This window comes from Melanerpes formicivorus, unplaced genomic scaffold, assembly GCF_026170545.1.
Source record: "Melanerpes formicivorus ecotype bairdi unplaced genomic scaffold, bMelFor1.0.p_v2 SCAF_92, whole genome shotgun sequence".
Taxonomy (NCBI): Eukaryota; Metazoa; Chordata; class Aves; order Piciformes; family Picidae; genus Melanerpes; species Melanerpes formicivorus.
The window spans coordinates 606519-677944 of NW_027142444.1; the positions used below are offsets into that span (position 1 = coordinate 606519).

The 71426-nt window shown below is 45.3% G+C and overlaps 1 protein-coding gene and 1 long non-coding RNA gene across 6 annotated transcripts in view; one reads left to right on the plus strand and one right to left on the minus strand.

Annotated features, from left to right (window-relative positions):
• DCLK2 (doublecortin like kinase 2) overlaps nt 1-23567 on the minus strand; it is a 58535-nt gene extending 34968 nt beyond the window's left edge. For 3 of the 5 annotated variants that reach the window (XR_010990793.1, XM_068165766.1, XM_068165767.1), the window contains exons 1-2: nt 22601-23566; nt 15616-15950 (exon numbers count right to left, since the gene is read on the minus strand). Coding sequence is in view for 3 of the 5 variants with exons in the window: in XM_068165766.1 (XP_068021867.1) it covers nt 15616-15950; nt 22601-23012 (747 nt within the window). In the remaining 2 variants the exon portion in view is untranslated. Of the gene's footprint in view, nt 1-15615; nt 15951-22600 lie in introns of all 5 variants that reach the window. The other 2 variants (XR_010990794.1, XM_068165765.1) reach the window with 2 other exon arrangements.
• A 2054-nt stretch (nt 23568-25621) lies between these two features.
• On the plus strand, nt 25622-60360 carry LOC137455138 (uncharacterized). The gene is made up of 4 exons (XR_010990763.1): nt 25622-25699; nt 26694-26768; nt 59623-59770; nt 60292-60360. It is a non-coding gene; the product is annotated as an uncharacterized lncRNA (long non-coding RNA).
• The last annotated feature ends 11066 nt before the right edge of the window (nt 60361-71426 follow it).

Sequence of the window (71426 nt, forward strand, 5' to 3'; positions counted from 1 at the left end):
GAGTACCTGAGAGATGACTCGAGAATTCAAGTCTTTAATGCTGCAGGTTTGAGAAGAGAGCTCTGTAACTATATCCTAGCACCCTCCAGCTGGGAGCTGACTGAAGGGATTCCAGCTCTATAAATACACTGCACTCTGCACGTGGGGAAGAGCTGCAGAGACAAACAGCTTAGGCTCCAGTCAGAAAGGCTGCTTGAGCTCGAGTGAGCAGCAACAGCACCGTGCTGGTTAAGTCTGAAGAGCCACCACACCCTGTGTCTGGGGAGAGCCGCTCTGGATGACAAATCCTTTGCATCAGCTGAAAATGCACCGAGAACATCAGAACCGGGGAAGGCATGCAACAAGATCTGCATTTGTTTAAACAAAGGAAGCAATCTTTCCATCTACTGACTGGAGGAAAACAGGATATGCTGTAAATGTTTTGAAAAAGGAAGAACAGAACACAGGAGGCAAAAGGAAAACTGGGGAAGGTGTCACGCACAGCAACAGCTGGAGTTTGGTTCTGTGCTCTCAGCTCAGCAGTAGTGGCAGGCATGTGAAGCTGGAATTCTTAAGGAAATACACTGGGATTTTTTTCCATGAATAGCTACCAAAAAATGCAAATCATTTGGTTTATGTCAGCACAACAAATCTAGACAGAACCTCCCTGCTACTGCCTTCAGTGTGAGGTCTCTACATTTCTAGGGGAAATGCCTTCTTTAACCAGGACCAATTACAGCTCTGCTGGCCTGATGATTCTGCCCTTGGCTGCTTGCATCAACCTTTATTTATGAGTAAGCAAAAGCCAAACATTTGTCTGGTCTGCCAGCCAGGTGATATTTGTAATCATGGTTTCTGCTTCCCCTTTGTCAAACAAAGTTAGTGTTGCCACTCCACTGCCAAACTCCTGCAGTGTTTTGGAAACTGTCAGCCTGACAGCTCAGGGACTGATGCATGTCCTACATTCCAAACCAGAAGGAAAGCAGTCCTGCAGGAACAGGTCAGCTCTCTGTTCTCTATTTCAGTTCCATCACAATCGGGGCAGACAACTTTCCCAAGGAAGAGTTTCCTCTGGGCAGCCTGAGGCGCTCCAACAGGAAGGTGAAAAGGGCATCCCCACCCCTCTCCTGCTGTGATTTTAACACAGATTTACTTACCTCAGAGCTTCCCCTTGGTCTCTGCACTTAAACATAAAACTCAACCAAAGGGAAAACGGTCTCTGTCTTTAACCAATGTTTTTATCTCCTCACTAAGTCATCCATACCCTTCATGGCTGAAACCCAGAACAAAACAGGCTCAGGACTAGCTCAAGGCAGCTGTCTGCCTGGCTATACTGAGTCACGTTTCCTGACATGCCTTCAGTAAGCAGTGAGAGAACAGGCAGATCACGAAGCAGAAAACCAGAGAACAGGCAAACCAAGGAGCCCCTGACATGCCCTTTAAAAAATACTGTAAGTGCCAGGATTCTTTTTGGAATTAGCCAGCAGCTACTCCTTGGGCAGACAAGACGAAGCATTGCAGGCAGCTACACTACGTGATAGGGAGCAGGCAAGGGAGCAGGCAAGGCTGCAGGGGACCTTCAGCAGCCTGGTCTAGTAGATGTCCCTGCACATGGCAGGGTGTTTGGAACTAGATCATCTTTAAGATCCCTTTCAACCCAAAAACCATTCTGTGATTCTATGACAAAAGAAGCTCTTTGAGATCCAGGGGCGTACAGATGCCCAGATTGTACTTAAGAACAGCAACAAGCTCCATGTACACCTGGTAGGTAGTAAGCCTGCAAAAGCAGGTCGAGATTCCTGCTGGCATAGGGAAGAAGCATTTCACACCTGCAAAGATTTCTTTTTCTCACTAGCTGATGATCTCTGTGGCAGCTCCACTACAGAACCCCTCTCAGAATCCCCAAATTAAAACAATTACACATCATCAAAAGAAGGGCAAGCAAACATGGAGGACATGGCTTAGCACCAGCCTTGGCAGAGCTAGAGAATGCTTGGACTGGATGGTCTGAAAGGTCTTTTCTCACCAAAATGATCCTGTGATTCTACACTGATATGCACAACCACGGCCTTCGAAAAGTCTGAGGGCCTCCCCAGCTCTGTTGGGACACTGCAATAAAGCCATCTAATAAATGTGATTTGTAGGTCAGAACTTCCACAAGATGTTGATTTACCACTGGGGTTTGGCATCTGGCAGGCTTTTGTCTGTTCCTTGACATTTATTAAAGCCAGGAAACAGGGATAGAAAACTGCGTTTTTTAGTTCTAAAGAGGTGTAAATGTTAAGTTTGCCTGTGGTGGATAAAGGTGGATTGTTAACTTATTTATCAAAACTGGAAGGGGAAACCAAAAAGAGAGTATTGAAACAAAGACCATAATGAGACTCATTCTTGTAGGGCAGCTTATTAATTGACTGCTTAATCAATGGCTGTGTCACATTATTACAGCCATCACCAGAAAATGAATCTTCTTTCACTGGCACTGCCTGATGAGCAGCAGCAGCAGCAGTGAAAAAGTGAAAGAGACAAACCCTTCTTCCCACAGGGAATCTGAAGAGTAAGAAAGAAAACAGCAATGTAAAATCTTTGCCTGCTGCCTTGTAAACAGCAAAGGCCTGGCCGTGAGCCCAGGCAACGCCTAGCACAGGATGACAAGGCAGGAGGACTGCACCAACAGACTGCTCAGGTCGCTACGACTCACCCAGCCAGGCAGCCAGCAGCAACAGATGACAGAAAGGAGCACTCCTCACCTCTTCGTTGTGTTTCACTTTGAAACACATTTTTTTGCATAGATTTTGGGTTTTAACATCTTGAAGTTTAATTCAGAGGGTGAGCACATGTGGGAAAGGGAGATGGCATTTGGGAGCGATCCCAGCTGATCATCCTCGCGGCGATGGAAATGCCAGTCAGAAAAAGGAGCTGCAGAAATATGCACAAGTTAAAATGAATTCCCACACCTATCTATTTCTCACAGCCTCTGCAGTTCTCAAGGGCTTTCTGGCAAAGTCCATTCACCAGGTTTTTCCCAAAGGGCAAAATGATCTCTTTTTGCAAAACGCTGTTTCAAGTAGTGCACTGATTATGTGCAGCCATTGAGCTGCAGGATAACTACAGACGAAATGGGCTGCAGGTCTGATTCCAAGTGTTTCAGAAGGCCCACACTTGTCTATCCCTGGAACACAAAGCAGTCCAGAACAGCCCTTGCTGTAGCACTATCCACTACTTCATCAAGAATCAATCACCTCAGTATGTTAAACAGTGAAATTCAATGTCACGCATCTCAAGTTCATGAGTTACACAAAGAAACAGCCTCGCTAAACGTGGAGTAAGTGGAAACTGGAAGCAGCTAATTAACAAATGCAGCTTATATGGCCATAATCCAGTTTGTTTAAAGAGATAAAAACCCCACAACAGTCTTTTCAGTTACAAAACAAGGGTTGTATCTTTGCCCATAGATGCATTAATCACAGCAGCTCTAAGGTCAGCAACACATTCCTTCCTCCAGCAGCATAACTGGGAAGCCTCACGCAGGACCAAAAATAGCACCTGACTTCACACAGCCAACCTTCCACCTCACCACTGAGTTGCTGGTCTAAAAATAACAGCTACTTGTATTATGAAAGAGCATCAGAAGAAAAGGTCTGCACAAAAGGACAGAGAGCTGGCTCACCCAATTCAGTGCCACTTTATGGGTTCAATGACACCCTGCTCCACAGCACAAATGCACTTAAAATATGTTGGGCCACTTAATATTCTGTAACATTATCTCTGTTGTACTACTTTAGAAATCAGTGTCCTGAGCTCATCATCCTACTTGAAAAACAAGGACTTCATATACTATAGGGATCTTAAAACTCATAAAATCCTATGGTCAAATATTCAATGTCCTTTCATGTCTCTGATTCCTTAGATCAGCAGAGTTGCTGTGACACGCAGAGATATCCAAGTGCAGCCCAAGGTTTCCACTGCTCATGGGCAAACACTGTGCACTGGAGAGGTTCCAGAAGCAGCAGCTCCTTGAAATGAGAACTATTTTTCCACAGATATAAGAAATTCAAACCCTGTGGGCAGTGCAGACAGAATAGAAGACAGAATCTGGAAAGGTCCTTTGACGAAGGGTACAAATATTTTCTCACAACTCTTTAAGCTTTAAGTGGAAGCTTTACAGTTTTACTCATGAGCAGATTGCCCAGAGAGGTGGTGGATGCTTCATTCCTGCAAATAATTCATGATCAGAGAACCATCAAATTGTTTTGGTTGGAAAAGACCTCCAAGATCATCCAGTCCAGCCATTCTCTAACTCTGCTAAGGCTGGTGCTAAACCATGTCCCTCAGCACCACATCTCTGCCTCTTGAAAACACCTTCCTGGTGAGCCTGTTCCAGGTCTGAGCACAGCAGCTGCAAACCAAACTTCCTTTTGCAGGCACAGGCATTTCCTCAAGCCTATCAATGACTGTAAACCAGCAAACAGTCCCTGAGGAAGCATTTAAAGAACTGAGCAAACTGGTAAGGAAAGGAGCATTTTGCAGCCTCAGTGATATTTAGAAATGGAATTAAAGCTGATTCATTTCAAGTCAGGTTCCATGAAAAACATTAGTACCTGCAAACTACAAAGGCCAAGCTGGAAGGGGCAATTTGATCTAAAGATGTCCTTGCTCATTGCAGGGCAGGGGTTGGTCTAGATGACCCTTGGAGGCGCCTTCCAACCCACACCATTTCATGGCTTGGCCTGTCCATGTGGTAGCTGCCAAAGTCAGGTTTCTGTTCCAATTCTATTACAAAAATAAAAATCCATCAAATCAAGTCACTCCAAGATTCCAACTATCAGTCAAAGCACATGACTGGGTGCAATTTCATCTTGTTATCTAGAGGCACAAAAATCTATTTCTGGAAGTACAGAAACAAAATTGAGCTTGCCCAAGCTCTCTATTCACCACTTCAACTAAATCCATCTCACAGCTGAAATTACAGAAATTCTGCATATGAAGTGCCAGCCTGTGCCCAGGTGGCCAAGAAGGCCCAACAGCATCCCAGCCTGTATCAGGAATAGTTATCAGGTTATTGGTGTCCTTATTTCTACTTTCAAGGTCTAAGGCTTTTGCAGATACTCCCCAGTGCCTAAAGAGCTTCCTAAGCAGCTTCTGGGAACATATGTTGTTTTTACTAGCTCTGGGTAGAGTTTCACTGTGCATGCCAAGCAGACCTCCATGGGGCCCTGTCAGTGATCAACTGATTTAGTGTTCAAAATTAGAACACTCACTGCCCAGCTACTTTGGGCTGATTCACTGAGAGAGTCTTCATTCTTATCTGCATTCAACATATCCCATCGCAGTGACTTGATCTGACCTCCCCTGACAGTCTCTCTGCTGGTACATCAGGAAGGTTCCAGTGCATTAAAATGGGTTGGCAGGCACCTGTCTCACTTGAATCACAGAATCATTAAGGTTGGAAAAGACCTAAGATCATCAAGTCCAACCTTCTACCCAACACCTCCATGACCACTCGCAAAGCCTTCCCTGGACAAGAAGCGCTCTTAGAAGCTGCTTAAAAGTAAAAAGCCTAGGGATGTGATCTGTGCTAATACAAACCATCTATTGACATTAATAAGACTCTTTTAATTCACTCACAAGTGGAAAGTCTGAGGTGTAACAGGAACATGGCTCATTTATCCCTAAAATACAGGTAGAATCACAGAATGCTCTGGTTTGGAAGGGGCCTTAAAGCTCATCCAGTTCCAACTCCCCTGTCACGGGCAGGGACACCTCCACCAGCCAAACTGCTCAAAGCCTCATCCAACCTGGCCTTGAACACCTCCAGGGAGGAGGCATCCACAGCCTCCCTGGGCAACCTGTTCCAGTGTCTCCCCACCCTCACTGGAAAGAATTTCTTCCTAATCTCCAGTCTTAATTTACCCTCCTCAAGCTTCAATCTATTCCCTCTCATCCTGTCACTCGCAGCTGTTGTCAAAAGTCCCTCCTCATCTCTCCTGTAGCCCCTTCAGGTACTGGAAGGCTGCCCTAAGGTCTCCTCCTCTTCTCCAGGCTGAACAGCCTCAGCTCTCTCAGCCTGTCCCCACAGGGGAGCTGCTCCAGCCCTCTGAGCATCCTCATGGCCTCCTCTGGATCTGCTCCAACAGTTCCCATGTCCTTCTTGTGCTGGGGGTCCCAGGACTGGGTGCAGTAGTCCAGGAGGGGTCTTACGAGCTAAAAGGTTTTCTAATGCTAAAAGGGCTTCTAGAAAGCTCCTACTGGATCAGTGGAATATATAGATATGTTTTATTCTTTCTCAGAGCCTTCCCAGAAACATTTGTAGTGGAGATACAGATTGCCCAGAAGGGAATTTAAAATAAGCTATTAACCTCACCATTCCTAATTAGCTTTTAGAAACCATCTGGTTGGTGGTTTGGTTGGTTTTTTTCCTTTCTGTGAACACCATGTTGAAACTGCTGCATGGAATATGGTATGGAGAAGTGAACTGCAACTCCAGGAATCCATGCCTCACACTGCATCTGCTCAGTGTTCCAGAGATGCTTCCCTAACAGGGCTTTTCTTTTGAGAAAAGGGGGCTGCAGCAATAGTAATTTTTTGGGTATAAAACTCTTTGCTTATTAGTCTAAAAATCAGCCCTTTGGAATTGTTACACAAATATTTACATTCAACACATGGCAGTTACAAAATGGTGCCTTTAGTGGAACTACAACTATCAATGAAGGCAGAGGAACTCAGGCATCCTGAACTGTTTACACAGAAGATGTAAACACAGCGTTCTGCAGAACCGCAGTGAAGTCCAAAACTGACTCTTGTGATTCCTTTGTTGCCTTTAAGAGCAAACAAAACATGACAGCTCAGAGCCTGCAACTGGACTCCTGCTGATTTTTCTCAACTTGCTATGGATATTCCTGAAAGTCACAGAATCACAGACTGCAGTGGAAGGTACCTTTAAAGATCCTGATGTCCAAACCCCCCACAGGGATATCTCCAACTAGGCCAGGTGGCTCAGAGCCCCATCAAGCCTGATGCGGAATGGCCCCGGGGATGGGCCCTCCACCACCTCTCTGGGCAACCTGTTCCACTGTTCAACCACCTTCATCGTAAAGAGCTTCTTCCTAATGTCCAACCTAAAGCTTCACTGCTCTAGTTTCAAACCACTGCCCCTCGTCCTAGTGCTACACATCCTTCCACACATCCTTCTCCCTAGCCTTCTTGGAGGTCCCCTTCCAATGCTGAAATGCTGCTATAAGGTCTCCCTAGAGCCTTCTCTTCTCCAGGCTGAACAGGGCAAGACTCAAATGTTTTGGGGGTCTGTGTGCAAACTTACTTTTGGATTGACAGTCCTTAATTTAAAATGAAACTGTGTAGACAGAGGTTGCACTTCTGCTGTGAATGCTTAAAGTGGCTTTTGTTTTGTTTCAAGCCAACTGTGTAAGGAGAAAGCTTGCTTAGAGACTGTGTCGTGAACAGAAATGGAGAAAGTGCAACCTTGAAACCCTTTCCTATGTCGTTGAATAGCTTTATATTGTAAAATGGAACAGGCTTAATCTGCATGTTTAAACGTGATGATGCGAGAGCTCCTTGCTGGACTAACACAGGGTAATTTAATTACAGGGGGGAAAAAAGTGCCCAGGATCCCAGAGTAATGAGGAACCTGTGACACAAATCCTAATCTGGCCTATGACAGCTGCAGAATGAATTCAAAAGATTTTTTTACCAGACTAATTATCTGTTAATGGGCAGGCTCAGCGGGACACAACAAATTCCCAAGGTTTAGCTTCCAAGCCATGTGATTCCATCTCCAGCATGGCAGATGGCAGACAATGGCTGCATACCACTCTTTTATCCCAGGAGCTGCGGCACACCCGACGCGGCGAGCCAGCACCGCAAGGGCTGCAGGCACACAGCAACAAAGCCGCAGCCTGAGCGCCGGGGGCAGGGCTCGGAGCCTTCCCACACTGCGCAGCGGACCACGGCCGGCACATGGGGCAGCTCTGGCTGTGCGCAGACCCAGCCAGTGGGATGGCGCTTAACGGGACACACAGGCTCGCTGGGAGCTCAAACGGCAGCAATTATCCTGTTTCCAGTTGCCGTGCTCCCATTTGAAGTGCTGACTTTCACCAGGGGCTGGCTTTGTGCTCATTTCTAGAAATCCTGTTATTTTAACATCCCAAAGCTAGAACTACATATCCCTGTGGAGAGAAAGAGATACATTCTCTGTTCTGTCTGTAACTGTGATGTGGAGTTTTGATGTTCAGAAAGGGAGAACAATACGCAAGAGTTCCCACTCCCACCCCTCAACAGAGTCTAAAGACCTTCACTGCAGAGAGCCGTTTTCCAGCGCTAGACTGTGGCTATTTCACATGACACGACCTTGATCTCTTTTCTTCCTGCATAAGCACCAAAGCTGAAGAGCTTCCTCAGCTTGGCTGCTCACTGCCAGTTTAACACCCTGGGATGACTCACTGGATGTTCAGGGCTGTTTCTTTTTCAGTACTTGCTCTTCAGCACATTGAGCATCACATTTTTGTTACTTTTAAACAAGATCCTTACTGGTTTGCCTTTTCTTTCCACCCCCCCCCCGCCTCACAGTGGTAATTGAACTGTGGTAGGATGATCCTCTGACAACTGTGATCAAAACTGTCAAAGCTTTCGAGGGGAAATCTCCAACCACACATTATCTGCCTGTGGCAGAAAGCACTGCAGAAAGTTTTGCATGACCAGATTTGTAGCTGGAAAGAGGGTCTCTGTATTTCCATATCTAGGCTGTTTTCCAGATCCCTGCACCTATGACAAGGCACAGTTTATTTCAGGTTAGTTTCCATAAATAACTACAGGTAAGAATAGTTCTGTGGCCATGAACAGAGACCCAAATTCTCTCTTCTGCTTGAGTATGCTATTTCCTTCTTCCTTCTAGCAATAAATAATCCCAGCTCCCAGTTCTGGGCATATTGATTGTAGTCTGAATAAAAATAACACATAGCAGTGTCTGTGGATGAATTAATTTCCTGCCATACAGACTTCCTCAAGATTAGGGCCACTTGCATTTTCTTGTTTTCCTTAGACTTGCAGCATCTGTATCCCACACTGAGTAGACAGCATCTCTCCCTAGTTCTCTGAAACAATTCTAGCCTCTAATTTACTCCCAATTCCCCTAAAATTGCATTTTATATCACATATTAGAAGAGGTTTGTTACCATTGGGATAATACTTACTCCAAGTATAAATCATAGGATGGTTTGGATTGCAAGGGACCTTAAAGGTCCTCTAGTTCCAACCCTCCTTCCACAGCAGGGACACCTTCCACCAGCCCAGGCTGCTCAAGGCCCTATCCACCCTGGCCTTGAACAGCTCCTTGTGGCATGGATTCCCTGGGGGATGCAGGTGTGTACACAGGCACATTTCAGTGTTATTTTATCTCTAGCTCTGCAGCTCTTCCAAAGCTGTAAATAGCTTTCATTTACTGAAAACACTCAAACCCAAACACATCCCAAAGTTTTCAGAAACCTCAGAGGCTGGCAGCCCTCAGCTAACCACTCCAACAAAAATCAGCCCTTCATTCACCACAGACATGGTGTAGCAGTGGCTCTGGTAGAGTGAGACAAAGGTTGGACTTGATGATCTTAGAGGTCTCTTCCAGCCATGGTGATTCTGTGATGAATGTTCATTTTGCAGTGCCTATTTACCACTGAATTCCATTACACCTGATTATCTTCAAGCCTATTAATTTCCTTTCCTGTACACCAGAGAGTCACAGAAATCACTTCCTTTTCTCTGTTGCTGCTTTTTTTTGTTCATACCCTGTAAGCATGACTATGACAACTGTTCCAAGGCTTGAAGCTAGGAAGGACTCCTTGCCCATAAATGCTAAACTTCTGTGGGATCTGCAATGCAGAGAATCACTCCCTTGGCAGCAGCTGCCGAGACTCCTCTGTAGCAATATATAATCCTTTTTAAGAGTTGTGAGGAATGCAAGGACTTAAGGATTTCTCCCCCCCTCCCCCCTCCAGGTGAAGGTTAATACACTTCATCTTAAAGTGGTTTAAATTGCAGCAGAATTAGAACAGCAAAAATGCTGGAGCTTTCTATGCTCTCTGCAAGTTTGCTGTAGCAGAAATTCAAACCTCTGCCCTTGCCAATACATTTGTGAAAGTATCTGTGCCAGGTTAGAGCCAGAGGCACAAGATAAAGACCTCAGTTTGGGTTCAGAAGCTTTCAACTTGCTTTCCTGATAACGTGGAAATGAGTTTCTATTACAGTTGTTTCTCAGCTTCAATGAGATATCAGACAGTGATGCAAGAATGCAATTAAAGGACACTTAAAAATCCCTACACCTAAGTCCTAGTGCCTGCTTTCTTAAAAAAAAACCACCCAAAAGCCCCAAGTCTACTGCTGATGAAAGAGACTTGAAACTCAAGTGGCCTTTCCACTGCCGACACTGAATTAAAGGTAAATATTTGCTTAAACTACTCAGTTAACTGCAGTAAAATCACTGTTAAAGAAGTCTCATCCAAGTGTGACTGCACACAAAACTGGAGACCTGAGAAACCCAAAACTCAGCTCTTCCAAAGCTTCTCTCAGTATTAAACAGTGAGCTCTCACCGAGCAAGATCTGGGGAAACTGCTGCACTGATGGGGATTGTCAGAGCTGAGTGACAAACATCTGTGTGAGAAGAACTGAAACTACACAGGCAGTGCCTCTTGGACTTCTGCTCATCCTTTGGTTGGGTTTCTGCCCTTTATGATGGATCTGTTAACAGCTTCAGTTGGTCTCCACTACAAAACAAATTTCAGTTTACAGCAGCTATCATCTCTACTCAGAACTTTCAGATCTGTCCTGAGAGGAGAGCCTGGAGAGTCTGTGGAATGCTTCCAAGTGCTGTGCCTGTTTGCCTCAGTTACCCATTTGCATGTAATGAGCATCTTACAAAAAACTTCATTAACATAAACTTAGGGAGCTTTTTGTCTCAGAGAGAGCCAAAATACCTGTGGCCCATCAGAAAAAGACCTTAAAAACATTGTTATTTATGGCATGTTCTCACTGTTTGGGGAATGAAGTACAGGCAAGGTAGCTCACGCACCTTTTCACTCCCCTTAGGGATATTAATCCATCCAAGTGGAAAAGTTACTATATTCTTGGAGTGAAGATTCATTTTCTTCAGAGTTCTGTATGTCTTCTTGTAAGTTTCTCACAGGAAACTCCACACATGCACCCCCTCCCCCATTATATTCTTTTGAACAATTAATGCTGATAATTAAGTTGCTACCCTTCACTCTGCAGCTTCTCGAGACTGAGGCTTGTTTAGATTCCATTCTCCATTCTATTCCAAGATAACTAAGGGTTAACTTCCCCACTGGAGAAGTTTCAGTCTGACTGTCCTGAATGCACAGTAGGATAGTGACAGATTCCAGCAAAGCACAGAAAGCAAAAACGCAGCCAGCTAAGGAAAGCACATTGTTTAAGCAAATAAATCAGATAAACCTCAGTGTCAGAAGCACAAAGACTGGACTAGCAGAAGCCTGCACTGTGAAGCTGAAGCCTGGTTACTTTTACAGGGATATTTGTTTCCTCACAAGAGCCATCACAAAAGTCTTGAAGGGTAATAAATAAGTAAATAAATAAAAATTGGTTGCTCAACATCTTAAAATTGAGAAGTCAGCCTCACATCAATAGAGTGAGAAAAAAATACCTGTACTTGAGGCTGCAGAGCACTGACATGTGAAGTTAGAGCATCTGGATCGAAACTGAAGCTGAAAGGAAACATTTGTAAGTCCTGTAAAATCTGCCAATTCAAGGCCAGGTAATTGTCAGGCTTCATACACAGTAATCAAGGAGGATCTTGTGTGGTGTCCCTGCCCACGGCAGGGGGGGTGGAACTAGATGACCCTTGGGACCCCTTCCATCTCTGACAGTTCTGTGGTATGGTTATTATCCTCTGTGTAACTATTACCACCAAGATGGTACTACAATCAAAATTAATAGAATCAGGAGAGTAAATCAAAGCTATTTTGAGGGCATCCTTTCTGTCCTACTGCTTATAATTGGAAAAGTTCCCTCATAGACCATTAGCTTCCTGATAGGTCTCAGTACACCTGTCTAAATAGTTACCTTGGAACACAAAAGCTGCCCCATCAGTTAAGGGAACACCACCTTCCCCAGTAACAGGATATGAATCTTACAGATGAGTGTTTCAACCCCCTCATTTTTAGTATCAATTCCATATTAAACAGTAAATACAACCAAAACCTATTCCCTTGCAACACTTGCAAAACAGTGACTTCCTCAGTGACAAAACCATGAAGGAGCAGGGAAAAGACAGAAGCCAAACCCTGGGAAACACAAGAGCTACATTTATAGGAGCACAGCCATTTACAAAATGCCTCTTTTTTCTCTTTCTTTCCTTTTGTTTTTTTAAGGGTTGCTTTCAAGCTGCGCCAACTCTTCAACCAACATAAAGGCTCTGCCTCCCTAGCAGATTGAGAAGAATAAGCAATTACTACATTGGAGAAAATCGGCTCAGAGATTTCCACCAATTGGCAATTGGCAGCAATGCAACTTTTTATTTGCCAAACTCCACAAAGCCCTTGGGCCCCAACCTCTATGTACCAACCTCTATGTACATGACAATGAACGAAGAGAGGAAAAGCCACCCTCTTGCCTCATGTTGGGGTCAGCCTTTCACTGGGGGGGGGAAAGCAACAAACCAAGAAAAGCTCCTAGCTAAGCAGAGGGCTTGGAGGTGCTGGTTGATGAGAAGCTCAACATGAGCCTGCAATGGTAGCTTGCAGTCCAGAAACCAACCACGTCCTGGACAGCATCCCCAACAACACGGGCAGCATTTTGCCTCTCTGCTCTGCTCAGACCCCACTGGGAGTCCTGTGTCCAGCTCTCAAGCACAAGAATGACATGAAGCTGTTAGAGTGGGTTCAGAGGAGGCCACCAAGATGAAGAGCTGAAGGCTGGAGCACCTCTCCTATGAAGACAGGCTGAGAGATTTGGGGTGCTCAGCCTGGAGAAGAGAAGGCTCTGAGGGGACTTTAGAGGGGCTACAGGAGAGCTGGAGAGGGACTTTTGACAAAGGCATGCAGTGACAGGATGAGGGTAATGGCTTCAGTCTGAAAGAAGCTGGACTTAGATGAGACATTAGGAGGAAATTCTCCCCCATGAAGGTGGTGAGGCACTGGCACAGGTTGCCCAGGGAAACTGTGGAGGCTCCAAGTCTGAAAGTATTGAAAGCCAGGTTGGATGGGGTCTTGAGGAAGTTGGGCTAGTAGCAGGTGTCCCTGGCCATGGCAAAGGGGCTGGAACTAGATGATTTTAAGGTCCCTTCCAACCCAAACCACTACATGATTTTTTGGAGGCTTTCATTATCCGGGTTTTTTAAATCATACTCTTGTATCTGGGACACTACATACCATGGCCACCTAAATCACAATTATACTGTGGTTGTGCAAGCAAAGACTCCCACCAACAGCCTGTGGGAAAGCCTTTACCATAGAAGAGCAGCAGGAGCTACTGCAGCAATTGGAAATCTCTTCCTTATTCCAGGGCATTGCTAAGGGCCATCCTCACTGCGGACTGAAGACAGCCATCATCTACCACAGATAACAGCAATGTGCAGGCAATATATATGAGATACAATGTTAATTAACTGTATTGATCCCTCATGAACTACTGCATCTTACACATCAATGCAGACCACTGAGTTTTTGCTGTGTTAATGCAACAGAAAGAATCAGGAAAGGCAAACGCACAAGCTGGGATTCTCAGCTGAGATTTACCTCTTCAATCTACTTGCTTGAGAAGATTAAAATCATCTTATCAAGACAGTAACAGAAGACTTCATGGGCAAAAGAGACTAATGACTATGTAATAAATATCCTCAAAGCTATTTTATTATTAATTAAACAGGGCTAAATCACATTCTGGATGTGATTCTCTCTTACCAAATCACATTAACAAATCTCATCAAAAATCAAACCAATTAGAAGAAATAAAGAGCACATTACAGTGCCACCAAACACTGAACATCAAGGATCTCACTGATGCATTTGCCCTACTACAACTAATATGAAGGAACAGGAAAAGTTCTTGGTTTTGATTATAAAAAGGTGCCACATAACCGTAACATAAGCAGAGAGAAGGACCTCATGCTGAGATCACCTAAGTGCACTTGTTCTACTGAACATTTGCTAGCAGCTGCCCACACAAAAAGGTGCTCTTTATGCAGTCTAGAACAAGCTTGACAAGAAAAATTCTCACTTCTGTTCAAACATAACTGAACCTTTTACCAGTCCATCTGAATATACAGGTATGTAGGACTGCAAAGACAGCTGTGGAATCCCAGAATCATTCTGATTATCCAGTCCAACCATTATCTAACTCTACCAAGGCCAAACCATGCCCCTCAGCACCAAATACCTCCAGGGACGGGCATTCAACCACCTCCTTGGACAGCCTGTTCCACTATTTGAGAACCCTTTCAGTCAAGAAGTGTCTTCTAATGCCAAACCTAAACCTCCCCTGGTGCAACTTGAAGCCATTTCCTCTCATCCTATCACTTGTTACTAGGGAGAACAGACTGATCTCCACCTGGCTATAACCTCCTTCCAGGAAGTCGCAGAGGTCAATAAGGTCTCCATCAGCCTCCAGAATGAACATCCCCAGGTCCCTCAGCCACTCCTCCTCCTCACAGGACCTATTTACCAGACTCTTCAACCAGCTTCCTGTGGACCTGCTCCAGCAGCTCAATGACTTTCTTGTAGCAAGAGCCCCCAAAGTGAACCCAATACTCAATGAATGAGCAAGGATCCTAATATTTAGTCAACAATACAAGAGTCCAGACACCTGATACTGAATGTGATCTGCTCTGCAGCCTGTGCTGCTCTCTAGTACTACAGTCACAGGGCAGTTCAAGTGCCACCTCAGCGTCAAATGAAACTATCAAGTATTAGAGTCCTGTTGCCTGAAGGGCTGAGTCATTAACCTGAGTGATCAACAGCTAATGTACTCCTGATGCTTTAACCTGGTGCAGCAGAACATCCTCTGGGTCCCTCTTCTGTATTTCTGACAACAGAAGACCTACTGCCATAATCCTGGCATCATGTTTTTGCAGTGGTAAAAAGGCAAAACCCAGTGGCAAAGATAGGATTGCCCCTGCCAGAATTATTCAAGATTCTTGACCTGAGAGCCTGTCAGTTACTACCTCCAGAAAAACATTTCAGTCCTTTTACTACTTAAGTAGCAAACCTATGACAATGAAATGGAAGAAGACAGCGCTATCTTTTAACATCCCTCACACCAGGGAGCAGTCTGATAGCATGACTCTGCTTCTGAAAGCACAGATGTATTTTAACAAGTTTGCTTGCTAATGTTTCACATAAACTTAATGAACCTTAGCCACAGTTAGCAAACAACAAAGCTATTTTTCTTGAAGTTAGAATGAAAACTGGTTAATCTCTGTCATTATACAAGACTGTAATTGTTTGTAGGTATATTTTAATGAAGATCTGAGGAGTTGCCATTAAACTGTACTTATTCAGAAGCAGGTTAAAGCATACACAGTAACGAGAACTCCAGCTATGGGGGAAAAGCAGCTTAGATGAACTCACAGCTGTGAACTGGGCACAGCAAATTCAGTCTCTTACCTGCTTTCCATCCAGTGTACAGAGTCTCTTGACTACACCCGAGTCTAACTTAATGGCTTCTGTGATGTCAGTCAGGACCTGCTCGAAGGAGTGCGCAGTCTTCTTGTTCAGCAGGATCCTCACAGCTTTGCGTGGCTTCACTCCACTCCTGATAACAGTCACCAGTTTGGGTTTAATGAAATCTTTACTCTCCTTCACCTCGCTCTTTGTGGATGTCAGGGAGGGTAAGGATCGACTGGTCCCAGTCCTGATGTTCACACACCAGTTGGGATTGACGTTCTTGGTGTAGTCAACTTTGCGGTAGGGCTCGTTGGAGGCACAGACATAACTTTCACCTGAAGAGGAGATGAATTGTCAAAATTTAAGGGGGAGTTGCAGCCATTTTTTGTACATTAAGGAAAAAACAAAGGTGTGACTTCCCTGAACTGCAGCTGCAGGCCACTTGGTTTCAAATCAGAGCTTTCCACCCAAACAACACTGCCATAGAGGGGTTCCAAAGGGTTTCAAGAGACCTCAGGTTGAGAAATGAAAACCCCACCCTGAGAGTAAAGGAAGATATTCCCCATTTCCTTGGGATGGTAACTTCTGCCTGCAGGATGGTTTTGCAAGGAGTTATACTAACTGAGCTCACAATACATGACATCGAGTCTCCTACAGCAAACAGAATCACAGAGCCGTTGAGATCATCAAGTTCAACTGATGTTCTCACAAAACCAGCGAGGTCCCCTCTATATACTCCTCAAATACAAACTTTGAGATGTCTACCCACATATCAATGATTCTTAATTATTTATAGAGGATTAGGTTTTAACAGAGTCAAATTCAAGCATTTTGAGATCCTTGCCATGCAGGAGACATTTGCTTACTGGGAGTTACTCACTTCAACAATGTTTAGATCAGCAAGCACCTACTGAGGCCACAAGTGAGGCTTTGAGACCACAGGAACATCAACACTTCTGCATTTCAATTTCTTTTCTAATTCAAAGCCTGCACTGCTGGTATCTCCTGAAGTCACAAAAGGGAGGTCAGATAACCAAGTGTTCTCAGAGGCTAGTGATAGACACCTTTACATCAAATCCCTTTAATGGCACCAGACCTAAGGAATTTGTTCCCTTCCTCCATTTCTTGCCATAAGGCTGAAGATCAGTCAGCCTTTTTTCAGAAGGGGACAGTTTTCAAACTGCTCTTTGTTGTTTGCCACAACTCTTTCAATGCCTGGCAGCACTACTCAGGATGCAGACCATGGCGAAGGACATCTCTAACTCTGGGTTATTTCTCTAACCTGCATCCTCGGTCTCAGAAAATGACATCCCAAGTTCTTCTCCAAGAGGCAGAGTATTGCCAGAAGGATGAAAGGGCAGCATTCCAAACTGACAGAACACACCATTTGTCCAGGCAGAAGAGCTACCCAGATCTTAAAAAGCTTATGCTGTTCTAAGAGCAGAGCCACACGCTCCATGTCACTGGTGGAATAAACCAACTTCACATCCTATACACAGAGCAAGAAACAAAGAACACTTCCATGGGGGTCTCCAAAAAGCTGGAGAGGGACTTTTGATAGACATGTAGTAACAGGATGAGGGGCAATGGCTTCAGACTGGAATAAGCTGGATTTAGATTAGACATTAGGAGGAAATTCATCCCCAAACAGGTAGTGAGACACAGGGAGGCAGGTTGGATGGGCCTGGAGCATGCCGGTCTAGTAGGTGGCGTCCCTGCCCATGGCAGGGGGTTGGAATCTTTGAAGTCCCTTCCAATCCAAAGCATTCAGTCATTCAGAAAGAACTCAGCCACTAGTATTACCTTGAGATTTGTGGCTAAAGAAGTAAACTGCAGTCTAATGGAGTGGAAAGATCCAGTAAGCAATACTTTTTTCTTTTTAATACAGAAAAAAATGCAATACAGACATAGGATACAGCTGGGACTCTGAACCCTGCCAAACCATTCTGCAGCAGAAAGCTTAACTGGGCTGCAGAGCAGTTTTGGCAGAAGCATGAAACCTCCCTATAAACTGGCATCCTAATTTCACCAGAGCATATGTGCCTTCCATCCAGTGCTTCATGGCAGCACCCAAAGCAGTCCAAATGTGTCAATCCTTCCCCAAAGACATCCTGCTAACACCCAAAATTCCTCAAATCAGGCATATGCTCACTTTAAAAGGAGGAACATCTTCTGATATTTTGAGTCATGATATAACCAACAAAGGAAGTAAGTTTCCTTCTGATTCTCTGTATTATATTAACAGAAAGACAAAAGACTTGAAACACTGCCTATGAAGAAGGAAACGTTATCTGCCCCTACATAATTTACCTGTACTGCATTCAACTCCAGAAGCACTGTCCATGTGCTGTGTGTATCCAGTTTAAGGGGGCTGTAGAAGGATTCAAGTTTCAGAGAGCTAACAGCCCAAGCATCATACTTACCATTCCCTCACAACAGTAAATACAGACGATGAACAGAGAGGAGAAAAGAGAAAACAAGAGTCCATTGACCAGTGTGACTGAGAAGTAGCCACAGACCATCAGCTGATGAAATACTGTTTTGTTTAACTCCTCTACAAAGGTTTTGTTCTGCAATCTGTTTCTTCAATACTGTTATTCACAGGAAATGTGCCTTGCTTACCTTTCAAGACACAGGAATAAGGAGAGGGGTAAGAATACAGGGATGAGGACTCAGCCATGCAGCTGTAAATACTGATGGGCAAAGAGAATGTATCTTGTCCTCTTGCATCCCCCACCTACAGCACTTGCAACTCTGTGCAGTTTTGAGGAAAGACCTGCCTGACATCTTGGGGCTCTTCACAGCACAAGTTTGGTGAGTTGAAGTGTTGAGGACTGGCTCAGGGCAAGAGGGCATGGGTCCCAGGAACATCTGTGCAATTCAGGCCTTGAAGGACTTTCTGTCAAAAATACAGCAATGGAGTAGGAGTTGTGGAAAAGTGCTGATTGCTTGGTATGCTAAGACCAAGCTGCCCCTGAGAAGAGGCAAACAAGATATGGAGGAGGCAAGATATGGGAAAAAGAGCAATTAGACTGAGTAGAAAAAAAAACAGAGTAGTGAAAATAATGATGTAACCTTTTAGAGATAAACCAATAGTATGTGTTAAATTAGAACAGAATTAACTATGCATAAGACTATAAATAGTGAAGCATGGAACAATAAAGTTGGATGATTTCTATCACTCATATTGAGTCCTGTCGTCCCTGTCTTCATTCCTGTCACTGAAGCTCACAGCTTAGGACATCAACAGCCTAGAAACATTCAGACTCTTTGTCCTTAAAAACAGAGGCTAGTACAAAAAGACTTACAAATACTTCATTTTCCTTAGCATTAGGTTGCAAACCAATTGTGGATACACCGTGGCATGGGTAATGTAAGGAAGAAATTACTTGTGCACAACACCTAAAAATCCTGAGTCAGGATACTTGAAACAAGAGCCTTCCAGTGAGGTTTTCTGACCTGCTTGTGCAGAGTGCATAAAAAAAGTAGCACTAACTGACAAGCATTAATTACTGCCTCCTGAGTCACATAAGCCATCATGTTTTTAAATGACACACTGAATGATGCAGCTGACACATGGAGAAAGAAAACTGTTAGTCTCTGTATCTCAGTGTGTGGTCCCCTGTGAAGCACATAGGGCAGGGACAGGTGCACCTCACCTACTCACCTCACATTCCTCACCACCTTTTGGTAGAACTTACTCATTTCAAGGGTGTCAAAAGTTGCTTATTCAGTATGGTGGAGGAGTCAGTAGGGCTAGTAACTTTCTAGGTTCAGGAATCACAGGAAAGGACCCTTTGTTGTGTTCCAGAATACAAAGCCAAGCAGATTTCCAGGGCAGTATGTTTACAGCATATATGAAAGGACTGATCTAAAAATAAAACATCCCCTTTTGTGAACGATGATGTTATTTAGATCTCCTTTTTCTTCCTTCCTTTCACAGAACTAACTTCCTCATCAATTTCTAACAATTGCTTCACTTTCACATCACCTCCAATAACCCTGTGTAAGTCACCCTCCCTCCTCATCTGCAGCAATTAAGTTCCCCATGCACTTTTAAAAAGCTGGGAAAATGACCAGGACTTTTCCAGATGACTAATTGTTCCTAGCTCTCTACTGACTTCAATCAGGAAGTGCAGATGACAGCTTCCTACAAACTTCCACAGAATGAAAGAACAGCTGAGGTTGGGAAGGACCCCTGGAGATCATCCAGGCCAATCTCTTGCTCAGGCAGGATAGGATCAAAGCTTTCAGAAGACAGTTAGGGCCACTTGGTGTCACACCCCCCTGAGTCCACATGCCTCCTTCACATGTCAGTAAAGAACTCTTTGATTTTATTTTTCTTGCTGAAAATTGAAAAGCAATACAACAAAACATCACTCAAAGCTACTTCTGCTACTACCCAAGTTCAAGCTTTAGGATATCACCAGTGGGCAAGTGTTTATTCTGAGCAAAAATTCAACCTGCTGTGCTGGAACTGTAAGAGATGAAGACACTAATAACAAATCAGATCCTCTTTCAGCACCTCAAGAACAAAACAGCTGGCAAAGCGCTCAGATAATTCCAAGGAATGATAGATTCAATACATGTTAGCAGCTTACTTCCTGCCCTTGCATGTGCCTTCCTCTGTATGGTGGTTAGGCTTACCCTGGCAAAGTTTCTGGCATGCTAACTGGAAAACATGCTAATCCAGTTGGATTTTCTTAAGATTGCTGAGAGTTGTATTGGTCATGGATAGATGACTAAGTAATTTGGACCCCATTTTCCTCTCCTTTTATTGTACTGAGAATGCACAGAACTGGCATTTCAGTTGTGACATTTGCTTTGCTTCATTCTCCCAGTGAGGAGGGATGACAAAGGTCACTCACTCAATGCCTATTTGAAAAGAGAAGTTTCTGCTTTCGGTTATGAACTTAAATAGAGTTTTGAGAGTGCAGACTGCATTTGTACTGCAGGCAAGCAAGTCACTTGTCCTTGCTTTGTGCTAAGCCACAAAGCCCTGTGATCATCCCTTCCACAGTAGTTCAAAAGGCACGCTAAGTTACCATTCCTTTACCCAATGCTTGCTTCATTTCCTTTCTCTACCATCCCCACTCCAGCATCTCAGCATTTTTTAAGCTGTCTCTCAGTTAACCAGAGAATCATGGAAACATTTTTGGTTGACACTCTACGATCATTTCACATGTCCTCTGTTTTGTCCGCAGAGCAGTCTGTTTTGACTGCAGAGCAGTCCTATGGTAGACCATGTGATGGGGAAAGTCCTCAGGCACTGTGTGTTACTATTATAAAGAGAACTTTCATGCACATCTTTTTTTGTTTTTCAGTGATTCCCCCTTAATGCAGCAAATCCTGTGGTCTCTCTCTTCCTCCCTTAGGTTCTGGAGTGGCTGGCCCTAAATTCCCAGTGCCTTTACTGGCACTTTCAGGCTCCCTCACTCATCAAACTCTCCAGGGGAGATTCAGCACTGCTTTGAAAAGAGAAGCTTCCAAATCAAAGCCTAAAAATGAGGAGGAATTAAAAGATCTGCAAATCCTACTTCTTCATTAATGCAAACAAACTACACTTGGCATATAGTCACTGAGTGGAAGCCTGCTGTAGCAGTTTAGGTACCTGAGGAGAAGCACCAAGTGTAAACTGATCATGAGCCTCGCTGCGTGCACAACATAATCAATACATCTGAAAGGCTGGGTTGTGCAATGCTGTTTAAATTCTGGTTTAAGACATCATGGGAGAACACGGGGGAATTCATCTCCCGGTTCTGATAGTTCTCTACAAACAACTGGCATGTTTTCATTCAGAAAAAGTACTTCTGGCCCTATTTTGAGACATAGTCAAGCACTGCTCTGCTGAGATTTGCAAGGCCTATGTGACCTTAGCAGCTAAGTCCTATTATCAAAAGCTACTTAGGGACAGTTCTGAAATGCACTGGATGCTATAAAATGCCTTTGGAAGTCAGACAAGGTAGGTGATTCCCTCTATGAGTATGGATTCTGGTCGCAGCTGAAAACAGGACTTTACAGCAGTTTGCTTTAGTAACTGGTATGGTATAAAGCTCCCTTTTCACAGCACAGAGTCTCTCTCTGAAAGTTAAAGCCACTGTTGAGTCATCAGTGACAGGGTAACAACTGTTAGAGAACTAAACCACAGCATTTCCCTTTTTTACAAATGGTGATGACTGAAAGGTAGCCAAGAACTTGTAGATGAAAAGAGTTATCTGCTATTTAACCACCACTAGAGGCAACCCCACAGGTGCAGACAGCTCTTGTCCAGCTGATGGGACAGACAGCCCACAGTCGTAAAATGAGAACTATTGCATCTCACAGCAGCAGGCAGCCCTGAGCCACACACCTGCAGGGCTCCACAGCTGATGATTTTCAGCAAGGCAACCCCTCAGCATTGATGATGGAATCACAGAATAGAATCATAGAATTGTTCTGTTTGGAAGAGACCTTCAAGTCCAACCACTCTCAAAAGCTGTAAGGCTGGTGCCAAACCATGTCCTTCAGCACCACATCTCTGCCTCTTTGAAACATCCCCAGGGATGGGGATTCAGCCACCTCCCTGGGCAGCTTGTGCCAGTCTTTGACAACCCTCTCAGGGAAGAAGTTTTTTTCTAATATCCAACCTAAACCTCCCCTGGTGCAACTTGAGGCCATTTCCTCTTGTCCTGTCACTTGTTACTAGGGAGAACAGACCAACCCCCACCTCACTCCAGCCTCCTTTCAGGGAGTTGTAGAGAGCAATGAGGTCTCCGCTCAGGCTCATTTTCTCCAGGCTAAACACCCCCAGCTCCCCCAGCCGCTCCCCACCAGACCTGTCCTCCAGACCCTTCACCACGTTCGTTGCTCTTGTAGCAGCAAGTGAAGAGGCCCCCGCAGGGCCAGCCTGTAGCCCATCGCCTGCCTCATGCCACCTCCTGCCGGACCCCAACATGCCAGGGCACAACCCTCCCTGCTTGCCCCTGACCCGCCAAAGACTCCTTACCTTCCAGCACCTCATCCAGGCTGGTGAGCTTCTTGCTGCCATCGATGGTGTAGATTGTGCGGACACCCTGGGGCAAATTGACATTGTCCGACAGGGACCGGGTGAGCTCAACCAGGAGAGCATCGAAGGAGCGGAAGCGGTCGGTGGAGATGGCATACACCAAACCCTTGAAGTACCTGTCCCCGTTGCGGTAGAAGCGTGCTTTCCGGGCTTTCTTCTCCGAGCTGAGCGCCTGCAGAGTCCGCGTCCGGTAGAGGCTGCAGTGCGCGCTGTGCGCGGGGCTGGGGATCAGTCCGTTACCCCGCGGCCCTGCGCCGCCGCCGCTGCCCCCGCCGCGGCGCGGCCCGGCGCGCTGCTGCCGCTTGTCCCGCTCCTCGAAGTGCTCCAGCTCGATGCTCCGGCTGCTCGCCATCAGCAGCTGCCTGCGCGCCCTCCCCGCTGGGCTGGGACCTGGGCCTGCTGCGAGCTGCCGAGCCTCGCCCTGACGCTTGCAAAGGCTCCGGCCGTCTAATTCAGCATCGCGTCCGGCCCCGCTGGCCGGGAGAGCCGCGGGTGACCTGCCCCGCAATCGCGGCTCCGGCCGCCGCTAGCTCCGCCGTTAGCCGCTGCTCCGCCCGCAGGCGCGCACGAAAGCATCCCTCATGCCTCAGTTCGGCGGCTCTCGGCTACAAGCGGTGCCGGGGAGGGGGCTCCGGCACGGCGGCAGGCGGCAGGCTCGGGGGAGCCCCACGGCCGCGCCCCCACGCCGTGCCCATGCAGGCTCGCACAATGCGGCGGACCTCAGCCCCTTCCCTGCTGGCTCAGCCGGAGACAGGCGCGGAGCACGGAGCGTCTATTCCGCCAGCCCCCGGCCGGCTCCGGCTCTGATCGCGGCGCGGGGGCACCGGGATCGCTGCGGCGTCAAGGGCCGCCGGCCAGCCCGGGCAGCGGCGCAGCCTCGCGGCGGGCAAGGGCGCGGGCAGCGCCCGGCGGCTCAGCCAGCAAACAGCCGCAGCGGCTCCGGCGGGAGGAGCGAGCCGCGGCCGGCGCTCGAGCGGGGGGCGGGCGGCAGCGAGGAGGGGCGGAGGCGGTGCCAGCTCGGCTGGAGGCGGTGTGGGCATCGCCGTCCCTCAGCCGCCGCGGGGAGGGGGGGGGTGAGGAGGGGGAGCTGTGCTGGGGACCCGGCGGCTCCCCGGTAGGGCGCCGGGATACGTCGTGTGCAGGACTTGCTCCGACTTAGCACCACCAGATGTGATGCTAAGGGAAATGGTTTAGCACCAGACTTGGAAGAGTTAGATAATGGTTGGACTTGATGATCTGTAAGGTCTTTTCCAACTGAAATGGTTCTATGATTCTGAACTCTCTCGGCAGAGATGGGATGAGGGGAAAGGAATTTCATACAACCCCTAAAATAACATTAAAGGGAATTCTCACAGCATGGACCAGGAAAATTCCCTCAAAGGGAACGCCCACAACAGCCTTTTGGAAGTCTGCCAGTTTTGCAAAACATATAAACATGAAACTGACTTTAGTGGCCGTGGTGGTCTTAGGTTGACAGTTGGATTTGGTGATCTTGAAGGTCTTTTCCACCTGAAACAGTTCTGTGATGCTATAAGCTGCAAGAAAAGGTGAGGTAACACCTTGCATCAGAGCAGCTAATACAGCTGTTAGAAAAAGGGCAAGCTTTTAAACACACAAACCTCTTTCCCATCCAAACAAACAATATATTTATTACCATTTGGAAACAGTTTTGCTCTCAGCAAAATTAGTTCTGTGATTAACTATGTACAGGTTAGGGGCTGCCTTGCTGAAAAGCAGCTCCCCAGAGAATGACCTTGGAGTCCTAACAGACAGCAGTTCTCCATGGGACAGCGATGTTCCCCTGTGGCCAAGAGAGACAATGGTATTCTGGGGTGCATCAAGAAAAGTGTGGCCAGCAGGGCTAGGGAGGTTCTTCTCCCCCTCTACTCTGCCCTTGAGAGACCACACCTGGAATACTGTGTCCAGTTTTGGGCTCCCCATTTCAAGAGAGGCAGAGACCTGATGGAGAGAGTCCAACAGAGAGCCACAGGGATGATTAGGGAACTTGAGCATCTCCCCTGTGAAGAGAGACTGAGAGCCCTGGGGCTGTTTCATCTGGAGAAGAGAAGGCTGAGAGGGGATCTGATCAATGTCTATCAATAGCTGAGGGGTGGGTGTCAAGTGGAGGGGTCCAAGCTCTTTTGGCTGGTGCACAGTAATAAGCCAAAGAACAACAGGTACAAGCTTGGACACAGGAGGTTTCACCTCAACATGAGGATAAACTTCTATGCAGTCAGAAACTTCTTTGCAGGCTGCCCAGAGAGGTTGTGGAGTCTCCTTCTCTGGACAAATTCCAAACCCATCTGGATGCATTCCTGTGCAGACTACTCTGAGTGATCCTGCTCTGGCAGGGGGGATTGGACGCAATGATCTCTGGAGGTGCCTTCCAACCTCTAATGTATTGTGATACTGTAATCAAATTTGAGATTGGAGTAGCATATTAGCAAGTGATAAGGTAGGTAGTCTGCTGGCCTTGTGATGCAGACTGAAATAGTTGATTATCACCTGTGGGAAATCGATGACAAGGAATTGCTTAGAAGGAAAACATCCTGTGGAACAAAACTCCCAATCTCTATTGAAGCTGTCAATTTTATTACCTTGTAGAAACAGGAATTGTACTACTCAGTTTTGTTTTTCTGAAGGAATCTTGTAAACCTCTTGAGGATTTTGAAAAGCATAATTAATGCAGCAGAGAATAATGAGTCTGTACAGAAATACCTCAAAGATGGGAGGAGTGCAGTGAAAGGCAGAAGTAAAAGCAGAAAGTTATGAATTTAAGGATTAATTCCTCTTCCAAGGTGGAGACTCCCACTTGGAAAGGACAGGAGAGAAATGGGGGGACTAACTTGATGAGGAGTTTTCTCTAAGCTGCAAGAAAGGCAGGTGTAACCTTTCATCATCAGCTTCACCTGAAGACTATTAAGTGCAGGATTTAAGGAGCAAGTAGTGCAGGGAGAAATGGCCGAATGTAGTCTGTGTCCTTAGCAAGAGGAGCTGTGTTTTAATTCTTTGCCAAGAGTGAAGGGGCTTTTGCTGCTGGTATGTATTGCTGTGCCTAGGGTGAGCAGGATCATGACTGTAAATTAATAGCTTGCTTTGGAAGACTGGGTATGGGCCTTTCCCTTGTGACTAACTGGCTGTGGAAGTTCTGGGTCGTGGTGCTATTCCTAGTAACAGAGTTTGTTTTGTGCTGCACCAACACAGTGATGGACACAACCACGAGGGGTTGCAGACACTGTTAATGGGAATTTTATAGTTGTCACCTAGACAGCTACTGAGGGAGACTGAGCTGTAGCTCCTCAGAGTGATGTTACCTTTTTTGTTCTAATAATGCCCTGTGTTCATCACTGGTTTCATCTTGGAGCTCTTGTAGCTTTTGGTAGACAGCCCTTGCAAGTAAGTTGTGTTGTTTTGGAGGTGGGGGACCAAACCCAGTCCTGGCCTTATAGGTTTCTGTGACTGCTCTAGCACTTACGCTGTGGATGTTTTTGTCTGTGTTGTCATCTTGACTGGAGAATGGCACATTGCTGCTTTGCTCCTAATTACAAGGAAAGGTTTTAGTTAACTTTAACAAACCTCTTTTGCCTGTTTATAGGCACAATACAAAATGAAGTCCAGTCAAGGAGGTCAGCTCATGTACAGAAAAGAGAAAGCAGTCATTTGGCTTTCATTTGATACAGTCCTGTGAAGTATTCCTTTAATCTTCACACACTTCTGCATCAGTCAGACTTCAGCTTGCATGTTTCAGTACTCTTTGTGTCTTTGACGAGGAATCTATACCTCTGAACTGCTTGCTGCCAGCAAAACCATTTACATGAGCAACAGAATGATGTCCCTCAACTGCTAAACCAGCACGTTTGAAGCTGATGCTGGAACTTTGCCAAATGGAACTTTTGGTCTTAATAAAATAATAAAGTGCTGCTTTGGGGCCTAATTATTGGCAGTGATGGTGAAGATCACATTTCTTCTCTACAGATGATTTAAATTGAGGTGATTGCTACCTCATGGCTTCTCATTTTCCTGTTTCCTTTAGGATCAGTCTTCCTGACAGGTCTGGGAAGAAGAAACAAATCTGATTTATCAGTAAGTTAAAAAGTAATCCTGAGAGGTAAGTGGAAATCTGGTGAGTTTCTGAGGTCCTGGTAGTGTATGAGGACTAAAAAGTGACCAATTAACTACAAACCCAGTCATGCTTCTTTCAAAGGCATAGTGGTCAAGAGCTGGAAATACTGTGGAATGAAAGTGTCTGCATAGAGATTCTCAAGTTCAGCCAGCTATTAGCCTTGAGAAGACAAAATCTTAAACTAAATAATTTCAAGGCTACTTGTGACTCAATTAAGAGTAACTCTCAGTTATGCTTCTGGCTGAGAGGCACAGGAGATCACGAGGAGCGAGCTGTTGACAAAAGAGCAAGCCTGGCTGTAGGCACAAAGCAACCTTGGGCTGTTCCAGAGCTTTCAATAGATTTTCTGAGCTCTGAGTTTGGAACAAAAGTAATGATTCTGATTTATTATTGTTGTTGTTTATGTCCTTGTAGAAAAGTGAGGTGCTGGAGTTTAATTGTAAAAGCCTTCTCAGAGAACTCAAGGAGTCTGAATCCTAGCAGTAGGATAAACTTCCTCAGACCCTGCAGGTGGCAGATTTTAAATGCAGAGCGACCTTCAGTCCTGTAGAAGGAGGAAACTGTTCCTGGAGAACTCAGTTTTATCCTTTCCTTATGTCTTTCTATACTGACAATGGGCTCTGAATGCCACATGTACAGTGAAAGGGCTTGCTCCTAAGCTTAGAGTCCAAATTTCTTATCTTGAAAGGATGTGCATGTAATGATAATTCACTGACTTAAACTGTCCCATGTGTTTGCAGAAGGGGAACCAAAATACAGCTGACATGCACAAGAGCTGCAATAAAATATCCTGGGGAGAGTTTGCTCCTTAGCAATAGATGTTTGATTTTCCTTTTATGTTCTCCTGCCATATGCAGCAGGTATTAGATGACTTGTATGCAGGGGAACAAAAGCGTCCCTGATACTCAGGTCTTTCAGTTACACTCATAGGTGTCCTATGTCTCTTCCTCCCGCCCCAGCAGTGGTCTAAAAGTCACTTTGGGCTATTTTGCACAAGTCAGTGGTGAATTTTAAATGTGAGGAAAAACCAATGGAAGAAGAACCTTTTTAGGAACTTCTACTCTCTTCTGGCAGAGAACTGTTAGGAAATATGATAGCTCCTACAGGCATTTATGAAAACCTGGGAGTTTTATTTACACTCACATAGTTTCATTGTGTGTGCTACTTTATAGAAGATAAATCTCTAACACCTGGAGAGTAGTAGTTAGCCAGAGCAGATGACAGGGTATTAGGCAATTAATCTGCTTAAGAAGGACATATGCCAAAGTAGTTTAAATTGTGCTAGTTTGTAATTCTATTCTTATATAAGAGGAATTCCAATTTAGCAAGGCATGCAGGGGTAAAACCAGAATGTAAGCATTCCAGTTCATTCAAAGTCTAAAAGCAGCTGCCTGTTTCAGTGGTCCAGTGGGACCTGGCTTTACACCAGCTGGGAAGGTATATACTTGACTGGTATGCAAACCTACATATTTCAAAAGAGAGTCCATCTGGTTTGCTGTTCTGTTGTCTGATCCTTCCCTGGCAAATTAGTCATGAGAGTCTGCTGTTATCATAAATATTCTAGATTCAAAAGCACTGCTAGTTTGAATTATTTATTTGAATCATCCTCTTGTGTTGCCCACTGACATTTTGGGTTTGAGTAGCAAGACGACTGTGCTGGGAACATGGTAGAACTTTTGCCACTCTGCTGCCCATTCACTGTAGAGCAGGGGACTCTCAGAGATCAACCTCTGAAACTGTAGGTCAACATTATCTGGCTTGGAACATCTGTTGCAAGAAACTGCTGTGGGCTAGACCAGGAGAATAGGGGATTCATATTTGGTTTGTGAAGTGTTTGTGAAGTTAGAAGCAGAGGTGGGATTGCAATTTTTAGGGCAAGCAGCTGGACTTGATGATCTCAAAGGCCCCTTCCTACCTCAGGAGTGCTATGATTCTTTATACAGAGAACTTTTGCAGATAAAATCTCATCATCTTGATCTTACTTGATTGAGACTGGAGTTTGTTGTGCTTTGGTTGTTATTTTTTTCTTCCCCCAAAAGGAAAAGTTTTAAATTGGGGGGGGGGGGGGAAGGTGATACCAACTTTGCATTCCATTGAAGATACGTTATGAGAAGCAGAGTGGTGATAGCTTCCCAGTAGCAGAAATATTACCCATGTCTTCCTCCTTTGTCCAAACTAGTGGTAGTTCCTTGCATTTCAGGTAAAACAGTATTTGATCTGGGCAGTGAAAATCTGCACAGCTAAATGAAAAGATAACTGTAGGGCCATGTGAGTGTTCTGCACCTGTCTGGTTTTGTTAACATGAGCAACAGCAAGGTGAATGAAAATGAAGGGTCTGAGGGTTTTGTGTCGTAACTGGGATCACATGCTGGTTTGTGTTCATGGAGTTGTAGAATCACAGGATTGTTGTTGTTGGAAAAGACCTTTAAGATCATCCAGTCCAACCATTCTCTAACTCTGCCAAGGCTGGGGCTAAACCATGCTCCTTAGGACCACATCTCTGCTGCTTTGAAACACCTCCAGGGACTGGGATTCAACCGCCTCCCTGGGAGCTTATTCCAGTCTTTGAGATCTCTTTCAGTGAAGAAGTTTCTTCTAATGTCCAGCCTAAACCTCCCCTGGTGCAGCTTGACCATTTCCTCTCATCCTATTACTTGTTATTAGGGTGAAGAGACCATCCCCACCTGGCTTCAACCTCCTTTGGGGAAGTTGTAGAGAGCAATGAGGTCTCCTCGAGGCTAAAGAACCCCAGGTCCCTTGGGTGCTCCTCAGCAGCCCTGTTCTCCAGCCTGCTGTTCACTGCAATAGCTGTATCAAACTGGTACTCACACGGTACCACATGCAGTCAAACTCTTATTTAGCTCCATATGAATACACAGGATGGTGTTTGATCATGATGATTCATTCCTAGCCTGAGCTAAGGTGCTGAGTGGGTCTTGTTTTGGTAGCCAGACAGCTGGAGGGGGTAACCCAGCCAATTTAGCAGCCCTTCCATTATTCTTTGCACCAGGGATGCGGCCCGTACCAATTCCTATTCTATTTAGAAGATTTGGAGTACACTACAACCACAGAAGAATTAACCCTCAAAAAATCTTGTTCAACCTGGCTGTTAGTTGTTAGTCTGTAAAGCCACGACCACGGGATGTTAAATACTGCTCAGCCGTTTGCTGCACTGTGGGGGCTTTGGCTGGCCGTGAGCGAGCTCTCCTCTCCTGGGGGCTGCATTTGTGTGCCACAGGGCAGGTCGCGCTGATGCGCGATCAGATCCTTGTCTGATGGCAGTGCTGCCACCGTGTGGACAACTCCGCCCAGTGCAGCACTGCTTTGCTTACTCATTTTATTTCGTGTTTCTGTAGGGTAATATTTGCAGGAAAAAAACGATGGCCTCGTTGTGAGCAAGGAACAAATACGGAAAGAGCATCACCAAATCCGAGGAAAAAAAAACAAACCAAAAAACCAAAAGAAACTAAAAAAGGAACAAACACAAAAAGGAGTCCCTATCCCTGGAGGTGCTCAAGAAAGGACTGGGCTGGCACTTGAAGCCATGGTGTAGTTAGTCATGAGGTGCTAGGTATTAGGTGCTAGGTTGCACTTGATGATCTCTGAGGTCTTTTCTAACCTTGTTGATTCTATGATCATTTCCAGAGCTGTGCTGGCTCTCTAGCTAGTGTGTGTTTTTATCCCATCACTTGCCTTAGTTGTTCCTTTCTCCTTGGTTTTCTTAAGGGATGTATGTGCTACCTATGGCATTTAACAGGAACAAAAAAAGGAAACTTAAACCTCACTTTCTGGAGTGCAATTATGTCTGTTAAAAACAAACAAACACAAAAACATCCCTCAAACAATGCCCCAGAAAAACAGAAGAATCAAAAAGCTCTGTCTTACAGATTTCTTTTAGAGCTAGTTAATTGAGAGTTGTAGCTCTGTGTCTCTATCACTGAGGAGTACTGTGTGGCCTATTGCTGTCATGGCTTTTTCTACTGTGTCTGGAAATTTGCAGGCAAAAGGAGATAGTTGTAAATATCCCAGGAAAGGACATTTGGTTGGTTGTTACCTGCTGGAGAACTGTGGGTCTGTTTTGCATCTTTCAGCTGTTGTCAGAGGACAAAGGAAATGTGAGAGATGGGACTATGAAAGACTTTACCTTAGAGTCTCTTCTGAACAGGTTCACTTCAGGTTCCTAGCCTTGTACAGAGAAACAAGGAGTGCTCAAGTGACAGAATTACTGCTGCCTAAGAAGTGACTACAGACCTGGTGTCCCTCTCAAACTCCACAGTCTGTGAAAGCCTTCTGATGGGAAATACAATAAGATCTATAAAATGATGAGTGGCACTGAGAGAACTTTGTGATTCAAGTGATCATTGCTGTTTCTGTTTTGTGAAAGAAAGGCATCAAAAGGAAGTATCAGGAGGTTCAGAACCACCAAACAAAATGTGGTGCCATAGTGTGCATCTGAGCTCTGGAGCTTGCTGCTGAAGGACTTTGTGCATGCCAGAAGGTTTGCACAGGCTCAAAGTCATGAAAGAATCACAGAATGGTAGGGGTTGGGAGGGACCTCCAGAGGTCGAGTCCAACTGCCCTGCTAAGGGAGGTTCACCTAAAGAAAGTCACATAGGAATATGCCCAGGTGGGTTTTGAATGTCTCCAGAGATGGAGACTCCACCTCTCTGGGCAGCCTGCTCCCATCTAAGTTTATTACACATGGTGATAGACTTCTAGCTGATGAAATTTAATTCCCCAAGTCACAGGCTGCTGGAAGCTGGAGGATACTGGGGTACATGGCTGTGTTTGCTCTGTTCTTGTGTCCTCTCCTCTAAGCATTGACCATTCCACCAGTACTGGAGAGAACTCAGCTGACCAATTTCATATTCTGGGGTTTTGAGGATTGCAGAGTAATCTCTGTAAACTGCTAATTTGTGTTTGTACAGTACAGAAGCAGCTAGAACCGAAGCAAGCCCTGCTGTGTAAACTAGCATTTGGTGACATTAAGCTAGAGAAACACACAGATGCTGCAGTGTGGGACATGGACAAACAAGAACATGACACAGTAAGAGGCAGGAGACGTGTCAGAATGGGGAGGCTGTGACTTAAGGCTGAATTCTGCACTGTGCTGCCAGGTCTTATCAAAGTATCTTCTTTCACTGGGGGATTGCACAGGCTGACACTGAGTTCAGAGGTGTTAATGCAAGAAGGGAAAGGAGATTTTCCCCCCCTTTCCTCTATTTCTGGTGACAGCAACTTTAAGCATTACAGTTGCTGAATGGATCTGTGGGGGTCTGCTGGCAATCAGAGCTGGGAGTGGAAAACTAATGAGAACCTTGTTCCTGAGGAAATGTGGAGCACAGCAGAGCAAAACAGAGAAGATTCCATTCCCTGCTAGCACCCAGGTTGCCCAGGGGGTGTGCAGGCTTTGTTCTGTCATGTGAGGCTACAAACATGTTCTTCTGGAGTGGGAAAATTATTTCTTCTATGGAGAGCAGGGATCAGTTTGACCTTGTTGGAGGAGATTGTTTTGCTGTGAAAATGATGTGATATCACACAGCAATTTTAGGTCCCCCAGTACCTGAAGTGGACTTACAAGGAAGTTGGGGAGGGACATTTTACAAGGGCTTGTAGTGACAGGGTGGGTGGGGTGGGGTGTGTGTGGGGGGACGGATTTAAACTGGAAGGGGGGAAATTTAGACTGGGTATTAGGAAGCAATTCTTGACAGTGAGGGTGGTGAGACACTGGCACAGGTTGCCCAGGGAGGCTGTGGATGTCCCCTCCCTGGAGGTGTTCAAGGCCAGGCTGAACAGGACCTTGAGCAAGCTGGGCTGGTGGGAGGTGTCCCTGCCCATGGCAGGGGGTTGGGACTGGATGATCTTGAAGGTCCCTTCCCACACAAGCCATTGTATGAATCATAGCATTGACACTTATTATATTACTTATAATGTTCTGGATGTGGGGATTTTCTTGCATGGCTTCCTACACATAGGACAAAGGTGGACAGAGTTGTCCTAGGTGATACTGGAAGCAGCTGCTTTGGTCTTTTGGATGACTAGGGACCAGCTGGAGGCTCTTTGTTTGGTGGTGTTTTCCACACAGCAGTTCTCACGTTGAGCAGACAGTGTGACAGATGACCTGTGGTTTTTAGACCTGTGTTCTTCCCCAGAACCGTGAAGGTAACTTTGATAGGGTTTGGCTGTTTTTCCTTCCATTGCATGCATGTTTGTTTCCCTCGGGAAACGCTCACTCCTTCCCTTAGGTGTCACTCTTTATCGCTGCTAGGCTTCCCCGGCCCCGCGTCTGGCTGAATGGCACAGTTTTTGCTCTCTACTTCAGGCATCTTGGCAAGTGCAGTGTGTGTAGCCTGCGCTGCCAGTCTGTGCTGCCTCACATACTTGTCTCCCTCCTACAGCAGAGAATAGCAGTGACAGCCTGCGTGAGGCTGTTACCAGAGAGCTATATTAGTGCAATGCTAGAAAAGATACCTTGCCAGTAACTTCTCACTGTGGGTTACATCTCAAACTGGGGTTAAGAGTTGGATATACTTTCTTAAAAGGAAAAAAAAAGCAAATGTTGCTAATAAGCAAGAGAGTGCTCAGAGAGCCCCAGTCTGTGTGACTGGCAAGTCTGTAATGGCTTTTTATCTCTTTAGTTTTGCTTCACAGAGTTACTCTCAGAATGCATTGGTGTGGAAGGGACCCTCAAAGGCCATCTTGCCCAAGCATACCCAGCTGGATCAGGTGGCTTAGGGCCCCATCAAGTTTGACCTTGAATGTCTCCAGGGTGGGGCCTCAACCACATCCCTGGGCAACCTGTTCCAGTATACCACCATTCTCACAGCAAAGAACTTCCTCTTCACGTCCAACCTAAATCTGCCTTGCTCCAGTTTCAAACTATTGTCCCTCATCCTATCCCCACAGGCCCTTCTAAATAGTCCCTCTCCATCTTTCCTGTAGGCTCCCTTTAGATATGGAAATGCAGCTCAAAGGTCAACCCAGAGCCTTCTCTTCTCCAGGCTGGACAGCCCCTGTTCTGTCAGCCCATCCTCATAGCAGAGCCCTGTGATCCTCTTGGTAGCCCTCTTCTGGAGCTGCTCCAGAAGGTCCATGTATAAGGTCCATGTAAAGGAATCTTCAGAAATGTTTAGGTTCTGATGGGTTTTTCCCTTTCTAGGTCACCTTTTTTATAACACCTTTTATTAAAGAAAAAAAAGGTATATTGGTGTTGGGGAGTATATTGCTGCCAGCACTTTTTACTTACCTAAGAATTAATTCTTATCTCAAACCATCTATCTGATGGCTTGGGTTATAACCTGATTTCTGTGAAAGCCCATTAATTTCTTCCTGCTTCATGCAACTGGTGTATACTCTGGCATGCAACTTCTAGTCTTGTTACACTGCCAAGGAGGGAGTTATTTACCTGCCACGATGCCTCCATTCCTACAGTTAATAGCTCACACTGTCCCTTCAGGAACACTTTGGTGTTTACAGTTAGTCACTGGATCTCACTATGACAGAATTTGGAATCCCTTGCAAAATCCTCACTGTCTGCTGTGGCTGCCACCATGTCCTCAGGAGCTTACTTGCTTTGGTAGACAGAAGTTCTAAACAGCACTTAAGGCTTGTTGTGAGATGTGGCTCCTGTGAGGTGCTAAATCTTTACCTGCTTGGTATGGCCCAGCCTCTTTCATGGAATAATATATGAGCCTTTTAAGCTGATCCAGTCCAACCATTCTCTAACTCTATGAAGGCTGATGCTAAGCTGTGTCCCTCAGCACCGCATCTCTGCCTCTGAAACTCCTCTAGGGATGGGGATTCAACCACCTCCCTGGGCAGCCTATGCCAGTGTTTGACAACCCTTTCAGTGAAGGAGTTTCATCCTATCCAACCTAAACCTCCCCTTAGGCAACTTGAGGCCATTTGCTTTCCTCCTATCACTTGTTACTAGGGAGAAGAGACCAACACCCACCTCATCAAAACCTGCTTTCAGGGAGTTGTAGAGAGCAAGGAGGTCTCCTCTCAGCCTGCTTTTCTCCAGATTAAACCCCAGGTCCCTCAGCTGCTCCTCACCAACCCTCTTCTCCAGTCCTTCACCAGCTGCTTTGTCCTTCTCTGGACCTGCTCCAGCACCTCAATGTCTTTCTTGGAGTGAGTGCCCCAAAACTGACCCCAGTAGTCGAGGGGTGGCCTCACCACTGCTGGGTATGGGGAGGTAATCACTTCCCTGGTTCTTCTGGCCACACCAGAAGAGTTGTAAAAGGCAAGGGTAGTTGGTTTGGGTTTTTGTTTTTAGGATGTGAAGGTATTAAAGAAAATTTGACTGAGAGTGGAGTTTTTTGGTTGTAATCCCCGAATGACCTCGAGTTGTGATGGGGAAGTAGAGCAGACTGGCTAGCAGCTTAGGCAGGGCAAGCTGCGGTGGTTTTAGCCATGCAAATAGGCAGTCATCTGGTTTGAAAGAAAGAGGATTACTTTTGCTTGATAGCTCTGCGTTGTGTTTTTGCTGTGCCCGGAGCATGAACCTTGCAGTTCCAAACAAGGGAGAAATGGCCGAAGATCTCATGATAGCTTTAGCTGCAGGAAGAAAGCGCTGTGGTCATTTGCAGCGTTTAATCCCGGGTTTGACAGCTGTGTGCATGCTGGGTCACTGGTGACTACACCGGCAAGAAATGCAGCACGGATCTCTGTTTCTTACCCAGGAGCTTTCATCTTCAGCAAACGGAGAACTGAAGAACCAGCCCCACTTTTCTGTCCAGCAGCAGATTTCCTTTTGCTTTCACCAATTATGAAATCAAAGAGCCATCTGCATCTCCTGCAGGGTTCAAGCCTCTCAGCGAGTCTCTCCGTGAGCTGGCAGCAATACACACAGACAAGAAAAGTACAGAAGCAGACTTGCTAGCACCGTTTCTTCTAAATTACAAAGGGGATTTTTTTCCCCTTGTTGCTAAGCTATGGCTCTTGTTGGAGCTCCCCTAAGAGTGCTGCTTTAGGAGACTTGTTGATTTGGTGACATGATGATTTTATCAGTGACATATACAAAGAGCAACTTCTGCTTGACCACTCTGAAAGTGTAAGTGGGGAACCACCTGCAAAGAGGCTTTCCTGCTCGTGCATGGTGCTGGCCAGCCTGCTCTCAGCATCGATAAGGTGGTGTTGATGTTTCAGTCTTATTTTAGGAGGGCATGAGCAGCTTAGTGGGGAAGAATTCCTTGTTTCTCTTCCTTTCAGTTGAAACAGAATCTCTGTGTCACTTCCAGCACGGGTATCTTAAAGCTCAGCAAGCCTGGAGTAGGTCACCCTGAATGCAGGCTTTGGTGCCATACTCAAACTCTGGCATGTTTTAAGAAGGGTGCTAATGATTTAGTGGTGTGTTTTTGCAGAGCAGAGGACCCCAGAGCAAACCTTCCCAGCTGCAAGTGGCAGGCAGGTGTGTTAAAAGCAGAACAAGTCATGCTGGACGGAATAGGAGTGTAACTAAAACCTGATTATGTTTTTCCATGCTGGTTTTGGTGGTTGAACACAGCCACTGCCCACAGCTACTCTCACAGCTTTGCTTTTTTTTTTCCCTGTTAGTGATTAAGTTTCCTCTACATCTGAACACACACACACACACGTGTAGCTTTAATCTGGTGCATGTCTTTGGGGCTGCACTGGCAGTACTTGTTTTTCCAAGTACGTAACACCAAGATACATAGGCAAAAAGTGTATTTTGAAACTGTTTCTAAGTGTTTTGTCGAGTGAACTTAATTAGAAAAGATGTCTGGCCAATTTTTTCTCTTCTGTGTTGTTTGGCTCCTGCTGAGGCTTGAATTTTGAGGTGTTCTGGGAAAAGCATGGAACAGGAGGATATGTATATGTTGGCTGTGGAAGCACAATGCCATAGAGAAGCAGAATGAAGATACCTGATGTCTCTTCCAAACATCTCCAGGGAATCACTAATTATAGATAGTATCATCTGCCACTTAACATACCTAGTGTGCTCAGAGAAATGTTTCTTAAGAGAACTTGGAACAATGCACTGCAGAAGGTGACTAACTAGAAACAGCTCCTTGCCCTGCACACTCCCTTCCTGCTTGTGTGCTGTTTGGGTTTTGCTTTTTTGCTTTGCCTTTTCCCCCTCCCCCTTCAGTTCTGCTTCAATGAAGCCATTCTTGCTGCTTTAGAGATTCCTGGTTGATTATTTTTGAAAGCTTGAGTCTGACATTACTGCAGCGAGAGGAAGGGAAAGAATCATGGTGTGTGTGGGAGTGGAACAGCTGCCGTGCCCTCACCCTTCCCTACCTAGGTGCACACTTCTGTTCTGTGACTCTGACAAAGCCATGAACGTTTGTGGCAGAAGCACTAAGAGCAGGCTGGCCAGCAGCAGAGTGACTGTTTTCTGGTCTTGGGTATTGACAGCAAACCAGAATCTACTCTTGTGAGCTTGTTGACTTGACCTGAGGTCTGCTTTTAGTTTGTCAAGCAACCATTTTCTTTCAACACAGCCAATGCTGTGCCTTCCTACTTAGGCTAATCCAAGGATACATCTTTGGCACTCACGCTTTCCTCTTGTCTGCAGCTACAACTGGCTCTGTATCAGTATCTCTAGACTGCTATCTGGGTTTTCTTCCCTGTCTTGAGTCTAGCTCAAAGACTTGCCTGCTTTAATTAAAATAAGGCTGTGAGCTGGCTGCCTCAGTGACTTCTTCACCAAAGAATATTCTCCAGAGATATAACTCTCCAGGGATTCAACTGTGCTTTTAAAAAATATGCTTTGTCTTTGACCCAGGGGCTGTTCAGTCTCCCCTGGCACTGCACCCTGCTCCTTGGACCAGCTGTTATGTGTTTCCTTGAGGCTGATATCGTTCAGCTATAGGCTGTTTCTGTTGGCTGTCCAGGCAGTCTGGTGAGGGAGGAAGGAGCAGGAGAGCTGTTGCCTTGGCAGAAGGGGAGACTTCACTTAGGAGTCAGAAGAGTTTGAAAGTTTCTGTTACCACTGCTTCTAGTGCACCACATGCTCAGCATGGGAGAGTTACACTCCAGAGAAACCAAGAGGAGCTGGAGCAGTTCTCCTTGGGAGCTAGACCTTGAAGAGCTTGTGGAGTGGCAGGTCAGTAGGTCTCCGGATGAGGCTGTCCTTGACTGCCTGACTGAACAGGCTAGGTTAGAGCGAACTGTCAGTCCAGCTTCAGGCAGCTGGTGTTTTGGAATACCTCCTGAGCAGGGCCAGGTGAATCCAGGTGCTCAAGGATGTTTAGTCTTGCACAACAGAATGAGAATTTCTTTCTAAATGCTTCTGATGCACCTAATGAGAACTAAGACCTGTGAAAGCAGGCAGCTTAGCCAATGCCAGGTACAATCCCGACCCATTCTCAGCAGTGCTAGGGTCTCTGCATTACTTGACCTCTGAACTTGCAGATCTTAGGATAAGGTTTGAATTTCCTGAATTCCTGCTCACAATCTTTCTGCTCTCTAGAGAAAGAATGGCCCAGGAAAAGGATCCTTATTTCAGGTGTCTCAAGCCCACTCTAGTGTGCATTTTTGCTTGTAGAGATAGAAAGGTCAGATGAAGCAGACTTCCATTTCCTATGTTCAGCAGCTGGTTTGATAATATTATTCATTCTCTTTCAGTTCCTCAGAGACTATCTGCTTCCAAGCCAGATCTTCTCCTTGAAGTAATGCCATAATCTATCAACACGTTAAGAACTTTAATATTCTCTCTGTGGTTGTCTCCCCTAACAGTTTTCAAGGAAAAGCTCATTTATTCAGTGATCCTACTGCCTTTGCTTGTCTCAGAAGCACGTTTGAAGAGACTCTCCAGTCTCTACTGCCTTATGTAGCAAAGTGATTCCTGTCTCTTGTAGTGTCTCAGAAAGGAACCTCCAATATCTCTCGTCATTCTTCACTGCAAAAGAGGAATAAAGGAATGCAACATTCTTTCTGCCCACAGATCACAGCAGGAGGTTAAAAGCTCCAGCAGTGGTGGAGTTCTGAGAAACCTCTTTGAATGTTAATGGAGAGAAAAAACACCAAACAAAACAGAAAGTGGTTCAACAGTTCCACAAGCAGTAGCAATTACAATACATTTCATTCCTTCCTCTTCCCCACCCTGTATAAAATGTCATTTATCATCTGAACACCATAAGCTCTGTTGATTCACTGTTGTAAGCTCCTTCAAGGCTGGAACTGTGGCTGAGCAGGCTATGCCTTGTAGTAGGTTGAGCCCTTGCAAGCTGCCCCACCAGAGAGCATTGAGGTGTTGTAACAGCCAGTTCCCTCAGCCCTTTTCCTTTCCTCTCCCCCAGGTGTATCTGGGAATTAGAATGCCATCCCAGTGTGGCTGGTGTAGAAACTAGCAATGAGGAATCACTTCCTTTGGGATGGCAAAGGATTAGTCAGTAAATACCTGCAAGAATTCATTTTGGCAAATCCCTGCTTTTCCCAGACCTAAGTCACATCACACATGGGGTTGGCATGAGATTCTTTCCAATCACCTGGATCTTGTTTCATTCCCTGTTCCACTGCACTGACAACAAAGGAAACTTCTGTCCACAGATCTGCTGTCATGGTTGGATGCCTGAAACGTTTCTGTGGCAATCAGGTGTTGAATTTACAGGTGAAGCTGCTCTCCTTCCAGAGCTCTACTCTCAAAATCTGTCTAGCATCGTGCATTTTTGGCTCCCTTCTAGGTGTGCCTGGCTTTTCACTAAGAATAACCAGGCACTTCCAGAGAGATCACAACACTCCCAAGCCAGTAAGAATCACTTCTGCCTCATTCCTTCCTCCTCTGTGTCATGCTGCTGTTCTCCCTGATGCCTGACCAGAGTGAAATCCTGAGTGCCTCATCTTTGCTCACCAGGTGGCTGCTGATAATCACACAGAAACCTCAGCAGCTTCCAGCTAGGGCAAGTGTTGTTTTTTTCAGGAGGCATTTCTATTCCAAGCTATTGCATCTGATATCTTAGGTCTTGGTCTTAGGAACATCATACTGGATGCCAGGAGTAGTCAGGCTGGTAAAATCAAGCACACAGACAAATGTTGGAAGGATTTATTCTGTAAGTGTAGCAGTGTAATGATTTAACAAAGCATGTCATACATGCAAAGAGTATTTATCAGGCCCACACAGAACAGCTGTTGGTTTAGAACTGTAATCCAAAAAATGTGCCAGGTCAGTATCATAGAATAGAATCCTGGAATGTATTGGCTTTGAAGGGACCTGTAAAGGAGGACCTAGTTCAACCCCCCTGCAGCAAGCAGGGACACCCCCAACTAGATCAGGTTGCTCAGAGCCCCATCAAACCTTGATCTGACGTGTATCCAGGGATGGGGCCTCCCCTGCCTCACTGTTCCAGTGTTTGAACACTTTCATAGTAAGGAACTTCTTCCTTGTGTCCAATCTAAATCTACCCTGCTCTCATTTCAAGCCATTGCCCCTTGTGCTCTCACTACAAGCCTCCTTCAGGTACTGGAAGGCTGCTATAAGGTGTCCCTGGAGCTTTCTTTTCTCCAGGCTGAACAGCCCCAACTCTCTCAGCCTGCCTTTGTAGGAGAGGTGCTCCATTTTTGTGGCACTCTTCTGGACCTGCTCCATCAGGTCTATGTCCTTCCAGTGTTGAAGGCTCCAGATTTGGACATGGCACTCCAGGTGAGGTCTCACCAGAGCAGAGTAGCAGAATCCCCTCTCTGGCTCTGCTGCCCACACTTCTGATGCAGCCCAGACTGCCATTGGTCTTTCGTACTGCAAGTGCACACTGCTGGCTCAGGTGCAGCTTTTCACCCATCAGCACCCCCCCAAGTCCTGTTCCACAGGGCTGCTCATTATCCTCTAGCAGGTGCCTGTAATGGGGGGTGTTCCAAGCCAGTTGCAGGACCTTGTATTTGCTTTGCTAAACCTCATGAGTTTCACCTGTGCCCACTCCTCCAGCTTGTCCAGGTCCCTCTGGATGGCTCCCATCCTTCTGTCATATCAAGCATGCTGCTCAACTTGGCATTGTCTGCAAACTTGTGGAGGGTGCTCTCAATCCTTCTGTCTACAGCATTGATGCAGGTGTTCAACAGCACTGGCCCCAGTACAGATGCCTGAAGGATGCCACCTGTCACTCATCTCAGGTCAGAAAGGGGAAAGACTTCATTTGTTCCAAGGCTGTTTGTGGGGCTACCAGCTGAACAGCACCATGCAGAATCAGTCCCCAGAACACCAACTAACTTCCTGAGCGCTATCCCTGAACTGATCTATTCATTGCTGCCGATCAGAATCTTGTGCTTGCTGTCTGTGTGCTGCCAGACACTCACCTCCCCCAGAGTTGCCCTGTGCTATCATCCCACACTGAAAGCTTACACTTCCTCGGTCTGCTCTAGTTTATATCAAATGGAGATTATTAAGTTATACACAGGGGAACAGGTGGGTGGAGCAGCTGGCATGAGAAGTGAGCAGCCTGACAACAGGGGGGAAAAAAGAGTAGATAGCAGCACAAAAAAATTCCTAGGAAATTGCAAATTTCACAATCTGTTCGTGAGAGCTGCTGGTGTGGCTTGTGTGCCAGGTAACAAGTCTGGGAGACTCTAGACTTCACTGGAGGCAGACTACTGAAGACCTTCAAAGACCTTGTGAGTTTTGGCTTCAGTCTATTGCTCTGTGTCGTGCAGTCCCTCTCTTTCTGGAACGCCATTCCTTCTGAATTTCCTAAGTAAATTGAAAAGGTCACAGTGTTTTTTTTCAGTCATAGTCATAGAATCACCTGGTTGGAAAAGACCTTGGCATCACCAACTCCAACCACAACTGACATCTTTCTGCACACAACTGCTAGAACGTGTCCCTGAGTACCTCATCCAAACTTCTATCAAGCACCTGCCAGTATGGTGACTCCACTCCAACAGGACAGCCTGTTCCAGTTCCTGATGACACTTCTGGTGAAAAAACTTCTCCTAATATCTAACCTAGTCCCCTTGTCCTATCACTTGTGAGAAGAGACCAGCCCTCGACTGGCTTCAAGCTCTTTTGGGGGAGTTAGAGGGCCAGAATGTTTCCTTGCATGCTCTGTTTCTCCAGGCTGAACATCTCCAGTTCCCTCAGCCACTCCTTGTAGGACTTGTGTTCAAGACCCTTCACCAGCTTTAAGAGATGACTTCCATCACAATGAAGTCCTTGGCTGGTTTACTGAACTTTTAGTTACAGATTAAGCTTCAAAGATAGCTCTGTGACCTCTTACAGTCATGCAGAATCTGAGGGGGTTATCTTGGGTTCCACCCAGGAGACATTAGTTTGAGCTGGTTCTGACAAACACCTCTAACTTGGGTGTGTTGTGGTGAGGTCACCTGGTGGAATGAAATGTTACAGGTTCAGAAGTACTCAGAATTTAGGTTATAATGAACTGGCATTGCCAGGACAACCTGGTAAGGCCAAAGTGGCAAAGTTTCTGCCATAAGCAAGCAGGTGGATGGCTATGGAGAAGGCAGGGGACAAGATCAGTTGTGGGAGGAAAGAGAAGCTGCCAGTTCCTGTTCAATACCATGGCAGTTTACTGTTTTCTAGGGAACCCTGGCCCAAGCAGCCTCTTGGTCAGACCACTGCTGCAGGACACAGCAGAGCAACATCTTACCTCTGTGAGCTGAGTGCTGGTGGGTTCATGCCTGCTGATCTCCTAGCTTGCCTTGAGGAGCTTCTCTCCAGAAACTTTCTTTAGCACACATACATGGGGGGGTGGGGGGAGGGATAAAAACTGCTCTTTTGCCTTTTTTTTTCCAAAGTGTTTGATGAAGAAGTTTCCATCCAAGTCTAATCATAGCATCCTCTTGAAAGGGTTCAGGGTTCCAGAGAGCACTTTGAAGAGAAACACAAAGACTTCACTACTGCTGAAGTCTTCCATGTCACTCAGATTACAAGAAACAATTAAATGTGTTATGAATGATGTCTTGATAAACATTTGCTATGCCTCTGCAGAACATTTGGTGGCTTCAGCTTCTGCTTTAGCTCCTTTATATTCAAACATCCTTCTAGTTCTTCTCTGAACTGATGCTGAATACAAGCCAGCACTTACTTGGGCTTCCTTGCAACACAAATTCAACTAGGAAATGTAAACATCTGGAGTTTCTTGTTGAGGGGGAGAAGAGAGTGGAGCACAAGAAAAAAACAAACCAAACCCCAGCCCTGAATTATCATTGGAAAAGATGCATATGGGCCAAAAGGAGAGGGAAACTAATCATAGACATAGTAGACATAGACAAAGTAATCACAGAAGGGTAGGGGTTGAAAGGGACTTCTGGAGATCAGTGAGGGCAACCCCCTTGGCAAAGCAGCATCATGCAGTGCAGGTCACACAGGAACACATCCAGGGTGGGTCTTGAGAGTCTCTAGAGAAGACAACTCCACAACCTCTTGGGGTAGCCTGGTCCAGGGGTTTGTCATCCTTACAGTTAAAAAGCTTTTCCTCATATTGAGGTGGAACTTCCTGGGTTCATGTGTGTGTCATTTCCTCTCATCCTGTCACTGGCAAGACTGGCACCTTCCTCTTGACACCCACCCTGCAGATATTTATAAACATCAGTAAGATCTCCTCAGTCTTCTCTCTTCCAGATGTCTCAGGCTTCTTGCTTATGACAGAAGACAGTCAACCAGCTGCTGTGTGCGGAGGAAAGGTCAGTCCTGTCTGTACCCTGACAGGGAACAGCATGCTGCTAATGGCAGGGAGTGTGTTTAGCTTTGGGAAGTACTTTGGCTTTTGTGGAACATACAGTCAGTGTTGGTTTGAAACTGGAATGGTTGGTTGCTGCTGACATGCTGCTTTTGTTGAACAGCTTGGAAACTCCTGGTGCCATCTGAATACCAGTGGTAAATTTTACAGGACCAAAGGTAAAGAGAGAAAGATGACAATAACAGGAGAAAGCAACCAGGGGAAAAGGCTCAGTAGAAGGTAGGGGCACTTGGCTGTGTGTGGTTTCAAAGCACACTTAATCTGCAAGCATGGAAATCTTCAGTGCAAGTTTGAGACCACTGCACTGGCAGAAGCTGGATAGCAGATGCAAAGGACAGCATATCTCTGACTCACTGTCTAGAGGCTGGGGGAGCGAGTGGCAGCTGGTAATGTTCTTAATACCAGCATCAAATCCAAGGGAACCAGCTGAAGCACAGAGCTGAGAAAACTCATTACCCATTAAAAAAGTTCAAAGAGTACATGAGGAAAGTTAGAAAAAGACTTTGGCTTTTCAGCATTCAACTCTTTCAGAGGAGCTTCAGGAGTTAAATGAACTTGTAAAAGAATGCTTGCTGAGAATATTTCATCTAAATCACTTTTAAAAGCTTAGCTTGCAAAAGGTAGGAATTCCAAGCCAATTGACAAAATCTTTTAGCTGAGACAGAAAAAGGAAAAACACCCACAAACCAAAAAGCTGAGGAGAGAGAAAAAGGCAAAAACCCCCACACAAACTAAAAGCTGAGAGAGAAGAGTATGGATGAGAAGCTGGACGGGAGCAGGCAGTGTGAGCTTGCAGCACAGAAGGCCAATGGCAGTCTGGGCTGCATCCAAAGCAGCAGGGCCAGAGATGGAGAGAGGGGATCCTGCCCCTCTACTCTGGGGAGACCTCATATGCAGTGCTATGTCCAGCTCTGGAGCCCTCAGTGCAGGAAGGACATGGACCTGATGGAAGCAGGTCCAGAGGAGGCCATGAAGATGATGAGGGGGTTGGAGCAGCTCTGCTATGAGGACAGGCTGAGGGAGCTGGTGGTGTTCAGCATGGAGAAGACAAGGCTCTGGGGAGATGTAAGAGCAGCTTACCAGTACTTGAAGGGAGCTACAAGAAGGATGGAGAGGGACTGCAGGGACAGTATGAGGGGCAATGGCTTCAAACTAGAGAAGAGCAGATTCAGATTGGGTGTTAGGAACAGGTTCTGCACCATGAGGGTAGTGAAACACTGGGACAGGTTGCCCAGGTAGGCATCCCTGGAGATATTCAAAGTGAGGCTCGACAGGTCTATGGGAGGTGTTTAAGAAACTTGCAGAAATTGCACTTCAGGATGTGATTTAATGGCCATGGTGGTGTTAGATTGATAGTTGGACTTGATGATCTTAGAGGTCTTTTCCAACCAAAATAAATCAGTGACTCTATGGTGCAAACAGGCCTTCATTTTCAAGATTCTCTACTTCAGTAGGAACAATTCCATGAGCATGGCCTAAGCACATGTTGCTGTCTCCCTGGCAGTCTATTTCCCTGCAGCATAAATATGACTCTTCCCTGCAGTGGGCTTTCCTGGTTCTGCTGAGCAGAACAGTTACATTATTTTCATGTACTTTTTTCCCCCCCCATGTGTTTCCTTTGATCATCTGCTGCATTTTGACCAAGCATTGTCAAAGCCTCTTTGTATTCCCTATGCTTTACACATGAGAAACTGAAACACTGACAGAAGAAACGTTGTCTGTGGTAAGAAAAGGTTCTGGTCACCTACAGGAATAGAACTCAGCTTTGCATCGAGCCTGATGCCGTTATGTGCCAGGGAGGTGACACTGAGCTTTGTATGTAAAGGACAGGAGCTCTCTTGTTCTCTAACCAATCTATTTTTAGAGCATGCAACTGTCCTTGAGGATGAAACCCACCCCCCCAGATACAGATTCATGTAGTCTTTGGTCGTGATGGTGTGGCTGAATTTATCCTATGCGTCTTTGAGAGAGATATTTTGCTTTTCTAGGGTTTCAGTGTTGGAAACAGACATAGTATGGATGGAAATTGGCAGAAAAATGTGAAAAGCTTCAGGATTTTTGAGTCAGGTGGCAGAACATTCGGGAAGCTTCTGGCACACCACAGATGGCTGCTATAAACTGTTGTGGCAGAGCAGCTCTGCCAGGAACCCCAGGGAGTTTATTTCTAAAGTAAACTTTTAAAAATACACAGAATATTAAAGCAGGAAGAAGGACTATGATTTGAAAGCACTCTTAATGTCTGAGTGTGGTGGTATGCAGCTCCTTAGAGCCTCGTAGTGCTTGGGGTTTCTTCTCAGTCACTGCAGATTTGTACCCTGCTTTTTCCTATTTCCACCATCTCTGAGCTTTGTACTCTTGAAAACAAATCTTGTAGCTGGTGTGAGGCACGCAGAGCCACAACTAGGGTAACAGAGCAAAAGCCTAGCTTTACATAGCATGCATCACAGATTTATGAATGAAGCCAGAGCAGTTAGTACCTATTGAGTAATATTTCTATTAATTAGGTATCATAGATTCATAGAATGGCCTGGATTGGAAGGGAGCTTAAACATCATCTAGTTACAACCCTCAGCCCATGGGCAGGAACACCTTTCACTGGGTCCCATTGCTCAAAGCCCCATCCAGCCTTGCCCTAAACACTTCCAAGCTGGGAGCCTCCACAGCTTCTCTGGGCAGCCTGTTCCAGTGCTTCACCATCCTCCTGGGGAAGATTTTCTTCCTCATTGTCCCATCTAAATCCAGGTTCTTCCAGTCTGAAGCCATCACCTCTTGCCCTGTCACTCTATGCCTTTGTCAAAAGGCCCTCTTCAGCTCTCCTGGATTAACAAAGAGTTGGGGAGTTTGTTAGGTTTTTTTCCAGAGTAATGTCCATGTCTCAGACTTTCCTGGAATGTGCTCCATGGTTTGTGGCAGATCTCAACTAGCAACTGATATTTCAAGAAGCAAGCTGTACCCACGAAGTTAGTGTTAGATTCTTAGTCACTTCTTTTACTTCTCCTCTTAGCTGGAGAAGTCAGCATTTAGAGATGTCAGTCAAACTGTGCATTTTTAAAGTGACAAAGGGATTCCAGGCTGTGACTCATCTCTTAATGATGATTCCATTGTACAGAAACGGAAGTGCTGCTTTAGCCAATGGAGGTGCCAGCTAAAACTTTCTACCTCCAAAACAGGGCTTAATATCAAGTTGGAAAGGGATTAACTGCTGAAATGGAGAGAGGTTCACCTTTTGTACCAGTCAGATCTATCCTCTAAGATAACACCATGGCCTCTCCCCCTTAACACCCCGAGCTCTGAGCACATCTGTGGTTCTGCTGCAAGGTTTTGATGTGAAGTTTCACTCAGGGTTTTATTAGCACAGGTTATGAAGAGGGCCAGGTGAGGTTACCTGGGCTAATTTGATTGTGGCTAAAAGCCATGCAGCTGTTGCATTTTCAGTGAGGTGGCTTTGCCCTCTGCACCTCAGCCTTTCAGTCTGGTGAAAGAACTTCTGATTTTTTTTCAGGTGAAATCCCTGTGGAGTCAGTAGTAAAATTCCATAGGCTGGAGGTTAGGGTTTTTGGGTGAGAGTGTATGGGTCTGTGCTGGGAATTCAATTACAGGCTGAATGCTGGAGATTGATCTCTTCCAAATTAATTACTTCCTATTTATATTTTTTCCTCCTCTTTGTCTGAAAGGAAGCAAGCAAAGCCCTTTCCAGGCTAGGTTAGACATCATAACACAACTGCTGTAAGAATGGGCATGAAGAAGCCAGGTATACAGCATGGGAGGAGTCAAAGGTGCATTACTGAGATACCATGAGGCTTTACACTGGAGGGAAATCTTGCCAGGTTGCTGGTAACACAATTAGCAGTGGTCTCCTGGCTTTCAGATGGGACATGAACGCTGTGTTGTGCCTTTTTGTCTTGCAGAATGGAACTGAGTTGAGACAGAAATACCCAAATGGTGGTACAGCTGCAGTAATCTCATGATACAATTAGGTGTAACCACCCCATGAAGCACTCTAACCCACTGCTGGTGGCAGATGTCTGTGAAGCAGTACTTTTACTTTCCAGTCTCAAGACTGTTTGCCTTGCATGTTGCTTTGTTGTGGCACCTTTCCACTTCCATAGCAACATTTAACTATTCTCAGCTTGTAGTCGTTGTGAGAAAATCAAATTCCATCTGTTTCTGCAAATTGAAGTCTGAATAAGCCTCCACTTGTTAAACATCCCTGACTTTACTCCTGGGCTGGTTAGGCAGGGCAGTGTCTGTGCTGCTAGTGAGGAAGGTACATGGCCACTCGGGCTCACAGCTCCTGCTGCAAAACTGAGGGCAAGGTAAGCACTGGAATAAGAGAAAGTGCTGAAAGCACCCCTGAGACCAGCACCAGAGGAGCAGGTTCTGACCCTCATTCTGTGCAGTAATAGTGCTGACCAAGGAATTCAGTGAAGTCTCAGTGTGAATAATGTGTCAGGAATACATCAGAGGTTTGTTGTTATGAAAACTGCAGCATCTTCTATACCTTTCCACATCCTCTCTCTGCTTGCTTATCTATGGCATGATGTTACTGAGTGCTTTTAGTTCCCACTGATAAAACTTGAGGGAAGATCTCAGGCCTTTCCACTTGCTGTGAGTTGCTCACTCAAGATGACATGTTCTAAATCATCTCAGCCTGGAGCAGTGGGTTAGGCTGGTCTGTAACATGACTCTCCAGAAACTCTTTAGGACCTCTGAATCATCAGGTGAGTATGAATGAGCATTCCATGGACAATCTCTTCAGTGACTTTCAGTGCTTTATTGCCTTGGTACAGTTACAAGATACTCTTAAGTCTTTTCACTAGCCTTCCCACTTCTGGTAGCATGGGGATGTAAAACTGTGCCTTCCCCTCTTGGCTTTTCAAATCTAGCACAGAATCCAGTGAGAGCTCTGAAAACAGTGTCCCTCTCTGAGCTGGACAAAGCAAGGACTGCATCTGTGAGATGCAGGGGGATCTCCAGGCTCCTTATGTCACAGAAAAGCATCTCATGCTGACTGTGCTCTGTGTCTCACCCCTGCCAATGGCAGGGCAGGAAAATCAAGACGTAGCAACCACTTACTCTGTGGCCATTTCAGCAGCCCCACCAGGATTTCTGCAGCTGCTCTGCACTCAGGGCTCATCAAACAGCCCTCCCTTCACAGTTTCTCAAACGCCTCCACCTCAGCATTTCAAGTAACTCAAGCTGCTTCCTTTCTTGCTTGCTCTCCTGCTTGCCTGCCAAGCCCAGAAAGCCTTTATCAAGGGCTTCCCCGTCAGTCATCCTGAAGGCCCCTTTGGAGGTCTGATTAGTGTTTGCAGCCTGTGTTCAGGAACAAGCTGAAGCTGTCTGCTGCAATGTAGACAAAGGGGTATGAAGAGAGGCAGTGACTTACTGAAGGGTGAAGCCTTGTTTCAGTGCTGCAAGACATGTTATCATCTCTGTGAGCAGTGAGATATTTTCAGCTTGTGAAGAGTTTTGCATGCAGCAGTTTAAAATCTGCAACGTCATCTGGGATTGTTAGGGCTTGCCTTGACTTCACTGCCTGGGAAACTGGGAAAATGAGACACTGCTGGAGATGGAGCCTGCTGTGATGAAGCTGCTACATGGGAGTTTGCAGTGAGCATAGGCATACCTACAGCATGTGCACTCACATTAGCATAGACATCCCCTTCATCCTGCTAAGCCTGCTCTGGCTGGAGAAAGCTTTTTGGAGCAAGGTAAAATTTATCTGTCTGGTGCTCTGGATTGCAGTTCTTAGGAGTTGATGTTGCCTGATTTAATTATAAACCAGCCATGGGAACATAGTAAAGAGTCTAACTGATGCCTGACCAGCTTCAGGTGCTGTTGAGTCAACTGCATGGAGCAGCAGAAGCAGGACTGCCCCTCCTCACAACCACACTCAGCAGAAAGTGGCTGTTGCCTGGTAACAGGGACTGTTGCCTTTCTGTTTCCAGAGGTTTAGCATGCGGGGCTGAAGCAACCAATTTGCTGAGCAGCATAAGGTTTGCAAAGAACAAATAGTTGTTGGGGGGAAAACCAGTCAGAGTGAGATCAGAGATTGTTTCTTGGGTACAGCAAAAGCCAACACAGCAGAAGGGTTGGGAGAAAAGGCAAAGGTGGCATAAGAGACTTGCTGAAGAGCTGGAAGGATGAGTGCATCTAGTGGCAGTGAACTTTCACATCTACTGATCCAGAAGCACTTTTTTCCCCCCCCCGAACACCTGCAGGGATGGTGACTCTTGATCAGAGAGCTCAGAAATGAGAGTAATATCTTGAAGTCTGACCACTGCAGAAGTGCTGATTTGAGCTCTGTTCTACAGGTGAGGGAGATGCAGTTGGACTGCTTAGCTCAAGTTTCCTCTGTGGTTGCTTTCCACATGGCAAATGTACATTAAGTTCTTCCAGTAGCTCAGGGCACAGTGCCAGATGATCTCATGGATGAATGTAAAGCAGACAGGCTTCCTTGTGATGGCTCTCTTGTGGGTAGTTCAGGTAAAGACCCAAGGTCACAGGTATGAGTTATCCTGGAGAAGACAACCCGAATCCTGGTGTGTGCTCAGGTTGCTGTGGTACCTACATCATAGATTGGATATCAGATAAAGCTTCTTGACTGAAAGGGTTCTCAAAGCCTGGCACAGGCTGCCTGGGGAGGTGGCTGAATCCCCATCCCTGGAGGTGTTTCAGAGAGGAAGAGATGTGGTGCTGAGGGACATGGCTTAACACCAGCCTTGGTGGGGCTAGAGAACAGTTGGCCTCAGTGACCTTAAAGATCTTTTCCAACCAAAACCATTAAAAAAATCCCATGGAAGTTTATCTTTAAAACCATTTCCCCTGCTAATTTCTACAAGAAATATCACAATTCCTGGGAGTTTATTCCAGTGTAAACTTTTCTAGCAGCTGGCTCTGCACCTGTGTTCGCTGTCAGGGAGACTGTGGTTATGCAGCACACACAGGTTTGTGCTCAGGCTGTGCCTTCTTGTGACCTGAAAATCTATGGATGGTCTATTTTTGCATTTCTCAGTAGGGTGAGCCAGCTGGCACAGCTGATGGGCTGCTCAGGTGGACTCGTGGCTCTTCCAGAAGATTTCCTGTAACAATAATCAGCAAGCACTGAGATGTGCTCAGCTGTGATGAGTTCTGTGTCACAAACCACTTTCATTACATGGTATTAAAAACATATCTGGTCTCATCAATTTGCTAAACTTGCCATGCCTTCAAGTGACATACAGCCTAGCATTTTGGCTCTGGTGCACAATCAGCCTGAAGAGTAACCTCTTAGAGAGCTTGTAAAGCACTCAGAGCCCTTGGAGTGCCTGTTCCATTGGGTGGTTACAGTAATTCAGCAGAGTAGCAGACGTCCAACGAGTCACAGGCTATCAGGTGCTTGTGCAGGATAGCTGCAAATGCAACCTTCTAGACCTGTGGACCACATTGTCCTGCTGAGCCCTTGGGGAACATACTCTCAGCAATAAGATGAACCAAAATCAAACCTACTCTCAACAATAAAATGAAACAAAATCAACACAACTAAACTAAAAGGAATTCCTTCCATCAGTCCTTCCGTTGGTGCAGGGCCATTGTGAAGAGCTATGCTGCTTCTGGATCTGCAGATGTGAAAGCCCTCTGTTGTACACTACAGAGATGTTGGGTTTGCTGCTGGTAAGTTGGGCATCTTAGTCCAAGAGGATTAGGGTATTAGAACATCTCTCATGAACAAAAGGTGAAGGACCTGGGGCTGTTTAGTCCAGAGAAGACAGAAAGGGATCTTCTCAATGCTAATAAATACTTAGAGGATGAGGCCAGTCTTCTTCAGGTAGTGCCCAGTGACAGGACCAGAGGTAATGAGCACAGACTTGAACCTAGGAAGTTCCATCTAAACATGAAGAGGAATTTCTTTACCTTGAGCATGGTGGAACAGGCTGCCCAGAGAGGCAATGGAGTAATTCCAAACCTGCCTGGACACCATCCTGTGCAATCTGCTCTGGGTGACACTGCTCTGAAAGTGGGACTGGACTAGATGATCTCCAGAGGTCCCTTCTAATCCTCCCCATCCTGGGATTCTGTGCCAGTGTAGGTAGAAGAATAGGCTGGCTAATTCCAGGCATGCCTAGATTCCTATCAGTGAAGTCCCCGTGTCAGGCACACTTTTACTGCTGGCTGTGCCTAGGAATGTCAAATTCTGACAAGACTGGGCGTTTTGTTACTTGAATCTTGCCACTCTCCTTAGTTTAGAGTTCCTTCTGCCTTTTTCACTTGGAGGCCAGAACTCATTGATGCCTGTCTTCAGCACAGCGAGGTGCTTGGGCACCCTGTTTGTCAGGGGGTTAGTGATCAGGCAGTGTGCCTGGGCTAGGAGAGACTGCACTTCAGAACAGTGTCTGCTCTGGAGTAGGGTGAGAGCAGCTCCACTTTGTATGAAATATTCATTAGGACCCTGAGTGGAAAACTGAGAGAGAATGACTAATTCCAAAGCAGCAGGCAAGAGGCTGGGACGTTTAGCTGTGATACAAGGAAGTTAGGTACAGGCTCCTGTTGCAGTGACAGGCTTTGGAGTAGGAGCATTTTGGAGTTTCTGCGAGGTCTTTGTGCTTTCTCCCTGAGCCTGTAGTTTGTGCTTGCTTTGCATGTGGATGTTCTTGCACTGGGTTGGGAGAGCCATCAGAGGCTCTGACAGACCTTTGGCTCTGAAGCTTGTGTTCATACTTTGGATGTAGGCACATCTCTTAACACTGACTTTGATTTCTGATTAAATGCTGCTGTTCTCTGTGCCATCCAAACATTCAGCTTGTTTATGTTTAGCAGGACAAAAGCTCCATAAAAATGGATTTCTGGAGTTCTGGTCCATTGTCAATCCCTTTGTTCTTATTACTATTCCCTTCCCCACCCCCCCCAGTCTGATGTCAATGCCTGTGAATTTATTAAGTGAAGTGAGTTCTGCTGAGAAGTCTTTAAGGATATGAGGGCATAGTCCATTGGCAGCTTTCCTGGTGAGGAATGTTCAGATTGTAAGTCAGTATTTAATATTCTTCAAGGAAATAATTCCTCCTACATGAACAATTGCCTTTCCCTGGGTACCCTTGACGACAGATAGAGATAAATAGCTGACTAAACTGAAAAGGCTTAGAAATACTTCAGACAGACCCAGGAACTTAAAATAGGACACTGTGTTGTATCACAGAAACCCTAAAGAGGGGTTAAACCTCACCAAAATGAGGGCTTTCCACGGTAACTGCTTCAGGACAGAAGGGAAGAAGAAAGTGTAATTTCCAGGAACTTCCAGAAGTTCTCAGCAGCTGCAGCACAGTTCAGAACCAGACTGATGAACAAATGTCAGCTCTGGCATCCTTCAGGTCTGGTCTCATAAACATTTGCTGTGTTACGAATGCAAACCCTGCAAATCCTCTCTTCTGTTCGTGTCTAAGAATCCCACCGATGTAGATGGCGCTGGGGAAGGGAAAGAGGCTTCCTGAGTCTGAAGTTTGCAAGGACTGTGGTTATGAGGTATGTGGTCTTGGGATACTCGGAGACGCTTCTCAGTATCAGAAGGTGGCAGCATTGGCGAAGAAAAGGAGTGGAAAAGAGGCATGAAAGTAAATATTGATACACACTCTGACTTTTTACTTTGAGCCAAGCAGTACTGTAGTAATGTAATGACAATCCAGCAACTGAATGCAAAAGGAACCTTAAGGTGTCTGTCTGGATGAGCAAATTGGGGCTTACTGCTGCTAGGTGAGGTGGCCACGTGCCCCCCCTGTGTGTGGAGCACTTGCACCAAGGGCAGAGCTGCTGAAGGCAGTCACTGAAGTCAGGTGGCTGTGGTAAACACTGTCTGCCCTTCCCCCCATTTTGAATTAAAGTTAACATCTCCCAAATGTAGGCTATGTTGAGGCCTGCTAGTCTGACAGGAGGCTTAATTAGATGTGCTTTTGTCCAACTCATTGCCTCTTGGGTTCACTGTGGGCAGGAAGAACTGTGTTTTACAGTGCTGGCAGTGGCCTGGGCTGTGATAAGTTTGGTCTTATTGATGCCTGACAGGTCAACACTAAGTGTGTAATGAGACCATGGAACCTCCCCCTGCATATTTGCTCTATAGTTCAGCCTGAACCTACTCAGTGGTTTGTTTGTGAGCCACATGTGGCTAAGAGGAGCCTGCACTCCTCTGGGGGAGTGTGCTGCCCAGCTAATTCTCACTGCAGCACCAAGCACCAAAGCCTTGGCATCAGGCACAGAGTGGAGCACAGGAAGTTCTACCTAGACATAAGATAAACTCCTTCAATTTGAAGGTGATGGAGCCCTGGAGCAGGCTGCCAGAGAGGCTGTGGACTCTCACTGAACAGATGAAGACATCTGTGGTTGGTCTGCCTGTTTAAAGGTTTCTTTAATGATCTGTGTTCTGCATCACTTTTAGGTTGTCATCCAGACACTTTGCCATGACTGGTGTGAGGCCACGCTTGTGGTAGAGACATGGAACCCCTGGGTCATGTTCCTGGCAGTTAGATGAATTTGTGTGTCAGGTCCTTCACATTATTATGGGCCCAAGGAGGTGCCTGTGGCATACACACAATGGATAGAGCGCTTGAGTGTTGTGGTTATGCCAGCAGGAGTGATGAGTTCATTTTGGCATCTCTTTCCACACTGCACTGCTTTTTGTACTTCCCTGGTCCCCACTTTTCAAAGGTGATAGTTGAAGAGTCTGTTGCAGACTGACTTCCAGCTGCTCATGATAGGTAACTTTCAATCACCAACCTCTTAAACATCTCTCTCCCTGTTCCTACCAACCCGTGCTGGGTTTGCAATAAACATCTGTATTTAATTAGAAGCAATACTAAAGGCCTGTTGGCCTTCCAGCTCTTTCTAATCAGCAGGTAGTAGTAAAAGTTTGAATTAAATTCCTGTAGGAATGAAGTGCAGCAGTAGTGCTACATGTTTAAAATTAATTAGCATTCAAACCTTCAGTCCAAATGCCTGGGCCAGCTCTTCATGCTGCAACTTTTGTCTGCATAATTAGATTTTTATGGATTTTCTTCTGATATTGTGTTAATAATCTCATCAGAGCAATATATTGTGTCACTGTAAGTACTCATTATGTACCAGCAGCCATGGGCAACACCTCTTTGTAACAGGCAACTTGTCTGGCAGTCGGTGGGCATTGAACTGTGTGCTGTACACAGCAAGAGGATTTGGTTTGCAGGTTATAAGATTAGCATTTTCTAAAGATGGATTCCAGCACAGGGAGGACTTCTTGGAGGCTCCTGGAACATCATCTTTTCGGATGAGCATTTTATTGTCATTAATTCACACGTGTGTCACTTTCAGTGGGCATTTCATAGTGAGAATCTTACAAGTTTCATGCTACCAGTGCATGAACACCCAGTGGAAGCTAAAGGTGCAAGACCCTGCTGTCAGGAGAGCCTATTGTCACGGTGCTGAAGATAGCCATCTGCACATGGTGCCACCCGTGCCAGCCGTGCTGCAGCAGTGTTTGGGGCTACTGATAACATGTCTTTATAAAGTAGGCTTCACATCCCAAGTCTAATAAGTAACTTTGGTTAGAGTCACAGAACTGTTTTTGTTGGCAAAGCCCTTTAAGATGATTGAGTCCAACCATTCTCTGATTCTACCAAGGCTGGTGCCAAGCCATGTCCCTCAGCACCACATCTCTGCCTCTCCAAAACACCTCCAGGCATGGGAATTCAGCCACCTCCCTGGGCAGCCTGTGCCAGGCTTTGAGAACCCTTTCTGTGAAGAACTTGCTTATATCCAACCCAAACTGCTGGTGCAACTTGAGGCCATTTCCTCTTATTCTATCACTTGTTACTGTGGGAAAGAGATTTGTTTGTTTGTTTGCTTTTTCTCAACCCAGCAGGGGTCTATCTAGTGAAATATTGGGGTTAAATGGATAGAATGTTTGAGCAGCAGTGCAACAAGCAAGTAAGCAGTCCCAAACCGCTGAAATGAGCACAGTGACTCATTTTGCTGAATGGCTGATAATGATTTGGGGTCAGAGGCTTGCCCAGTTAGGGCAGCTCTGGCTGGATGTGAAGTGCAGTTTCATCTCAACCCACGTGAGTTCGGATCTTGGGGCCAGCTGGAGCAGAAATTATGTTAAGCCTTTTAAAGTAGTCACCAACCTTTTCTACAGCCAGGAGTCGAATGATGAGCTGCTCCTAATGCTGCTCCTCAATACTGAGTAGCATTCAGTGAGTATCCTGCCCGTCTGAGCTCTCCCACAGTTGTTTTATAGTTCTTTTGTCAAAGTCTGCCAGATCCAGATATAAATGTTATCAAGAACAAATATTACAGTTATGCATGGTCAGGGCTTGGTGGTTTTTTTTTGGGGTGGCTGGGGGGAGGTGGATGTGTTGTTTGTTTGTTCTTTTCTGGTTTGTTTTGGGGCTTTTGCAGCTTTTATTCCTTGCATATTTTTTTCTGTGTCCCTTCCTGTTTGTTTTAGCTGCTCCCTCCTGCTAGCTGCCAGCTGCTGTTGTTTTACTAACACTTTACTCGCTCAGAGACAAGTGGGAGGGATGCAATGCCCACACTACTGCAGCTTTCTTCTACACTGGGTGCTGCCTGAAGTTGAACAGGTTAGCACAAGAGCCAAATCCAGATATTTTCTAAGCCTTTTATTAAAGCAAAGTGACTGAATTCAAGACTTCTGCTTGCATCTTCTCGACCAGTTTACTGTAAGCTGTGCTTTCTGGTGTAGCAGGGAAAAGCCTGAAGATACTATTTAAGTCTCAAAGAAGGGAAGGCAAATAAGAGGATCCCTCAGATTGTTCTCTAAAGCTCAGGATGTTGCAGTGTGACATTTGGAGTACTTAAAGTCATAGAATCATTAAAGGTGGAAAAGAGCTCTAAGGTGAAGTCCAACAATCAATCCATGCAGCACCCTGCCCCTGAAACCATGTCCCGGGTGCCATCTCTACACTTTCTCTGAACACCTCCAGGAATGGGGACTCCACCACCTCCCTGGGCAGCCTGTCCCAGTCCCTGATCACTCTTGTAACAAAGAGATTATTTTCCTCATGTCAAACATAAACCTCCCCTCGTGCAGCTTGAGGCTTTTTGCTCTTATTCTGCCACTGGATAGTAGGAGGAAGAGGCCAACACCTGCCTTACTCCAACCTCCTTTCAGCAAGTTGTACAGAGTGAGGAGATCTCCCCTCAGCCTCCTTTTCTGCAGACTAAACAACTTCAGCTCCCTCAGCTGCTCCTCAGCTGCTCCTCACCAGCCCTATTCTCCAGACACTTCACCAGTTTTATTGCCCTTCTCTGGACACTCTCCAGCCCCTCAATGTCCTTTTTTTTCAGTGTGTGCCACAAAAACCATCCCAGTACTCAAGGTGTGGCCTCACCAATGCTGAGTACAGGGGCACAATCACTTTCCAGGTCCTGCCAGACACACTGTGTTTGATACTGGCCAGGATGCTGCTGGTGGTCTTTGGCCACCTGGGCACATGTCTTGAGACAGACAAAGTCAATGTTGTCAGTCTGGCTTCTCTCAGCTGTTGGCTGCTTTGCACTAGACAGGACAGGGTGGCTCAAAGGCATGAATCACTGAGCTTTTCCTCCTAGAGGAAGGTCTAGTAGACAGTGAACAGCAAAGCTAAAGGAGTAGAGGAAGGCTAATTGGCAGAGTCAGGTTTTGAAGGGGAATTCATTACACACTGATACCTTGCCAAACTCTATTGCTAGGACCATAAATTGCAGTGACTCGTGGGAAATGCACTTAATTTTTTGCCTCTGATATCCCCCTTCCTGCTTTCCAATTCCACTCTCAAAGTACTTTGCTTTTCCTTAGGACACAGCAGTAGTAAACCCAGAGCACAATCAGTAATTTCCCTCTTTGCTTAAATAAAATAAAGCTTTTATTTGGCATAGAAGTGACAAATAAATGAAAATAAAACTGTGTCATAAAGCTTCTCATTGGATTTCATTCTACAAGATTGCCTGCAAAGGCTTCTTGTTAAACATGTTCCAAGGAAATTGAAACTGATTTTGCCCTTCTAGCTTGTGGTTGTCATTTTTGTGGGTTCAGATCGTGCCAAGAGAAAGGGTGGCATGCAAGTCACAATCTGAGCCTCCAAACCAAAGCAAACCAGAGAGATTATGTGGGAAAATGGAAACATAGCCTGAAATAGTCAAACCTGCCTGCTGAAAGCAAAGCTCTGGATTCCTTGTTAGGTGTGTGGCTGTGGAGCCTAATCTTGTGCTGCACACAGCTGAGTAATTCCAGCCAGAGTTGTCTAAAAGCTCTTGTTAGGAGTTCTAACTCCTACCAGGGAAGGCACTTGCCTGAGAATCATTGAGTGCATCAGATTGGAAGTGACCCTTGAAGGGCATCTTGTTCAACCCCATGGATACTTTAACTTTACTTGACCTAATTTTATATATATATTTGTATACTTAAATAGATATTTGTGTATGTATTTATACATGTATTTGTGTGTGCATATATGTGTGTGTACCTATACTTATACATTGGTGTAGATATACATGTATATAAATGAAATGGCTTGTATGTGTGGAGCTGCACCTTTGAATTTGAGACCTGCTAAAAACTGCTCTGGAGAGCTAGAGCTGGGGCTGCCTGTGGCTGGCTGTTTGCTAGCCCTGAGCAAATTCTCCTGGCAGATGAAGTGAAAAGAAGTTTACTGGAAAGAGTTCCAATACTTTGCTGTTCCCTAATCTTGCCTGATTTGTGTCTATTAATGAGTGCCTTACTGGTCAAATAGTTGAAGTTTCTGCAGGTCAGAGATTTGCTGCAGATCAGTTTTCCTCAGTTTAGCAGAATGGGTGGGACCCCATCCTACATTTTCTCTTAACCACTTCAATGCCACTGTTACTGTGGTGGTAGGTGGCAACTGCTCAACAGTTCCAGGGCACAACTCAGTTTCTGGGTTGTAGCTCCTTGAAGATCCAGGGTATTTTGGTTCATGAGGAGTGAAGCAACCTTCCTTAGCAACTCATTTATATAGGTAGTCTAGGTGTGCCTTTCAGAGTTGTTTCACAGTGGGGCCAGTATATTCTACAGTATTTACTGTGCATTGCTATTATTGTGTATTGCTATTGTTTCTTTTGCATTGCTAGTTAGTATTCACCTCTTTATTCATTTACTTTTGCCTAGGTATTTTAGTTCAATTTAATCCACTGGGGTACATATCAATGACATGGGATTATTGCCATAGAACTAGTTATAATGAAGGGAAGGGAGGGAAGGAAGGGAGAGAAGGGAGAAAAGAAAGGGAAGGCAAGAAGGAAAATGATCTTGTGTGCTTTTTAGTCATAAAGAAGATTGCATAGAGATCTGAAATTTCCTAGAAAGCACAGACTGTCAAAAAGATCATCTAGAATCTATCAGAGGCACAAGCCAAACGCTTTGGGGACTGTACAGAACCTGCTCACTGGTTTTGGCCAATTAAATTAAAGACAAATGCAACAGCTATCATGTCTCCCATCTTCCCCCCCGTTGTCTCTCTGAGCATCCTACAAAGAAGTTAATACTGCTGCTCATGGCAGGGCTCTGCATAGATTTCTGCCAAGATTATTTTATGGGAGAAAAGTTTTAAAGCACACTTGAAATTTGCTCGGCTATACATCACTCCTTTTGATCAGGGAGTACCTCCCGTACAGGCTGACACCTACAGACCTTTCTCGTTGCAGTGGAGAAATCATTGATTTCCTTTTGATGATTTGTTGCTTTCCAGAGCTGTCATTCCCTCTTGTGCATCCTCCTCTGCAGCAAGGGATTGAATTAAGGCTCAACTTGTCTGGTTTTGCCTTAAAGCCCCCAAAGCTGCCTGCCATATCTCATTGGTAGTCAAGGCTTCGTGAGCAGCTGGATGTAGACCTCGAGCTGGAAAGATGGAAAAAATGAGAAGCAGTAGACTGTTGATGAGGAGGTTAGAAAGAAAGATAGATTGGCCTCAGTTGTGGGGGGAAAAAAAGACAGTGAGAGTCAGGGAAGAGCCTGTGAAAACAGGGGAGAAGGGGAAATGTCTGAGCAATAATAGCAGTAATAACTTCTTAAAGATGACTTAATATCTTCCAAGCAATATTGACTTTCAGATCCATATTGAAAGAAAGGAGAACTGAAGAGACAAGAGCAAGGACAGGAGGTAGATAAACTATCTAAATAAGATATCTAAAATGTTTTCCCTGCTTGAATGTTCTTTAAAAATTAGGAAATTGTTATCCACACACTGAAGACAACCCAAACCCCTCACAGATTCCCCGTTTGGAGACTTTGGTTTGCTGTGGATGGATAACAAATATGTGTTGGACAAAACCCCAGAGCCTAATGAAATTCTTCTTCCAGGAGAACTCAATGAGGTTGGTAAGTCAGGAGAAGAATTACTTAGTCATAGAATTGTTATGGTTGGAGAAGACCTCTCAGGTCATCCAGTCCAACTGTCAAAGTAAACCACCATGGCCATTAAGCCATGGCCACAGGTTTCTTGAACACCTCCAGGGACGATGACTCCACCACCTCCCTGGGCAGCCTGTGCCAATCCCTGACCACTCCTGCAGCAAAGAAATTTTTCTTAATGTCCAAACCAAACCTCCCCTTGTGCAACTTCAGGCCATTTTCTCTCCTTCTGCCACTTGATACCAGGGAGAGAAGACTAACCCCCACCTCACCACAACCTCCCTTCAGGTAACTGTAGAGAGCGACGAGCTCTCCCCTCCTTGTCTGTTTCACCAAGAGCTTTGCTAAAAGCCTTTCCAGTAGCCAGCTTATTCCTTCACCATGCCAGCATGGCCTTGGTTTTCAGGCTACTTCTAAAAATAGAACCCTCCCTTTTTTCCTCTTTTGAGATTTATTGAGCTAAAAAATGGTCTTGTTCCTGCAGCTAGGAAGACTCCCTCTAGCATCTTGAAAACCAGGAGTGAAATATTAACTGAAAAAGTGATCCGCTGGTAAGTTATTGAAATGTCTTTGTATTTTGTATTTGTCTTTTATGTCTCTGTCCCTGTCATGGAAGCTGCTGTTGAAATCTTTCAACATCAACACTCTGCCATTTAAAACTTTCCCTGCCAGCATGCCATCTGTTTTGATCAGGGAACCACTTTCTACGTGAGCTGACTCCTACACATATTCCACTTTGTAAGAGAAAAATGTATTTGCTGAAGAGGAAAAAGAGAGAATAATATAAATCTATCCCTCCCTTGAAAAGCAATGCTCCTTGACTCAGTTTAAAACCAGAAATCTTCAAATCAGATATGTACACTTTCTTCCCTCCCCTCCATTGATTTAGATTTCTAGACAATGGGGGGAAAAAAGTCACAGTAAAGTGAGTCAAACCCCCTTTGTGATTGCATTCTGCACCCCCAGAACTGGTTGCACATGTTGATGTATTTCCTGTCAGGGTGGAGATACTGACCTTTGGGTTTATTTCTATAGAAAGTTAACTTTGTAAGTTTAAAAAACCAAAGCAGTGTTGGGTTTTCTTCCCATGCATGGCTGCTTCAAAGTGCAATCCAAACACATTTCTTACCATTTTTGTAGCTTTCTGAGGGCAACTGCCATGGGTATCCCATGTGCTGCTATTTCTACTTTTGAGCCTGAGTTTTTTCTGTGGCCACTTTATGACCAACTGTTCTTGTGCTGACAACAGTCACTAGCTTAAACAGATCTTCCTGTCAGTTATTTACCCTGACAAGCACTGGTGAATGCCTATCCCATCATATTACCAATCTGAAACAGAACACATTTGTTTGGGCTCCCCTGGTTGAAGTCACTCTTCTTCCAAGTTGGCCTCAGTAATATTTGCTGAAGGTCCATTACTGGCAAGGTGCTTACTCCTTACAAGCTCAGCAGCAATCTCACTCATTATCTGGTTTAGAGAGTCACCATCAGCAGAGGAAATCCAGCTCTGGCTGTTTTGAAGCTGTGTGTGAAATGCTGTGGAGGGTAGGATCAGTCCTGCAAAGGAAAAAGAGGAAAAGCACTAACTACAACAAACCCTCTGACAATGTTTCTCCTGCCCTACAGTTTAACTAATCTGTTTCAAGCCTCCCAGGCAGTTTCCATAGAATAGTATCCTAAAATTTATTGTTTAATTTAGCTTACTACTGCCCTAAAATCCCTAATGGAGTAGTGGTGGCACAGGGGAAACTCCCCATCCACAGAAACAAAACCACTCTTCAGATAGCCTGTGAAGAGTGGCTCCTTGCTAGGGAAATGGTGAGGCAAGCTGCTAGTGAGTTATTGTCAAGGTCAGAGGATGCACATCTATTTTTCTGGTGGTGGTATCATTATCAGGCTCTTATGATAGCTCCACTTGTACTGGGAACGTGGCTAACTTACCTTGGTGAATTTGATTTACTGGCGTTGCAGCTGACAGGGTTGCCCCTTTGTTAGTCCTTATTTTATATTTGAATAGCTTTCAGCACATAAATTTGAGGAACTGCTTGAATGCTTTAGCTGTTCAGTATTTCATGGGGAGAGCTAGACCAGGAGGAGGCTGCTGGTGATGTTTCTATTTTGATGCTGTCCACTTTTGCTAAAGGAAAGCGGTGCCTGCATTTGTACTCATGTGCACCTCGTGAGCAGAATTGATGGCAAACAGTAACCCTTGCAAGTGAAACTGGTTAGCTTCGTCCTGACTAGACTCTGACTCAACCTTGCAACTTAACCAGGTTCTTTGATACTCAGAGTGTATCAGAAATGTGTAATAACCCCCCAGGAAAAACCAACACAAACAAACAAGAGAAACAGAAAACCTAAACAAAAAAAGCCCCAAACCAGAACAAGAAGAAGAAACCAAATAAGAAAACCAAAGCAAAGGAGCAAAGCACAAACCCAAACCCCAACCCAAAACAACCCAGAAAAAAGCCTAACCCAGCCCAACCAAACAAAACCCCCAAAACACAAAGACCCAAACAAACCCCCCAAAAAGCCAAAAAAAATCCAACCACCCCCTCAATAAAACAGCCAAACAACAAACCCTCAGCGAAACGAACCTACAAAATAAGACAGGAAACTAGAAAATGACAATTAACTAATGATGTGTGTTTTGTATTAAACCTCAGTTAAATGATGGATGGAGCAGATATAGATGAGTAATGATATATGGTATGTGGTGCAGCAGTGATGGAGAAGCTCTCCAATAGGGCCAGAAATGAGACCTTTAAGTTTCTTGTTGACTTCAGAGGTGTTACATCAGGCAGAGGAACACAGCTTAATTACAGCCAGTATTAGCTCATCCCCTTCCCAGAAGGAAGCACTTTTAAGTGAACTCAGTTGTGTAAAGAGCCAAAAGAAGAAAAAGTAAAAGTAATTGCTGGCCTCTAACATCTTGCAACGTTTCTGCAGCATGCCTCTGTCCTTCCATGTCTCTGTCTCTGCTGTGAAGAAGAAATGCTTCACTTAACTCACTTGATTCCCCTGTCTCATGGTGGGTCGCCACCTAGCTACCTACCTCCGGTTGTACAGGTCTCAGCTTGCCCCGATTTCCTAGGGCTCAGGAGGGAAGCTGGTCAGAAGCACAACTTGTATAAACTCATAGCATGGTGAGAAGAGGGGTGGATTTCTTTAGGGTCTCATGTTATCATGCTGACACTCAGGACTTCTCAGCTTCCAGCCTGTCTTCTCAATCAGTTCTCCCACAGAAGAGCTGCATTTTTAGTAACAGTGGCAAGGGAAGACGTTGAGAATCTTCTGTTCTCCATTGTAATGAATGTGGAGGATAGAAGATTGTCCTCCTCTACTCAGCACTAGTTTTGGGGCCCTCATTGCAAGAAAGAGATTGAGGTGCTGGAGCCCCAACAAAGGACAACAAAGGGTCTGGAGAACAGGGCTGGTGAGGAGCAGCTGAGGGAACTGGGGGTGTTTAGCCTGAGGGGAAACCTCATTGCTCGCTACAGTGGAGAGGAGGTTGGAGCCAGGTGGAAGTTGTTCTCCTCTCCCTAGTAACAAGGGATAGGAGGAGAGGAAATGGCCTCAAGTTGCCCCAGGGAAGGTTTAGGTTGAATAACTGAAGAAACTTCTGGACTAAAAGGGTTCTCCAAGACTGGCACAGGCTGCCCAGAGAGGTGGTTGAATCCCCACCCCTGGAGGTGTTTCAAAGAGGCAGAGATGTGGTGCTGAAGGATATGGTTTAGCAGCAAACTTGATAGAGAATGGTTGGACTCAGTCTTAAAGGTCTTTTCCAGCCTAAACAATTCTCTGATTCTGTGACTGTGTCTTTCCTACCCAGAAGGTGAGCATCCCAACCTAATGTCAACAGCAGTGGTGGGACTGACAGTCCCAAGTCTGATTGTTCAGCTGTACAATGGCTTGGCTGTGATCAGGAGCCTCTGGTTGAAGCTGCTGTAGAAATCAGAGGATACAATGCTAGACTGAGTTGAACATGAAAGCTCAACACTGAGGCCCATCAAGAATATTTCATCTCATTGCTTTTTCAATCCACAGGTGCTGAAGTTTCATGCTCTCTGTTGTATTAATTTACTGTAACTGAAAGGAGCAGAGGCTTTCTGCAGAGCTTTCACCTCCTGTAAGACTATGTTCCATCAGGACAGCAGGATAGCCAACATCAGCAGAGAAGCTTAGATGTGGAGAAAGCTACCTCAAAAAGGTCAGAAGGCAAAGCAGAGGTTCCTGAGCTGTCTCAACACTCAGTTCTCCAGTTGCCTCAATGCTTCTTGCAGGGAAAAGAACATGGAAAAATATTCTGCTCCTCAGCCCATTAGCAGTGCCATGATCGGTGGTGGTTGGGTTGGTTTGTGTACAGAACTTTATGAAAATGAGAGCTAGACTATTTTAATTACAAAATATCCCCTGCATAATTAGCAGCACTTCCTGCAGAGTGTGTTCACTGCATTTCACATGTAATTGAAATTCTGTAAAATTAAACTGTAATAATATAAATAATTATTATTTTATTTTTTTCCAGGATGAAAAGTAGGTTAAGATAAGCAAATGTCATGCTTTAAACATTGAGATAAATATTCCCCAGTGTATTAGAATATTGTGGGTTAGGCTGTTAATCTTTTCATTGAATAATAAATACGAGTTTCCCTTTTATGTAATTAATGCAACCCATATTTTTCAGCAGAGAAATGAAATGTTGAATCATACATAAAAAGCAGCTATGAGTATTTCATTACCAAACTTAATTCAGTCATTTCCACAGACTTATGGAAAATGTTATTCACCTCTGGGGGAAAACTTTTGGCAGTGAAATGTAGTTTTGCTTGGCGTGTAGTTTTGAATTGCTTGGCTCTCTGGTTGGTTAGTCCCTGCTGGGGGTGGCGGTCGAGGAGCTGTTATACACAGACTGGTGCAGAACAAGAGTGAGCTCTTAGCAGCATTTTGTGTCTTCAGGTATCCTTAATCACCATTCCTGAAAGGACATGGAGAGGCTACCCTGCGTTTTCTGCCACTGGAGTTTTCGTTTGGTTGTCAAACCTGCAGTCTGGTGTCGGCGTGTGGCATCTGCCTGAAAGGTGACAACTTCCAAAGCATTGCAGGTCTTCAGAAACTTCTACTTCTCAGGCTCTTACTCTGTTTTCATGCAGCCATTGCTGTGATGTAAAAGAAGGATGTCACTTGGAGTACAGTTTTGCTCTGAATACACACAGGGAAGCTTTCAAAAGGATAGCTGACCTGCAGCTGCACAGCCATAGATAGACAGTGATTTATTGATGGATTTAATTTGCCAAAAACCAGAAGAAACAGAAGAAAGCAAACATTGCTTCCCCATCTTGACATTCTCTCTGGCTACGAGAGGCTGCTGCCAAAGATAATTCTGTTACACTTCTCTCATTCTGATTTGGCTTTTGTAAGCAAAGCCCTAAGAAATAGTTCCATGTAGTTCTCTTGATGAAGATACTTTTGTTCATTAACACAATGGGAACTGATAGCTGGCATCCCAAGGCAGTCTGGAATATCAGAGCCTTGCAATTATTACTCTAGCATATAGACATCAGGGTAATCCAGATCTGCACTGTAGTTTTGAATCATAAAGTGGTTCAGCCTGGAAATGACCTTTATGAGCAGCAAGTCCAACCATTACCCAGCACTGCTGAGTGCAAATCAGACAGACTTTCCTGCAAGACTTTCAGTGCATTTCATTCTCTGCCTTAGATCACAACTGAGATCACACTGCTCTCCTACAAAAAATAGGGTACAGAGGGTGTTTAGACAGGGTCCTGAGCACCATGCTCCTTGGAGATAGGGTCTTCTGCTAGAGGTAAGGAGAAAAATCTCTTGTGTGTACTGCTGGCATAGCTGCAGTCAGTCTACACATTCTTAGTCAGACCTCTAGACTGTGTGGGCTTAGCGTAGGCTTTCCTCTACAAGGAGCTGGTTTCCTTCTTTCACTTTCTATCTCTCTGTGTTTCATATCCTCTGTGATATGCTTTGGCTGAAGCAGGCTCCTTATGGCTTTGGGGGTATATGTCCTTGTTTTGTAATTTTCATAAAGTAGCCAATTTTAAGTGTGCTGCAAGCCATTAGACCAAACTGTTACAGAACATCAAGGCATGAAACTTTCTCCAGTTATGTTTGCAAGTTGTTTGCTTGAAATAAGGCCTCCTGTTCATCTGTGAGCTAGAACCTGCTTATTTCTAAGTTCATGGTTTGGAGGGATTTTGCCTGCTGTCCCCTTTCCTCTTGTGGGGAGAAAATAGTGGTATTAAGCAGCATTTCTTAGATGCCACTTTGTTTGTCTGCTGAAAGGAAGAGAGAGAGGCAGCTCTTTCTGGGTTTCATTCTCATTTCCAAATAGCACAGACTGTGTCCAGAGAAGGGTAAGGGAGCTGGGGAAGGGTCTGGAGAACAGGGCTGGTGAGGGCACTGGGGTTGTTCAGCCTGGAGAAGAGGAGGCTGAGGGGAGACCTCGTTGCTCTCTACAGCTCTCTGAATGGAGGCTGGAGCCAGGTGGGGTCTGGTCTCTTCTTACTAGTAACAAGGAATAGGAGGAGAGGCAATGACCTCAAGTTGCACCAGGGGATCTTTAGGTTGGATATTAGGAAATTCTTTTTAATGGAAAGAGTGGTCAGGGATTGGAAGAGGCTGCCCAGGGAGGTGGTGGAGTCCCCATCCCTGGAGGCATTCAAGAAATCTGTGGGCATGGCACCTGGCAACATGGTTTAGGGGGCATGGGGGTGTCAGGTGAATGGTTGGATTTGATCTTAGAGGTATTTTCCAACCAAAAGAATTCCACCATCTTGTAAGCAGGATGTATCTTTCTGGGGGACAGCTTTCTGGCTGTTTGGCAGCCTTTGTTCATGCATTTGTAGTTCTTCATCCACTTACAACCAGGTCTTTATCTTCAGACTGCAGCAAAAGCCTCCTCAAACACACTGGGCAGGTTTGTGTGAGTGTTGTGTTTTAGAAGGGAAAGTCTGTCTGCTTCTGCTATTCCTGAGATTATAAAAAGAGATGAACTGCATGTTGAAAGTACTTCAGGAAAAGGCTGTTGCTGTGCTGCACAGTTTCAAGCAGCTCCACCCAATTCCCTTTTCAGCAATTGCTTCTAAAAAGGCAACTTGCCTTTATCTGAGAGGTAAAGTGAGGGGGAGTCCTCATTTTCTTTATCAGGAAAAGGATGATCAACCCAAGAAGTGATTGAATAGCTAACGATCAGAGTAATGTATTTGTAAAGATTTGTCACACTCTTATCATAGGATTGTTTAGGCTGGAAAAGCCCTTTGAGGTCAGGTCCAGGCATTAACTCAATGCTACCAAGTCTGCTGCTAAACCATGTCCCTTAGCACGGTGTCTATGCTTTTAAAGCCCTCCAGGGATGGTGGCTCCACCACTTCCTGGGCAGCCTGTTCCAGGGCTTGACAACCCTTTCAGTGAAGAATTTTTTTCCTCATGTTCAACCTGAAAAAATTGGTGCCATTTTTCCTTCTGTCTCTCATGTAGAAACAACCCCCTGAAGGGAGCTGTGATGCAAAGTCTGTGCCTTTGCCAACATCGATCTCTTATCAGAAGACTCATCTCTTCAGACAAGGAATTAATTCTTGTTCCTGGCATCAAAACACAACACAAAAGCTATGTAAAGTGGATTTCTGTGCAGAGCCAAGAAATTTCTTTTCTGTGAGACCAAAACCTGGGGCATGTGAGGATGGAAGGGAGGCTTGGGGAGGAAACACTCATGCTTTCCTAAATGTGTACCTCAGGATAAGTGGACTTGGTATTTAGGGAGCCAGTAAGATGAAGTGACCGCTGTGTTGTACAATCTGTCCTTCCACTTTGATTCTGGTTTCTCAGCAAATTAGCTTTTGAATTCTCTCCTCTTTTGGCTGAGTGTGGAGACAGATCTGCATGTGTGTGTGTGTGTCTGTCTGGGGGTGTATGTATATGTGTATCTGTGTCTCTGTATGTATATATTTAACACTTGGAAAATGTGAAGGCTGAATCCAAAACCCATTCATGTTAATATCTTTTGGCGTTACATCCATAATTATTTGGAATGTGATTAAATCTCACTCACTTCACCGGGCCCAAAGCATGTGTTCCAAGTCAAGCATGTGCTTGAGTGCTTGCCTGAATAAGGATGCTTTCCTGAATGAGACTTCAAAGTGAATGCACTCCATGTGAACATCTTCTTGTAATGTCTTGTTCAACACCATACCAAATTCAGAGCCTCTGTTAATCTGTTTTTCTGGAAAAGAAATCTCTTCAGCCTGGAGAAGAGAAGACTCCAGGGACACCTTAGAGCAGCCTTCCAGGATTTCAAGGGAGCTGCATCAGAGCTGGAGAGGGACTTGTTCCAAAGGCTTGGAGTGACAAGGTGGGGAGTAAGGGCTTCAGAATGGAAAGACCTCAATTTAGATGAGACATTAGGAGGGAATTCTTCCCCATGAGGGTGGGGAGGCACTGGAGCAGGTTGCCTGGAGAAATTGTGGAGTTCCAAGCCTGGAATTGTTGAAAGCCAGGTTGGATGGGGCCTTGAGCAAGATGCTATAGGAGGTGTCCCTGCCCATGGCTTGGAACTAAATGATCTTTAAGGTCCCTTCCAACCCAACCCATTCTCTGATTCTATTTTTCTTTGTAGAAAGGAAAAATAGAAAATAAATGCTCTGTGTAGAAAGAAATATTTGATCACAGGGATTGGATTCCTTTTTTAACTGCATTCCTCCCCCCTGTAGTTACTACATTATATTACCCTCAAAGCCAACTTCTAATTCAGGGCTGCTAAGAACAGGAAAGTATTCTTTCAAACGTCTCATGATTGGTCTATACAATTCCTAACTTACTGGGGTATCAGAGATGGGGTTCAGAAGGCTCATTGTCTGCTTTGGGTAGGTGGGCTTCTGGAGAAGACTGGAAGCCTGCTTGTAATCTTCCTCTGGAGAGATCTCTGCACTGAAATCATCATAGAATGGTTTGGCTTCTATGGGACCTGAAAGATCATCTGGTTCCAGCCCCATGGCAGGGACACCTTCCACTAGACCAAGTTGCTTAAGGCCTAGAGAGGAAATCTTGGAGATTTACCTCCTTGGGTGAACCTCAGGCTTCTGGAAGGCCCTGCAGGGATGACAGCAGCTGCATGATGGATTGCATTTTTTGCCATGGTGTGCAAGCCTTTGGCAGTCATTAATTCCATTACTGCTTCTGCTGCTTATTTTCCACTGCAATTGCTGGTTGCTGATTTCTGCTTCTATTCTGCTCATTTCCCTGGAGTACAAGGTTATACCCAGAACATCCAGCATCTCTGCACAACCATTCCTGGAGGAGACAGCAGGGACAGCATTTGATGTGAAGCAGACAGGACTTGTTCTAGAGCCTGCCAAGTCAGGGGAAAGATTTGAGTGCAGTTCTATGTATTTTGGGTCAGGTAGATGGTCCTGAGGCTTCACCCTGAAAAGCACTGCCCCACTGGACTTGATGAGCAAAAAGGTCTCTTCCAACCTCAACAGTTCTCTGATTTTATATATTTCATTATCTGTGAATGCAGAAATTGAAGGTAATTGAGAATTGTTAAAACAGGGCAGAGTGCTGTAATATATCTGAGATGTATTAACTCTTCAGGTTTTTTATAGTTGTTTGCTATTATATGAATGTAATTTATTGTGCCTGCAGCAACCTGAGGACATGCTGGAAAATTAGATGATTCATTTCAAGTGTTTTATCCTAGTGAGCAAAATTTTAATCAGCCAGTTCCCTAATCCCAGCGCTGCTGCTGGCACACTCTGTGAACTTGGCAAGGTCACAGAAGGACTCCCTTGTAGACACCGTTTTGCATCTCAGCTAAAGCCCTGCTGCATGTGTTTTGAGTTTACCTACCTTGGAGGGTTTTTAAAGAAACAGAGCCCTGGAAGGAGGCTCCTCTGGTGAGCTGTGCTAAAGGGAATCTGCTAATGCAATTTGTGATGAATAGGAGCTTTTTCTCCAGCTATGGCTGCTTTCCTATGCATATTCTTCACAAGGTCACCTGAACAAAACCTCTCTAACCTAGTACAGAAGAATGTAGAAACCTTAAGAGCACCCAGACTGCTGTCTTGTCACTCTTACAAGTCTGTCACTGCTCTGAGCACTGAGAATTGTAGCACGCAGCGAAGAGAGACTGCGTGAGCAGTGTGCTGTGCCTCAAACCTTGCTGTTAGCTTTTATCAAGATGCTTCTTTTGATGGTGTGCCTATTAATTCAGAAATATAAAGCAGTCCAGTACCTTAAAAAATGGGTTGAGTTTGTCAAATGCATGCTAATGATGGTGTAGAAGAAATTCTAATTGCCTTAATTGTCAGGTGGTAAGCACAACCAGAATGGCCAGCTTGGAGTAAAACCTTCAAAAGCAGTCAGTGTCCTAATTTTCAGGGCAATGGAGAATTCTAACAGCCATTGAAAACAAATAGAATTAGGCTCCAAAACACCTAAGAGACTTCTGAAAATGGGAGGTAGAGTCCTGAGGGATGTTAAGATGTTTCAGGCAGAAGGTCAGGCCAAGAACATGCTCTTCAGAACCATAGACTGACACATTCCAGCATCCTATCAAGTGGGATCATGAGACTTGTTGCATGCTGCCTGTTTTGAAGTAAGGGCTCAGTTACTTCAGAAGACAAATATCACACACAGCTATCAGAAAACAGATTAACCACCACATTAAAAACCAAACCCAACCAACCCAACCAGTGGATATTGCTAGCAAATTATAGACAAAAGGAGCAGGAGCCATGAAACAAAAGAGGTATGAAAGAAAGTTCATTTTACAGAGGCCTGATGATCTTAAGGGCTTCCCCAACCCTGGAAACCAAAATGCATCACAGGTCCATTTTAATAAGTGCTCTATTGTCATGCATTTGCTGTCTGATTTATCCAGCGATTCATCAGGTTGGCTTTCAGTGTGCATTATGCTGACAAGATTTAGTAGATCATATGCTGAATTCAAAAGATGTAGTAGATGTGGTAGGTCCTGCCTTCAATTCAACATGAAATGACTTTAGCTGTCTTCCAAGGATATATGTGGTGTCCAAGAGCAATGTATCTGTTTGTGAAAAATCCTCCCCTGGAAAGGGGAAGAATTAATTTATGGCAAGGAATGAGACATTCATTTTAGGGATCTGAATAGGGAAGTGCCCCACATTTATATCAGAGCTTCATAGCAAGGCAGTGTGCTGGGGAGAGCTCCACTTTCCTTACACTGAAAGGAATATTTGGCTCAGGGTAACTTCCCTCCATGCATTGCTGAGTTCTGAACTGAAAATCTGTTTGCTCTGTAGAATAGAGAAATGAATTTAGCAGAGAGTGATCTCATTAAACTCTATTTATCCAAGATTACAACAATTTAGAAGATTGAGAGTGAAAGTAATTGTTCTTTTATTAATCCAAGTGGCTTTTAAAAAGAAATCTACTGATTAGGAAACTCTGCTTGGGTTCTAACTTGAATCTTCTCAGGCTTATTCCAGGAGGTTCTGATTTTAGTGGTGTGTTCTGATGATGTCTTGAGCAACTGTGACCACACCTTGCTGAAATCACACAAGTAAGGTAGGTTCACTTGATCTGTTACTGGATTTCAGTATTAGTTTGCTG